This window comes from Parasteatoda tepidariorum, chromosome 4, assembly GCF_982258835.1.
Source record: "Parasteatoda tepidariorum strain Cologne lab strain chromosome 4, Ptep-v5.0, whole genome shotgun sequence".
In the NCBI taxonomy this organism is placed as follows: Eukaryota; Metazoa; Arthropoda; class Arachnida; order Araneae; family Theridiidae; genus Parasteatoda; species Parasteatoda tepidariorum.
Window position 1 is genome coordinate 97559901 of NC_141758.1, and position 59336 is coordinate 97619236.

The 59336-nt window shown below is 32.3% G+C and overlaps 1 protein-coding gene across 1 annotated transcript; it reads right to left on the bottom strand.

The window, feature by feature from the left end:
- Positions 1-4222: 4222 nt before the first annotated feature.
- On the bottom strand, positions 4223-41228 carry LOC107439056 (uncharacterized). The gene is made up of 12 exons (XM_071181718.2): positions 40926-41228; positions 40184-40301; positions 39046-39167; positions 37349-37518; positions 30736-30899; positions 21072-21161; positions 17924-18023; positions 16408-16471; positions 13798-13840; positions 13232-13287; positions 8886-8961; positions 4223-6380 (listed from the first exon to the last, which is right to left on the bottom strand). Exons 1-12 carry the CDS (start codon positions 41180-41182, stop codon positions 6234-6236), a joined length of 1407 nt encoding a protein of 468 aa, XP_071037819.2. The 5' UTR covers positions 41183-41228; the 3' UTR covers positions 4223-6233.
- Positions 41229-59336: the final 18108 nt, after the last annotated feature.

Below are 59336 nucleotides of genomic sequence, written 5' to 3' on the forward strand. Positions count from 1 at the left end.
CCCCTATATACTATGTATATAGTTGAATAGTTGAATTTGGCGCCCCTTAAATTGGGCGCCTGCGTGCGGGGCATTCGCTGCATACCCGCCAGGAACGACACTGGATACCGCTGCTTTCTGACATTGGTTTTGAAACTTCGAACACTCGACAGTGGCGGATCCAGGGGGGGGGGGTAATAGGGATCATGACCCCCCCCAAATTGAAAAAATAATAAAAAAAATAATTTTTCTAATAGTTAACAAAAGAAATAAATTTATTTAAGGGGGCATATACACCTAGGTAGGTCGGAAAAATCGATTTTTCCATCTAATTATGTTCTTCATTGTTTCAAGAATCATAATCCAAATGATTAAAACGAAATGCGTCATAGTTTCATTGTAAACATTAATAATGTTGAAGCCCTCCGAGCCAGATGTGATGAAACTTTTTGATCTACGAGTCTTTTTTACCTCGTCAAACTGTTACAGAAGCTCTTATAGCCGTTCGTGAAACTGCAGAGTTTTAGAAGAATCTCTTAAATGCTTCCGTAAAAATTGTCGAAACAGAATTTCGTCTATGGGTGACAAAATGGCAGCGTGAAACATAAGCAGGACTTGAAATGCCCAACGATCTTTCCAAGATTTTAATGCCTGTGATATCGATTTGTACCCATCAATCAATATGTTGCTAAGAGACACCAATAGATCATTTCATTCCACGAAAATCTACATCAGAAATTTAATGTGGAAAAATTGGAAAGCGCCCCTTTCTTCCCGTGCATCCCTGAAAAGTTGGGGGAACATTTTAGACCGGGGCATTTCAGACAAACCCCTTGAAAAGGCTGTGTCAGAATTTATACTTGCGCTGGGTCATGACTGTCTTGCGCAACACCTCCACTGCATTGGTATTTTTACGAGTCCGAATCGCCCACTCTGTAGGAAATTCGAAGTAATGGATAGGAAGCACTTGATGGGATATTCAGCTGTACACGGAAACTCCGACCTGAACAGATATTGGAGTGCTATGCATGCTAATGAGTCATTGATTTTTTTCTCTAATCTATGTTTATTCTTCTCGTTAAGAGTTTGTTAATTTCTGCCATGGGAAATAAAAAAAAACTTTAAAAAAAAAAACTTTCTCAACTTAGTTGCTTAGCAACGGAGAAACACTAGGTACTTCTCTCCTGTCGATTACGCTGTTAGATTATGCTTGTATTAAATTTCTCCTCCTGCTGTATGCCGATAGCGTTTGGCCTCTTTTTGAGACGACGCCAAATATATATAACTTCTTAGCATTTAAATTTTTGATCCAATATTTTCGAAATTTTGTCTACCCCTTTTTCTATGTTGAGGGTCAGAAATCCAAATGTGTAAAAAAAAAAAAAAAATCATATATGTTTATTCAGAGAAAGTACGTTTTTGTGTTTGATTTTGTAACTTAATTAATAGCTAGATCTAATTAATTAGCCTATTTTACCATTAAGATTGACATTCAATTTGAGAAAATCAGCTCTAGTATAAAAGTTACTCAGTGTGATATTTCTTTTTATTTTGCACATTGTATTTGCAACTTATACACAGTAAATAAAATTTATTATTTTAAAAATGTTTCTAGTTTTATTCTTTTTGTGTATGTATAGACTGCCCAGTATGCGTTTAATCGGGTACTTCAAATATTTCGGACATTCCTTTTATCTATCTATCTATCTATCTATCTATCTATCTATCTATCTATCTATCTATATATATATATATATATATATATATATATATATATATATATATATATATATATATATATATATATATATATATATATATATATATATATATATATATATATATATATATATATATATATATATCTAAAGGAATGTTCAAAATATTTGAAGTACCGATTAAATGCATACTGGGCAGTGTAACTTGACCTTAAAAAACATTGATGTAGGGCATACCGGGCAGTGACACTTAACGAGACCTAGTATATATTTCGAACATTTGTCAAGGCGACTATGTGATTGTCAACATTCACCGGTGGAAGTCAACAACCACAAACTTCGGTCATTCACTCTTCATGTCTCTAATGTAATATTTACAAAAATTGTAATGTTTCGATTATGCTTTTTAAAATTTATTTCATACGAATTTCATGTGTGAATTGAGTTAGATATGTTGAGTTCAATTAAACATTAAAAAAATAAGGGCTATTATACATTTTAGAATATTGAGATTTACAGCTATATTGGTGACTACGTTGAAAAGTAGATTGGAGTCTCATTGGTTGCTATATTCGATTTCTTAGAGACGGTCATACCCTTTTCATGAACTATCCTTTCATTAGTTATGAGAAAGCAAGAGAGAAGGACTAGGAAATAGAGGACTTCAAAAAGCTTGGAAGGGATTGATAAAAAGAATTAATCTCTCTCTTAGACATTAACATTTGTTTGAAGTGTTTTATATTTGAATTTAAGAATTATGTGTGCAATATACAGGGTTATTCATAATTCCCTCCTGGGTTTCGAAGTGTTATAGTGAAAATAGAAGACGAATATGGCAAAAAAGAACATATGAAATAATTCCGAAAGTAATCAAGTTTTAATTTAAGAAGTTGCCGGTAGATGGCAGTAACATGAATCACTGAAGCCAGTTGTAGTAAAGAAAAATGGCGTTTACAGGAGGAGGGAATTATGAATAACCCTATATAATGAATCTAAATAATACGTATGCTGTAGATATATGTATTTTTGGTTCTTTATAAACAAAAAGTAATCTGCTTTCGAGTTTGCCCCACGGTCAGTTTATGTTTTCGGACTACTAAAGTGTCCATCTCTCTTCTATGAGGTTTTTATTTAGTTCTATAGTACATACAAGATGATCACAGGGCATGATTTTCAAGAGTATTCCTTAATATAATTAACATTAATTGTCCAAGAAAATAGTTTTGGTGCTTGAAGAAATTATTATTTGTTGAAGAGGATATTGAATGACGTAGTTTTCAGTTGTCCATCCGATATGTGACGTCAGCAAGAAATTATTTATCAAAAATCATATTGCTTAGTAAAGAATCAAATGATAATGAATAAAAATGCTTTATTTTAAAATATTCATGTGGAGCTCCAAAGTAAATATTAATTTTAATTTTTAATACAAAATTTACATTATCGAAAAGGGGGCCCGGTAGTTGCGTCTGCAGTGCCGAATTCAGCGCACGCGGGGCCCTAGGAAATTCAAATTTTTGGGGCCCCTACATGAAATTTTTTTTTCTCGTATATTTCTTATTTATTCAAATATAAAAGTATTTATAGATCTTTTCATTTAAGAAAGCATATTAAAAATTAAAATAAATAATAATACATTAAATTTTATTTTATTTTCTTAAATTAAAACTAAAAAATAATCATATCTTAAAAAACATTGATAAATCTTATAATACATAAACTATAATAATACTTTTAAGTAATAACTAAAATAAGTAATAAATAAATATGATTAACATTATGTAAAAAAATTATCGTATTTTATTAATATATATTTGAAATTTTTTTTTTTTGAAAATCATTGTTATTCCTAATTTTTTAAAATTTATTTTCAAAAAATCCATTTCAAGGGAGCCTTTAATCACCAGGCCATGGCCTAGTCTTACTTAAAGGGTAAGCCAGCACTGCTGCAGGGCTAAGCTCAACAGCATACCTCCGTCCACCAAAAAATGTGAGTGTCACGTGTACATTAGCATAGTTTTCGCCAAGGAAAGTTAAAGAATCTATCTATTAGCTATTAATTGATTAAATTTTACGCCAACGCTCTGTTTCTTAGCTTTATACATTCAAATGTGTTGGCGGAAAAGAAAGTGTAAGAAATAATAGCAAATTTTTATGAAATCAAAACATTGGCAACCATATAACGGTTTTCGAATTCTATGCTAACGTGTTAGACAGATGTAGAGAGATTAAAATAGTTTTTCTTCAGCACTCAATTCGAGGTGGTGGAATAAAAAAATATTACAGATTATATTAACGATTTTTATTTATTGGAAAAGGATTAAATAGGAAAATAATTCGTTTTTCTTCGCTTGTTAATTGTTCGATTTTCTTTGTTAGGAAATATGTTATGCATATTTCAGCATGGTCATTAATATACGAATAAATACTTTCAATATATAATATATATATATAAAAAAAAAGCACAGATGAACTAATTTTGCTTTAATTATTTATAATTTATTTCAAAGTTTACATGGGCAAATTTTACTTTACATTCATGATTAAATAAATTATGAGTATACAGATTGAGGGTAATGTAGAGTAGACACAAGTATGATTTATTTTAATTTTAAAGTTTTCATCTCAGTGAGTGGCAATGCAATAATACAATAATAGATTTAAAATTATTAAAAAAAAACTTCTTTTGTTGTGATAAAAATTTTATTCTATTTATTGATAATATGTAAATATAAGTTATTTTATCAAATTGTCATGTGCTATCATAAGAAGTTATCTATATATTACTCTGCATATGCCTCCACATAAGAGCCCGACGATCTGGTGACCCGGACGTGATACTTCTGACTCCAGATAAGAAGGTTGCGTGTTCAAGTCACGTCCGGGTCACCCATTAGGGGATTTAAATATCGACTATGTTGACCTTCATCTATCTAAAGCAGGGTTTCTTAACCTGTGGTTCATGAACCCCTAAGGGGTCCATGAGTTATATTTTAGGGGTCCGCTGACTACTCCGAATTTTTAAAACGTTTGGAAGCCTACCCATTGCTTGTAAATCGAACTATGGCAGCTATAATTCCGTTTGCTACAGTGTATCTTTGCGAAGCGGAATTTTTCACACTTGTGACAATAAAAATATAACATCGAAATCGATTGAATGTTGAACATGATATACACGTTGCTTTGTCGAAAACCATCCCTCAATTAAATTTATTAATTAAGGAAAAGCAGCAGCAACCTTCACATTAAAAATTTTAATTTTAAAAATTCTGTATATTACTAAAATAATAAAATTAAATGTTTTCTAATAATTGATGTTTTTTGCAATTATTTTTTTTCACAGGGGGGTGATCTGTGACTTCTTAAAAAATTTTTAAAAGGGGCCCATTATATCAAAAAGGTTAAGAAACACTGATCTAAAGGTACCTCACGTTAGAATCAAGTTAAAACGTTTTATATGCTAGTGAATTGGTATTTAATATTTATAGTGGTAGCTACGCTACATTAATTAAAAATAAAAACTTTTCTTTTGAATACACATAAACACGACTTAACGTTATAATAATATATTATACTGTAGATCAGTATAATGTGCTTTCGGTTTATTGAATTGAAAGACATTGCAATAATTTTCGGTGTGTTTTAGTCAAGGTTTGAATGCAAAAATGTTATTCCTGTTTAATGGGCGTTACAGTATCATGAACCCTATTCAGTATAGTATTGTATTGTATGGTGTGTTTAAGATACGATACGATAAGAAATACAATTATTGCACATTGATTGTTTTGTAATAATAAATTAAATGAGAAATGCATCGGATAAAAATTATGGATTTTCTTTAATTCTGTAGTGGCATTTTCGTTTTTGCTCTACTGTCAGGTTTGCTTACATTTAGATGAAAGCAATATCCTATAATTTTATAATTCAAAATAGGAAAGAATAATGCATTTGGTAAAATATATAAGGATTATTTTTCACTTTTTAACTTATTATTCAGTTATAATGGCCCATTGGGAAAAATTCCGGATGTAATTACGGTAATATTTACTGTAATACTTTCTGTAAAATCACATAATCACTGCAATTCAATAAATATTAATGTGAAAATTACGGTGTGAAATCTTACGGTATAAAACTTTAAGGAAAAAAAGTAGATTTTCTATAAATAGAAAGAAATAGAATAGATTAGAATCTCAGGGTAAAATTTTACGATTTAAGACATTAAGGGAAAAAATGGATTTTTCGGATCTCAGGGTGTTAGATCTGAATTCTTTTACAGTGTAGATTTCCTTTTAACAAAATTCGTGATGCAAATGTCGATGTATTCAGATAGTTTGTTTAATAAATCAGAGATTGATATGACAGAGTACGTAATTTTATACCGTAATATTTTCTGTGAAATCACATAATCACTGCAAATAAATAAATATAAAAATTACGGTGTAAAATTTTACGGTATGAAATTTTAAGGAAAAAAAAGTATTTAACGGATTTCAGGGTGCCAGGACTTTTGGCCGTAATTTTATCCGGATTCTTTTACAGTGTAGATCTCTTTTTAACAAGTTTCATGGTGTAAATGTAGATGAATTCAGATAGTTTGTATAATAAATCAGAGACTGATATGATAGAGGATCCAATCCAAATGCCCAGGAATCCACCGATGTTGCTAAATAATTCCATTGGCTAGAAATATCAATACAAAATTAATATTACAATGTATTCTTTTCATTAAAGAAGAACGAGAAAGTAAAAAGAAAATATATTTATATACATATGTAGTAGAACAAAACTTATGGATACAAATGGGCACTTATTGAATTCTACGTAATTGAAATGATACCAATTGAATTCTATGGTAGGAAGGTACTTTATTTACGTCACACTGGAGCGGCGCAATAGGCTATTGGAGTCGGTCTTGGAAACATTCCTGAGGAGGATCCGAAGACATGCCATCTCAATTTTGATCCTCTGCAGAGGAGATGGCTTCTCCGCTTTGGTAGCCCGACGACCTTCTGGCGAAGTCGATCACTTTACAGTAGAACAGTTTAACGAGGTCCAATAATGCTCTCCCTCGGTCCCTTCGGAGGTAGTGGTCAAAGTGGTCACCCACCCGCTTACTGATAGCTGGTGGTTTAGTATATTCATGACTTCGGTGTTTTACTGAGAGCCGCGTCATTACGATCAGTCCATCATTTCTTCGGAATTGAATGGATATTAATTTAATGTGGTTCAAATATTGTATTTTTTTTCCAGTATTACAGTTGCATTCCAAAAGTTTTGATAAAATATTTTCCTCATGCGCCAAAATGAAATAACCTGTATACATTATAAACGTGCATTTCCAAACTATTCAATAAATTTTCTAATACAACTTTTGCTTCTTCTCATTAAAAGGAATTTGATAGTAGGCAAATATAAAAACGTTGCCTCAAGAGTTCAAGTAGATCCTCATATAATTAACAAAGATGTAGCTTTTTCAGATGCATCGTCATTGACGTGAAAGAAAAAAGTTTGGTATTCTTTAATTTTTTTTAAAAATTGCATTCATTTTAAAATAATTTTTTTTCATATACGCAAACACGATAACTCTTTCAGTTTTAATCCGACTAAATTAGAAATTTTAAATCAAGCATGTATTTTAGTCATTTGTATCGTTAAAAAATCAGTCTTCTCTTAATTTTGTTAAATTCATGATCATACACTCGTGATCGTTCTCATGACCATACATACACTCATTAACGATAATTCCAACTCCGGCAATTAAAGTTTCAGAAACAAAACATACGTAACTTATTCATAAGGCCCATTTATTTAACATGAGATAAAAAACAAAAAAAGATGGCATGATACCATTCATAAAAACTACGATTTTTGCACCCTGGATCAGTTATAAAAAACATCTCCTTTACAAAAACTTAATATTACATGGTTGGTATAATGGTTAATGCATTAAGTGTCTTGTGCCTTCCATGCAATATTGAGTATTAGAATATTGAGCTGTTCTTGGAGAAGATGACAACACTCAGCAAGCAAAGCTCTCTAAAGTACCTGTACAAGTTCCGTCAACGATCTTCAACTCGTCGGTCAAACCTATCGCGTCCCACACGCGCTTCATCGGATTCAAGTCAGGTTTAAATGCTGGCCATTTAATGTGGGTGATGCCCTTAGTTTACAAGGATTCGCTTTGGATGTTTGCAGGGTGAGGACAGGCGTTGACAGCCATAAACAGAAATTCTGCTCCCATTGCACCCCTAAACAGACGTACATATTGTTCCAGTATTTGTCCTGTCATGGTTTTGGTTTGAACATGAAATCTGTTCCGGAGATGAGTGTAATACGATCCCTAATGAGTAATCCTGCACCAGCATGACGGTGTCATTCAGTGAAGTTATATTGGTGGTAGCGGGTATCTGCGTTTTCCACGCGAGAGTTCAGTGCGAATCAGACTGTAGCTAAACCTTTACTCGTAGGAAAATAACACACAAACCCACTGTGATGATGTTAGAATTTCATATTTTCTACTTCACGCATATTGATGGTGGCAGTGGCTCCATCGATATGCCTGCAGCGGCCGTGAGTGGAACGCATCTCACAGGATATATGACCGAGCATATAGACCAATATTTTTCCAAACATCAGCAAGCGAGCCATGGTGGCTCAGGGGATAGAGCATTCGCTATCCAGTGAAGTGAACTGGGTTCGAATCGCAGAAATGGATGGTCAATACGAATTCCGCACCGGCTTGTACCGACCACAGATCTGATATATGACATAAAATTATTTTATTACCTGAGTGTATTGGAATTAGTTTCATGTACAAAATGTTACGAAAACCACGATAAAACTATCGAACAATACGCTAAAAATTAAAATTTTTTGTGATATGAGTAAAAATAACTCAATATGGTTTCTTAAAATTAAATAATTGTTTTTTTTTTTAAAAAGAATTTTAATTGTATTTATGAGTTTTCTTTCTTTTCAGTTATATTTTTCTCAGCAAAGATTTAATTTTCTTCTTCTAATTAAAGCTTGGGGTTTAGTAATTTAAACCCTGCTTTTCAGAACGTTTTCTTTGTTTTTTCGACTGCATTTTATTTTTTGAGAAACCAGGATTATCTCCGATAGTTCCTACGGGAAAATAAACCCCAGTTTTTACAAATTGTTGTATTTAAAGCAAACTTGACTTACCAGCACTTTTGGAACAAAGTGGATGATTCTGATCTTTGCATTTCTGAATGACACTCCGAGATATATAAATTGAGTGCTGTAAATCGAAAGCATAATGAATATTGCTTCACTAAAATATTTCGAAAATTAAATGCTACAATGAAACTAGTTTAATTCTAATTATTAGAAACATTCTAGTTATTTATAAAATATCTTTTAAAACAACCCCAATTTCCCCCCCGCCATTCCTACTCAGATATTGTCCGTCGTCAATCTCGTAAGGGCATCGTAGTAGGTGAGCCAACGTTGTAAGAAGCGCGGTAAGAAGGACAGGTAGTATAGGTAAGTACTTTATTTACGTCGCACCAGAGCTGCACTATGGGCTATTGGCGACGTTCTGGGAAACAGCCCTGAGGATGGTCTGAAGACATGCCATCTAAATTTTGATACCCTGTAGGGAGGAATGGCTCCCATGCTTTGGCAGTCCAACGACCTACGTGCGAAGTTGAGCACTTTACGGTAGAACAGTTTAGCGAAGATCAATACCTCTGTCCCAACTCAAACTGATCAAAGTGGTCACCCATTCGCTTACTGACCACAGCCAGTGATGCTTGACTTCGGCGTTCTACTGGGGACCGCTTCTTTACGATGAGTCCACTGCGGGATGCAGGCAGTGTAGAGACGAGAAAAAAAGAACATTCATGTCTAATCCAAGATTCGATTCCAAGACCTTTGTGTCTCGAGGTCAGCTCTCCTGCCATATAGGTCGTTTGGCCTTTTAAAGTTGTAGAAAAACATCATTTAACGAAACTAAAGATTTTTCTGCAAAAATTCAAAAAATTATGAGCGTCGCATGATTTTGTTAAAAGCACGAGAAGCAAGATAAAAAACGGAAATGAAATAATTTTCTTTTCTTCTGTACTTTAGATGAAGCGTTTTTTTAATGAACACCTCGAATTTCGATGATATTTAATGTACGATGCGGTGTACGGTGAGCTGAACGGTGTACTATACTGCAAAGTATGCAAAATGTAAGTCGATAAGTTGATGTTCGGATTTTTTTTGTTTAGGTGTTGCATAACAATATATTTGGAGATTTTAAAATTATTTTTTTTAATAAAATACTTGAAAACATATTAAACGCATTTCCTATATATATATATATATATATATATATATATATATATATATATATATATATATATATATATATATATATATATATATATATATATATATATATATATATATATACACGCACACCTTGTACAGTATAGTCCCAGAGGTTATACCCGTATCGAACTCTTAAACGGTCAACAATTTAACATTCATGGAACTAAAATCTCCTGTCTGTATCTCAACGCGTTGCGAGGGTGAAACGTCTTTATAAGGCTAATTGCAAACAGAGGGGATAGTGGACCGAAGGTTAGAAATCACTCAAGGTAAGTAGGTATTTTATTTTTACGTCGTACTAGAGCTGCATAATGGACTATTGACGACGGTCTGGGAAACATATCTGAGGATGATCCGAAGACAAACCATCGCAATTTTGATCCTCTGAAGAGGGGATGGCTTCCCTGCTCTGGTAGCCCGATGACCTGAGCGTAAAGTCGAGCCCTTTACGGTTGAACAGTTTAACGAGAACCGACGCCGCGCCCCTTGGTTTCTGCGCAGGCTGATCAAAGCGTTTACCCACCCGCTTACTGATCACAGTCAGTGATGCTTGACTTTCAGTGTTCTTCTGGGAATCGTGTCTTAATGATCGGACCACTGAGGAAGGCGAAATCATTTAAAGAAAATCTGCGTAGGGGCCAAAGGTGTGCGTTATTGCTCTTCGTTGAACTGCTCTACCATAAAGTGCTCGACTTCGCGTTCAGGTCGTCGGGCTTCCGAAGCAGGGGTGCCATTCCCTCTGCAGAGGATCAAAATTGCGATGGTATGTCTTCGGATCATTCTCAGATATGTTTTCCAGAGCGTCGTAATTAGCCCGTAGTGCAGCTCTAGTGCGACGTAAATGAACTACAACTACAAAAGGATTCAAAATGTCCGAAAGTTGAGAAAACGACCTAACACCGTATTTTCAGTGACATCTTCTGAGGAAAACCAGCGTGACTGGGTGCAGATATCGCAAATGTTACTGGAGAAACTAAACAGATTTGCTAAGGAATATCGGAGTTAACGTGTCAAACATCATGGCAATAATAAAGATAATGAATTTGGCAGTGGATTTTTCGAGCATAATTTCATGTAAAAACGAGGTGTCGTCAATTCATTAAGGGACGACAGCTAGAGGCCGAAAGAGTGTTGAAAGAAATCCTCATGTCTAAAAAAAAAGAAACCAAAGTTACGCGAAGAGGCGATAAAAATTGAGCAAGAAACTCATAGATCCAAGAAGAGGAAATGTGATGGTGAAGTCAGCAGATGGAAAGGATGGATGTCAGGAAAACCTCCGGAAGAAGTGGAAGAAGTGATTCAGAGTTAAATTACTTCTCGGGAACTCGAGCTTAAGATAAGGGAGCTTAAAATAACTCTGAAAGGAGAACTCGTGGCTGAATCCGGTCTCCAGTCTAGACTTGGCTATTCTAGAAGAGAGGATAGAAGAGAAATGCCCTTGAGGAGGGATTAATTTATGAAGCACCTACCAAGATGAAGTCCCCAAATCATCATATTTGGGCCTTACAAAAGAATAACAGAAGAAAACAGCATCGTTCACATCTGAGATAATAATGTCAACTTTAAAGAAGGCGAATTCGAAATCCTAAATCAAGACAATGAAATGTGTTCACTGGGAAATCATTTCGAAGTCGGAGATTTTTGTATAGAATACATGGTGAGAGAATGCCAACATGAAGACATCTGCTCGAGCTATGACGGCACTGGGCATTATGCGAAAGATTGCAGGGTGAAAAAACTACGTGTCTATTGTCACGACAAGAATTTAAAGCTTAGATCGACAGTGAGAACCGGCTATATTGCACTAAGCAAGGCCCGCACACCATACCAACGAGATATAATCAGATTACAAAAAAGAACAAGCTACTAGTCCTGATTTTTTTAACGGCAGGGAATGAACTTATCGTTTTTTCATGGAAGGTGTCGGTAGTGTTGATCATCTTACGTTGCCTGGTGAGCACCTTGTGGCCAATGTCACGAAGGCCAGCAACATTACCCACGCCACACATACCCGTTCATAGGATGGGCCATATTCACACAACAGAGCACTGAGAGAAACAGTCATGCCCCGAGCGGGATTCGAACCCGCAGCCACTGGCTTCTCAGTTAGGCGCACTAACCGCTCCACCACTTGCCGGCACTGTTCCTAAACTGATATCCAACTCAACATGGTTGTTTTGTATGCCGTCGACGTCGACTCACTGTGTCATCTGTCGAATGAGCTCTACGGGTCTGGTTGCTATACCTTTACGTATCTAATATGGGCACTGGTATTGAAGCAGACTGGGGCTGTTATCAAACTGAATCTCGTTGCCACCGGTTAAATACGGTGCTAGTACCCACACATCATCGAGTGAATGCCATTTAAATATGGAGCTCTTACACGCAGGACATCGCATGGATGCTGCCTAAATACGTTGCTCGTACACATAGGTCATCGAGTGGATGCTGCTTAAATACGGCACTCGTACAAGAAAAACATCGCATGAATGCTGCCTAAATACGTTGCGCGTACATATAGGTCATTGAGTGGATGCCGCGTAAATACAGCACTCGTACAAGAAAGATATCGCATGGATGCTGCCTAAATACGTTGCTCATGCACATAGGTAATCGAGTGGATGCCGCTTAAGTACCGCAGTAGTACACCCAAGACATTGCTTGAATACTGGCTAAATATGATGCTCGTAACGAAAAGGTTAACATAAATGTTGACCCATGCATATTATAAAGAGCGTTGAGTAAAAATTTATCTCAATTTTTACTTGGCATCCACATCAAAAATAAAAGCAAAGCTGTTATTCTTATTGGTGACGCAAATTAATATTTAAGCCCCCTCCAAAAAATGAAAGAAAACTTTTTCGAAAGAAAGTAAATCACAGTGCAAGAAGGAACACGCAAAAAACATCAAAACAGGTTTAGTCGGAAGTTGAAACACTAAACTATTTCTGATAACCAACTACGAACTATTCTCTGTTTTCTCCCGCAATCAAACCTGTCTTGTTGTTAATCACCTTCATGTACCGTGTTTCTTACAAACTTACGATGGCGTTTTCGTTTTTTTTTCTTCCTGGAATAAACATTAATGAATAACAATCATTGAATTTGGTAAAAAGCATTAAAGAATAATTTATTTACTCTTAAGAAAACATACATACAAACATACAAAGTGAAATGAATTGAAAACAACTTACTTATTATAAAGTCTAGGATAAAGTGCTTTTCTTTGCTGATAATTGTATTTTAGGTTCTATAAAAAATTTTTTAAATAAATATTAATCCTCCGTCTGTGGTAAAAAATGAAGAATAAAGAGTTATAAATAGATTATTGTTTTCGATTTAGTCGCGACAGAGAATTAATGAGTCTTACATTAGTAATGAAATAAAAAGTTAGCCCTTATATTGATTGCTAAGTATTTAATATTCTCTTTTTATAAAATGTAATAAAAATTAAATAATTGGTTCAATTTAATTCGATTAAGAATATTTAAAAAAATTAATTTCAGGAAATTGAAGAAATTTTAAAAGCTAGGAAATATGTAATGCCTAATGTGGCATCACAGTACTTATACTTAGTTGGGTATTACATTTGAATAAAAAAGCAAAATAGTATAACATAAGAACTCGTTTTGCATATGGACTTAAAGAAAGAAAAACAATTACGCTTTTATGAGATTAAAAACGAGAATGTAGATTTCGAAATATTTATTAAATTTTATTAATTTTAAAGCAAATAATATTCAACCGAAAAAAAACATACCCCTAGATCATTATGAAAATGCTTGTATTTGAAAGATCGAGTCCTGCAAAGGAAATTTTTTTTTATAATACCACTGTTTAAGTTATAAACTAAATTATTTGCTTAAAAGTATCTGTAAAGCATTGCATATCATTTAATAATATCAAGTGCCTAATAAAATCTGTTAGAAAAATCAAGTGCTTTTTTTAAACTTACACGATATTTTTTTCTTCGCATTTTGCAATCATTAATACACATTAACACTAATTTACATTTTGCACATTATTATTCAAAAATACAGACTTATTATTACAGTTGTGTTAGTAAAATATACACTAAATTAAGAAATAAAAATTTAACTTAATTTTTATGAAAAAATATAAATTTTGTTAGATTAAGGTTAATACTCATGCGAAAACTGATTAATGATTGAAAATTGCAAGACAAAATGTTACTTTTATGTAGATTTGCTTAAAAGTGGTGGTGGTACTTATTCCTCTGGGCCCAGAACAAGGCTAGACCAAATCCAGGAGACAGTTCACCGACAGAAAATCGAACACCATCTGCGGATCCTCCAAAATAAAATTTTTCTCCTGTCCCATACAGGTCAGCAAATGATCAGGTGAAGCCTGGTGAGCACTACATTTTAGGCATACAGGGAACGTCTTTTGATCCTGAACAAAGTTAGTCAGCGGGTATGACCAGTGATTAGTCTTGTGATAGCTGTCTGTAGTTTCTTATCACCTTTTAGCTCCAGGGCAGCCCCAGGACGATTTTGTTGATACCATTCACTACTAGGTGGAATCCTCCAAGTCCTATTATTGTCGGCATTTACTTTTGCATAGATTTCATTGCATGTTAGAAGACCACTACTATCATTGGAGCCCTCCTTGGCCAGTTCATCGGCCAGATCATTAAAGTGAAGTTTCTCGTTCGCTTAAAAGTAAGAGGGACAAATGATAAACGGGGGAGTTCCGGTTAGCTCAATTACTATAAACAAGCACATTATTCGCAAGATCAATGGAAAAAGTAGACTTCCAGCGACTGGCAATCAAAGAAGAAATATTTAAACAAAATTTGACTAACTCCGGTTAGATTTGGTACTGCAAGAAGGTGACCGCATTGACTAGGATCTAATGTCCATTTCAACTTTACAAAAATTCTTCTCGACGTGTGCAAGCAAGGTGTAATGTCCTTATTTGGATCGAAACAATCAAAACATAACTTTAAACTAATGGAACAAAGTTATATTTGCATCAATGAATTCATGCTTGCTGGGAGAATGTGTTTAAAGAAAGGTTGTAATGAAGAGCCTAGTAATGGCATTAAAATATGACATAGGAAGATGATAATATTATGGTCGGTGAGGGGAGAGTTGTTATCGACAATACCACCTTCATCTATGAAAAGGTACCCCACCATAGAATCGAGTTAACATGCCTAATGTACTAGTGAATTGGAATTATATTTTTGTAGTGATAGATACACTATAGTACTACCCCCCAGATATATATCTGTAATAGAATTCAATGAACTGATACCACTAGTTGATTCATTGAAATTTTGTGAGAATCCGGGAGAGCTGTAATAAGTTCATGGTCGTGGTAGATCCTGTGTTGACAATAGCAGTCGAGTGTACATAGGCCAGCGTTGTGTGTGATCGAGACTGAGTAACAGCTGTACGAGGAGGTGGATAATGCATCAGTCACAAGTAGCACGCCAACTGTTCAATCTGGATCATCCATCAAAGTAGGCGTGTTCAAATCGAAGCAGAAGTTTCTGTCAAGGTAGTGTGGGTGTTTATACTAAAGTGGGAGTTTTTGTCAAGGTAGGCATGCTCATATCACGTCTGGGTCACCAATGTGGGGAGAATTGTTATAGACAATACCAGCCTTAATCTATGAAAAAGTACCTCATCATAGTATAGAGTAAACATGTCTTAGATACTAGTGAATTGGAATTATATTTTTGTAGTAGTAGATACACCACAGTCTGCAATGTTTTTCGGAGGGAAAAAAGGTTGGAGATTTGGTGCAAATAAGATCAACATTTGTTAAAAATTGTATGTGTTTGTGCGTCTCAGAGAAAAATTATATTAGATAAAGAGGTTTATTTTGTTTAACAAAATGAGGACCTTAATCATATCTAAGCAATTATTTGAAATCAAAAAAGGAGGAAAAGTTTTTACAATTGATGCCATGACTTCCGCAATCTTCCTACCTCAATACGATTACGAAACTGAGGAATGAGTTCATGAATTTCAAGTTATTAATTCCGTAGTCCACAATAATGGTTCCTTAGATTATGAAAGACTTTTTTTTTCTTTCGTTTAACTATTAATACTTGACTTCTAACGAGTTCGAGGTACGAAACTTTTTCAAGTTAAACTACTTCATTTTTATCAAGTATTCTAAAATTATATATTACGAGAGAATTTTTGAGAACACTCTGCTTAACAGTTCTATGATTTTATGCTTCGATTACTGTTGCAAATAAGCAGTCTAAAATTGACAATTCAAAGAAAATAAACAATTCAATATTTGTATCATGGGCTTAAGATAAAAAAGATATATATTAAATAAATACATTTTTCTTAAGATTAGGACAACCTTCGTCATGAAAATTACTTACACACACGGAGTATTGCTGCACTTTTTCAAACAACTGTCCCAATTTTCTTTTGTGACTTTTTCACCTGAAAAATACAACAAAAGTTTTTGATGCAACCTAATGAAAATTTTGGTTCTTAAACCCGGCTCACTTGGAATCTAAAGAATTAATGAAGGAATTATTCAAAAAGTTAAGCGAACAACTTTTCCCACCAGTGAGAAGAAAATGACTAAACTTTAAAATTGGAATCGTGACGGCTCAGGGAATAGAGGGTTCGCCTTCCAATGTGGTGAATCAGGGTTCGAACTAAGCCATGGCTGGTCGATGCGAATTCCACATCCGACTTGTGCCGACCACAGTGCTGACGTAAGATATCCTCAGTGGTTGGCGGATCATGGGTTAGAGTCAACTTGCGCTAAGGCTAACCAGGGGATGTTTTCGTGTTTTATTCTATCGATGTAACGCAAATGCGGGTTGGCTCCATCAAAAGAGCTCTCCACGAAGGCAAAATTTCTACCAATAATTTATTCAGGAGTTCCCTTGTCATCTGGGTTGGGTTCAAAATTACAAGGCTACAGAATTAAACATAAATAGTCGTAAACCCCAAACAATTGGGTCGGGTATTCAACGACGGTTATAAAATAAAGTTTTAAAATTATTAAAATATAATATTATTTTAACGGGAGTGTCGGAAATGTTGAGTTGGGTACAACATTTTGGTCATTTTTAAATTTATTTTCAAGTTTTAAAAGTTTGGAGAATTCCATTTTTCTGGCGGTTCCCTTGTTGTTTGGCGCAAAAGTAGTTTTGAAAGATCTCTTAACCTGACCGAAATGCGATGAACGGTTTTCCCACTTCCATAGTAAAAACGATTGAAAAAATTATTATAAGATAAATGGTTAATAAATGATTATTATAATGGGAGAATAAGGTTTCCGCTATCTTTTTTAAATTTATGATTTTTATGCCTCCTCATTCATCAAACACTTTCAGTTTTGAGACTCTGAGATACTACATTCTACTGACTTAATTTTGATTTTATTGATTTTAGATAATCTGAATTTTACGTCTGATTATATTTGCATCAGATAATTCTGACGATTTTGCCACCAATATGGTAAAAATAAAGCAAGCGGTCGCATTGTTTGTTAAGGTCACAAATTTTAGATTTTATGATCTAATATAGAGAGATAAAGAAATAATGATCGTTTAATAATAATGTGTAAATAACTAAAACATCAATATGTAAATAACTTTAAGAGCAATCTGCAAAAAAAAAAAATGCTTAGAGAACTGATATAGTTTAAAAAATTTTCAAACTTCTTCTAAAGAAAATTTTTAACATTTTCTAAAAGAGTGGAATATTTAACGAAATTTCTCCTAATGTCAATAAATTTTTTTTTAGAGAAAATGTTTGAGCAATAACTCATTTCCCCTTTCCTCCAACGTTTTCTGTAAATTTTTATTAACTTCACAGTTTTTAAAATATAAATACTGTGTCAACAATTTGTTTTATCTGCTCAGTAATCACACTTACCTCTCTTACACAATGTGGCCATGTGACTAATACTTATTGAATGGGGTGCACATCCATATTGTTCCATGTGAAGACGGAAGGAGCAAGTTTCTATGCAATCCTAAAAAAATGCAAATAAAATATAATTCAAGTTTATGTTTTAGATCGGGCGAGTTTCGCGATAAGGAGCCACTTGGATCGTATCAAAATTTCTTTAGCTTTTGAAATGTAAGCTAATAACATTTAAAACAAAACACTTACGCTGGAATTTTTAATTCGATCATAATTTTGACATCAATTATTTAAACAATTATGTCACGAAAGCAACAGAGCTATTTAGAAAGGGAAAAAATAACCAAAGCGGAAAATATTTAAATCTTTACTAACAATTGGTGATCGAAATGTGCTACAGGGAGCGTAGAGCAGAACTACACTGGTGTGCAAAACTTAAGCAACAAGTGGTTTTTCGGACACAGCTCCACAACAAAGTATAAGATAGCCATGAAATTGCAGTATAATATGCACGTAATTCAGTAGAAAGGTCATTTGTATGCAAATTTTAGAAATAAAACGTCGTAGGTGATGTAAGTGTACGTAAACCTTGTGGGTCGGCGCGCAGGTCAAAGCTGTGATAAAAGGATGAAAAGCACCGTAGTTAAAGACATTCGCTGCAAGTGCAAGTGACTTGTTTTGTGAAACAAGTCTTCAAGAAATCATTTAGACGACTTTACTCGAGGAAGAAAGATTGGGAAGCTTGAGGAGGGGCGTAGTGTGACCAGTGTCACCGAAGAGTTCGGGATCAACAAAAGTGTTGTTTCTCGTACTTGGAATGCCTTTAAAACTACTGGTACAGCTGTTCGGAAGGTTGGTCGTGGCCGTCCAAGGAAAACAACACCAAGAGATGACCGTTACATTGTCCTCCAGGCGAAAAGAAACCGTTTGCAGTCAGCGAATGCCATATCTCAGCAACTGTGCACAGCCTCAGGACGACAAGTATCAAGATTTACAGTGGCCAGATGCCTTCACAAAGGTGGCTTATTTGCTAGACGTCCTGAACGCTGCATGCCTTTAAAAGTTAGCCATCGGCGGCACCGTTTAGAGTGGTGCAGAGAACACGAAACCTGGACACCTCATCAATGAAGTCGCGTCCTCTTCACAGATGAGAGTCGTTTTAGTGCTACAAGTGATTCTCAACGTCAGTTGATCTAGAGAGAGGTTGGAGCTCGATTTCATCCCAATAACATCGCGGAAAGAAATCGTTACGGTGGTCCTGGAGTTGTCGTCGGGGGTGGCATTATGTTGAACGGGTGGACTGAGCTTCAGATCTTCTGTAACTGTAGAACGTTACTGTAGTGAGGTAATCCTACCCCATGTGCGTCTGTTCCGAGGGGCCATTGGACCAGACTTCATTTTTAAGGATGGCAATGCCTGGCCACACCGTACTGCTAATGTTCAAGAGCTACTGGAAAGTGAAGATATCACACGAATGGATTATTCAGCTTACTCTCCAGATCTAAATTCCATAGAGCATGTGTGGGATGCATTAAGGAGACGTCTTGCGACTCGACAGTATCCTCCTGGTAACACCCATCAGCTGAAAGATGCGTTAAAGGAGGAATGGAGACGTTTACCCCAAGAACTCCTGGGAAATCTGGTGCTTAGCATGGAGAAACGATGCCAACCAACAATTACAGTAAGGGGAGGGTATATCCCATACTAGGGAACATCTGCCAATTGTACTTACGCTTCTTCAGGCAATCATGTGTAACGCCACACTATGTCAAATAAAGCCTTTTTTTGTTCCATACCCTACTTTAAGCTGCCCTACTTATTCATTTCTGCGCCATTATTCTTTTACCATCGTTTAAGTACAAAATAATGTACATCATATTCAAATTTCATGTCAATCGGATGATTTTTTGTAGAGTTATGAAAAAAAACGCACTTGTTGCTTAAGTTTTGCTCACCAGTGTATATGGAACTCCACCAATGGCAACACTTTTAATGCTTTCACCATTAGCGTGTGGAGAATCATAGCAGAAGGAAGTACGTTAATTTCTGTCTTGATTTTAATTTAGATTAAAATTTTTTAAGTCGGGAAACTAGATGAGACTGAAAACTACGTTAAACATAGTTCTAAAAGAAAGCACATGGAAAATTAAAAAAAAAATATTTTTATTAATTAAGAACGAAAAATATTAAGAAAAATCTAAAACATTGTAATACATTCCTATACAACTGAAAAGAGGAGGAAAGGGAAGGGAGAAGAGCCAAAGGCATGGAACCAGTCTTCTCCCCAGATGGCGTATTCGAGCGTTGCGATCACCTATATTTTTCAATTCAAGATTTACCGGAAATAAGGAGTGTGTGTACACTGATTGTCAATTGCTAAGGAACAGCTGATTTATGCAAAGTGACGTTCTTGACAGCCAACCAATAAGAGAAAGACCAAACGTAGAGGGCGTGGTTAAGCAGTATCCTTCATATGTTTAAAGATAGTGCACATTACCTTTCCATTCATTCGAAAATTCATGTCAGGAATTTGATCAAAATAGCACTATAGGTAGTTGAACTTATTTCTGTAAAATTCAGTGTGGTGTTGTAATAATTAAGTACAAGTTTTAAAAAAGATATCATTTGAATTCTTACGATCGTGGATGAGATGTAAGACTACTGAAAGCAGGTCAAAATGTCACCACCGTGGCAGCAGTAATCTCAAAAAGCGTCATCTCGTGATTAAAAAAGACCTCTGAAGAAGGGAATGCTATGTGATAGCATGCTAGTGGTCTTTGTATCCAAGTCGAAATTCTCGATGGTCCCATTAATACATTTTGATGGCTTATGTTGATTTCAGTGTGAATATCAATGTACATTTTTATACAATTGAGAAGAGGAGAAGAGGAAAAGGAGGCGTGTCAAGCCATGGTATAAGTCTTCCCCCCAGATGGCGTATTCGAGCGTTGCGATCGAGAAAGCAGAGTAAGAAAGGGTTAATTTTTCAGTAACTTGAAATTAACAATTTCTCTACTCTGTAGTTTTTCATGGGAGAAATCGATATACAATAAAACATAGCATACATAAAATACTACTAGACATAAAACAAGGTACACACTTCAGTACTACAATGCAATTAATCATTACTATAGAATACAATAAAGGAGGGCCATACCATTATGTCAACGTTTTCTTCTGTACTTCCTATAGGATTAAACAATGTACAATTTGTATCATATGGTTGGGGTAAGAGATGTTGCTCCACCTATGAAAAAATAGAGTCAACATTTTAAAAATAATATTGGTTGCACGGAAGTGAATGACACAGATCTTACGACAGGGTGGAATTCAATTTTGCAATAAGCACTGGGAACAAGTCAAATTTTTTGATGGTTTTCTATTAATAGACCAAAATAATCTTGATGGTAACCATCACCCCAATCTCGGTATTCGAACTGATTGATGATGGTCCAACTTGTTTTGATTATTTATTCATGGCGAACCATCAGAACTTTCCATCAAAGTTTCTTAAAAATCAAATGTTGAAACTGTCATGAGCCACCATCACCCCAATGTAGGAATTTGGACAGATTTATAATGGGTCAACAAGAAAAAGCAAACAAATTGTTTTGATGGTTTATTGCTGAGAACCAACAAGATTTCCCATTAAACCATCATGGAAATGTATAGTTGGAACTCTCATGAACCATCATAGATCATCATCGATTGTTGGTCTATGAGAATCAAACTTCTCCTGATGATTAAGCATCATATTGTATTTAAGTAGCATTTTCCATCATGGAATGATGGAAGTTGTTTGGCAGATCAAAAACCATGAACGCATAATGGTAAATGTTGGAGATGGTGACCATCAAATGATGTTCGACCATTATGAATCGCTCTAAAACCAACATAACCATCAAGAACTTTAACTTGAGGAGTAAGGATACAAAATATATGCTAAGTACTCAGTATGTAACACTCCTATTACAGTAATGGTGGATTTATCAAAAACAATCTAATACACATGTTAGGAAAATAAATAGCTTTCCGTGGGTCTTTTAAGAACATGGATGTTTGCTTGAAAAAAAATCTTTTATCGGGTTCCTTATGCCTCTATCACACGAGAGAAAAATATGTGCAACTGCAAGTGTAACTGCAAGTGTAAGTGAAACTCTAAGCGCAATTCCTCCGTTCGGAGTTGCCGAAAGGGTTGCTTAATTGCCTGAACGGTTGCATGTAATTGGGTTACCATATTTTGTTATTTATCTTTACTTTTGGCTCATATTTTATTTCATCATATTTTATTATATCATAGTTTCTGAACGATGTTCGTAAAGGGAGGAAAAAGAAATCACAGACGCTGTAGAATATTGATTGATTTTGATTTAATTTTTTACATTTGTATTTGTGTTAAGTCTTTTTTTCAGCAGCAAATTAAAATTCTAAAAAACTTTATTTCCCCAATAGTGAAGTAGCATAGTATAAAAAGGATTATGATTTTTACCTCATAATATGAGATGATATTAAGATATCATTGAATTTCATGCTGCGTCCCTGAAAGGATAAGGGGGTGAAAGGGAGATGGACCTAAATACATGCTGCGTCTCTAAAAGGATAAGGGGTGAAAGGGGGATGGACTTAAATACTATCTAGAATTTTGACAATTTTTTTTATCTTGATTTGAGTGACTAAGGTATAAAACATGGTGCGTATCGTTTTTGAAAAGTGCTTAAAGGTGCTTATTTTCGATTTTCATTTTTTAAAGGCCCTTAAAGGTGCTTTTCTTAATGGGTGTTTTTAAAAGGTGCTTTATTTTCCCTTTTCGAAAATGAAATTTATGAAAGGGAATGTCGATTTTCACCACGTATTATGTAAAAACGTGTTTTTCACATTTTTCTATTTCACGTTTTCAGAATTCATTCAACCACGATCAATTTCAGCGCACCGTCAGTCCATAGCGTATGAAAGCGCCAATCATTTTACAGGTTTGGTAAAGTACTTGTGAGTCCGCATGTGCGTCTAGTGAGCTGGGTTCGGTGAGATCCTTGCTTTCTCATGTGCAACTCTGCTGTATTTTGCAAGATATTCTCAATTTCAGGCTTTATTTTTCACCCTCTGAAATCGAACAGAAAAATCTCTTGATCATTTTTTAATGGCTAATATAATCAAGAAAAGAGTTCTTTGTCAAATTCTAGTTATTTTATCATGATCATGTGAAGTCTGAGATTTATTTTGCATTTGTCAATTTACATAGTGCTTAAAAATATTTTTTGAGTGCCTAAAATGTTCTTAAAAGTTGCTTATTTTTTGTTGAATTTGGCTCCGCACCCTGTAAAAGCATAGTTTATTTATATGTATTTACTATCTAACATGCTAGCTAGGCAAGTGCGGTATCGTTATCTATGTATACGCTAAATCGAATGAGAATAAAAACAAGCTGTCTGATTTAATAGTTTAGCTACTCAAAAATTTATAAAAGTTTCATGTGTAGAAAGGACAATTTTATGACTTATACCATTTTATGCAACTGACATTGCTATCTAAACAAGTAAGGAATTTCTTCAAATTTAATTTTTTAAGCTTAATTAAAAAACATAGTCCTTTGAAATAATTCTTTAGAAGAAATGAGGGTTTAACGTATGAAGTATACAATTTTTGACTTTCCTTTTGCTCATAAAATATTTATAACATCAAAACTATTAGTTCTATCAAATCAATTCTACTTTTTTAATTTAGTCTAAAAAATACATAATAAATAATGTCTATACTTGTCTATACTACAATGTGTTAGAATTTTATTGTCATCAAATTAATTTACATTGCATTAAGGAATCATCACGCCCGGTGGCTGAGCGGTAGCTCTTCGCGCTGTCGTGCCACAGGTCCCTGGTTCGATCCTCGGGCCGAGCAAGGTTGACTCAGCTTTTCATTCCTTCAGTGGGTCGATAAATGAGTACCAAGCATGCTTGGGAGCTAAACACTGGGGGTTTCACGTATGGCTGAACACCTAACCGGAACAAATGCTCCTGCATCCCAGAGCCCAAAGGACAAGAAAACTGAGGTGGGCACAGAAGGCCTTGGCCCTCAGTGGGCTGTCGCGCCGCTGAGTTTAGTTTAGTTTTTAAGGGATCATCAATTTTATTCATTTACACATTGCATATCAGGAATATCACTTTTCTGAAAATTATTTTTTCCAATTTCTTAGTAAAATTGTTTTTTAAATATAAGAGGATTTTCAATGTCATACTTACAATTTATTATTGTAAAATTTAAAACATTCTTCATTGATATGAGATAATTTAATAAAAAATTATAGGATTTATTTTAGGACAAATTTATTGTAATATACAGTATATAAATTAAAATTTATTTATAACTATGAAAAAAAAACAATATTTTATTAGGAACATACTTTTTATGTATCATATTATTTTGTTGCAGACTTTTACGTGTTTTGTTTTGCATTTTAAATAATACAAGAATCAATTTAAAAAAACAAAACATTTATTGTCAAGTGAAACATTTAGAACATTATTCATTTTCATTTCTTATTTTTTAATTTCTTTCATAAAAACAGTATTGCATCTCTTTCCTTCTTCACCAGACAAACCTTACAGGATTATACGAAATATCTGAAATAAAAGAAAGAAATCACTTTCATGATAAAATTTTACCAACACATTATTAGAATAAAAGAGATTAAATACTATTAATTTGAAATCATTTAAGTCCTTAGGTATCCCCTTTAAACTTATTTTAAGTTTGACAGATATTTTGATTAGAGTTCTAAGATTATTCTATACACTAATGAAATATGGCAGGTATATTTGGTTTTGTAGTTCTTATGTTTGGATTGAAATTTGTTTTAAGAAAAACAGATTGTATTTATGATCGAAGACTATTAAAAATTTATGTATATTGAAAAATTAGTAAGGTACACTTACATACTTACTGTCATTGTATAAAAGCTAAGTATCAAAATATAAATGTGAAGTATAAATAAAAAGTAAAGTATCATTAGTAAATCATCACACACAAAAAAAAAAAAGATTAGAGGGGATGAATGTAGAAACAGACAAGGAGATTGGAAATTTGCATTTTAGATTTTCAAAAATTAAAAGAATTCTTAGGGAAGAATAAAATAATTAATTCACAAATAATTATAATAATAAAAAAATTTCAAATAATCGGACACATGCTTTTACAATCAACAGTAATAAAGTTTAAAATTTGAAAATAAAGAAATATAATCATTATTATATTTTATGTTATAATTAGGACTGGGCGATATTAGAAATTATATATCGTGATATATCGTCAGTTTTGCATCGCGATATAGCGATGTATCGCGATATAGTATTTTTGAATTTCATTTACTTTACGGTACAGAAAGTCAGATTTCTATCAAGACTTCATACGCATATTGATTTAAATCAATTTATAAATTTGAAAATATATATGTTTTGCTAAAGAAAGATATTAAATAAATTGACTAAGATGTACAAATCTTACTTAAAATATTTATTGAAAAAATGTGTGTAGATACAGAATAAAATATTTGCACTTCTTTATCGTTTATAAGGTATAAGCAGTCTTAATTTAAGTTAACCCCTAAAACACCCTTAATGGAAGAAAAAAAATTGTTATTAAACAAAAGCTGATTTTAAAATTTCAAAATATATTTTAATTAAAATAAAAGTTAGATTGACTAAAAGCCGAAGTTTAAAATTAAAAATGTTCGAATTTTAAACTAAAAAGTAAACATAAGATTTGTAATAATTTCTTAAAATTTTCGTTCTCTGAAAGATTTCTCAGTTTAAAAATAAAAAGGGAATTTTATAAAAATATCTAGCTGAAATTATTAAAAGAAAATTTAAAAAATTAAAAAAAAAGTTTGTTAAGAAATTCATTATACACTTAAAACAAAGTGTTAAAAAAAAAATTTTTTTTTCTAAAAAAGAAACTTTTTTTAACAAATCAATATTTGCTTGTACTATTATGCGTAAATAATTACAGAATTATTAAGTTCGATCGTAATGTTCAAATTCTTAATGAAGAAGTAAACACAAGTTTTGTTATATTTTCTAAAAATGATCACGAAAATAACAAAAGATTTCTTAGTTTAAAAATAAAAAAATAAATAAAAGTGAAATTTATCAATATATTTACCTAACAGGAACAAAATTTAAAAAATAAGTTCGTTAAAAAATTATTTGTATGCTTAAAACAAAGAGCTAAATAAATTTTAGAAAAAAAATGCTTCTTAAACACTATTTTTATTATTATTTCATATAAATAATTAAATTAAATTAAATAATGACCGAATTGTGAACGAAAAACAAAGTAAGGCAAAGTTTCTTAATTAAATTCTTAAAAATAAAAACAAAAGAATTGTGATATTCGGTAATATATTTAGCTAATTAACTAATAATATAAAACGAAAATTAAAAAAAAATAATGATTTTACTCTCTAATAAAACGAAGTAGTAATTGATAAAAAAAAAAGAAATGAATAAAATTCGCAAACTTTTCAAATTCTTTTGAACAAATAAAGTTTATTGACTTATGTCCAAAAAATAAGTTTTGTTTTAACTTTATTTCTAAAAATAAAAACAACTCAAGATTTATAAATTTAAAATCAGTAATAGAAGCCCATTAAATTATTAGAAGTTTTATCCGAAAGGTTTTTAATAAATTAAAAGAAAGTAAAAAAGTAACCTAACAAATTTATTTACTTTGTAATTTAATTCCTTATGGGTGCCTTAAATTAGATTTCCGATAATTTTCACATTTAAAAATATAAAAAAAGTTTTGTCAGAAAATAAATAAAAAATTTACCTAATTAATGAAGAAACTTTTCTTTATAAATTCTTTTCAATAATAGATTGCGTTCAGAACAAGGTTACGACGGCGATCACGAAGTTAATCCCATTGAAAATAATCTACAAGAAACGATTTCAAATCGCGAAAGTGCAAAAACGAACATGTGATATAACGATATAAGATCTCAAAAGTGATTCTGATTCTACCGCTCATCAGTCAAGGCCGTCTCAACATAACGAAACAATATCGTCTTCCACAGCGCGAGTTGGCATCGGAACGTAAGAGAAAGTCCTTGCGTGTATCGCTATATCGTTATATCGTCTTCTTCACTTGACGGCTTAAATCAGATTTCTGATGTATCGCTTGGAATGAAAGTTGCTGTATCGGTTTGCTGATATAGGCGTTAAATCGATATGTCGCGATATATCGATTTATAGCCCAGTCCTAGTTATAATAATGTAACAAAGTTTGGCGAGTTGCTTGGCGAATATTTCAAAGTAAAGCTTTTCGCCAGTATAAATCTTTACATATATAAAAATAGAAATTATTTCCATTTAAAGTAATTAAAACTTTGATCGGAACAAATTATAATAAGTTTTAATTTTATTAGCTTAAAATAAATAAATATTTTAAAAGAAAATTTATCTAGAAAATAGTGTACTATACTCACCGATACTAAAATGATGTGCAGGTTCCTGTTATGGTAGTACATCAACTGCATTGAGATGGTTATTTCATCGTGTGAAAGTATTTTTAATGCTTTGATTTTAAAGAAAATGTTGTTATTAAACTAAAAAACTGTTCCGTTTCGTCTATAAAAAAATTTCATCCGATCATACTCTTCACCAACGTCGCCGCCATTTTTATTTACATTTGTATACGTCATCACATAAAATTGAAACGTCATAAAAGCAAACGATCTGATTGGTTCATGAAAGAAATTGCCTGAACGGTTGCAGATATTTCGTGCAACCGTGATTTCTATATCACACGAGCAATTTTTGGAGAAATTTCACTTACAGTTGCACTTACACTTGCTTGCAGTTACACTTGCAGTTGCACATATTTTCTCTCCTGTGATATAGCCATAAGTTTGTAATTGGAGCACGTATTTAATGAAATCCAAAGTTAATTATTTTTATGGTTATATACACTCATTTTTGAGATAAAATTGTCCATAAATAATCGTGGTCGGCTTAATTTTAAATCAGCTTTTTACTATGCGAAGGGTATTCCTAATGCAATATGGTTAGTTCTTAAAATGTGCGCTGCCTAATCTAAGGTGCTATCTGATATTTAAAAAAAAACATGTTTTTTTAGTTTTTTTTTGTAAAATCTTATCTTTTTGCTGTCAATAGATATAGGCCTACAACGAATGGACATTTTCCTCTTGAGACGGCTCACGGTGCTGGTTTATGCTCGAGAGATGCACGGATAGCCAGGCAAAGGATTGGGACATATTATGGCAATGCGTATGAATGTGTTGGAAAGAAGACGCGAAACTCATTCGCCATTCAACCAACTAGTACGCAGCAGAGAAAGGAATGAAATGTGCCTGGTTATCATAATTAATTCCGATACGGTTACCATATCTGCCTCTGTATGTGACGTTTCTGGTTATCCTGTATTGAGAACTTTGGTGGTGGCTTCCACTCCATTTCTGTGACAAATAGGTATCGATCCCTTGATTTTTTAAGACAAACCAAGCTATCCAACAATGATTAAGACAGTTCCCTTCTACACTATCCGGCCAAAAGTATCCGGACACCCAGTGGTACAGACAGCATCCTGAGGCACATATTAATATGATGTTGGTCCCCCTTTAGCATCGGTGACAGCCTGCACACGTCTGGGAAGACTTTCCACCAGTTTTTCATGGGTGGCCATAGAAATTGACTTCCATCACAGCTGAAATGAATGCTTGCAGTGAGGAGGGTCAATTTGGCTGGCTACGCAATCTGCGCTCTAATACGTCCCAGGGAATTGAGCCCTCACCTCCCAATATGGTCACCCGGGTTCAAATCCCAGCGATGACTGGTCGATCCGAATTGCGCACGAAGCTTGCACCGACCACAGTGCTAACGTAAAATATCTTTGATGGCCGATGGATCATGGATCCGAGTGTCCTTGCAGTCAGGTTAACAGTGGGAGGTTTTCGTAGTTTTACTCTCCATATAACGCAAATGTGGGTAAGTTTCATCAAAAAAGTCCTTCACTGAGGCAAATTTCTTCTAACACTTAATTCAGGAGTTCCCTTCTCTTTTGGATCGTGTTCAAAAGGTTGCGGAATTGAATGTTAGTAGTCGTAAACTCAAAAATTCGATCGACTGTTCAACGTCTGTTAGAAAACTTAGCTTCAAAAAAATTTGGGCTAATACGCAAAACAGCTTCAAACTTAAGCTTTTCTTCCACATTCCCGTTGTTTGAGCTTCGAAATGGTATCAAAAATTGAAAAATTTATTACAATTATTTTTATATTTGTAATCGTGCCAAATCTCTAAATGACTACCCCTTGGCATTTTCTTAAATTAAATTTTTAAAAAAAGACTCGGCTCTTTTTTTAGTTCAGGTAAAAAATATTTTATTTTATAACCGTCAATGAACAGCAGACCCAATTTTAGGTTTACGACTATCAATGTTCAACTCCGTAGCCTTGTAATTTAGAACCCAATCCAGAAGACAAGGAAGCTCCTGGATCAAGTATTGGGGGGAAATTTAGCTTCGTGGAGGACTTTTTGATGAAACTAACCTCCATTTGCGTTGCATAGAGTGGAAAACCGCAAAGAGACAGCAAGGGGACTCTTACTCATGAACCATCTACCTTTGAGGATACTTTACGTCAGCACTGCTGTCAGTGCATGCCGAATTCTTATCGACCAGCTATTGCTGGGATTCGAACCTAGTTCACCTCATCGTAAGTCGAACGCTCAATCAACAGCTCTGGTGATGAATATTAAAAGAAATAAAATCTTGCATTACAACTACGGCTAACTCCAGTCAAGAGGAAAATCTCCAAATAAGAGAGGCGTTAAAGGCCCCTGGATTGTAAATTATCGAGTAGATCAGCAGTTGCCTACCGTTTGAGCACTGCTGATCTAGTTAAGTAGTAGATGGTAGTTGATAACTGAAATAAGAGAGGCGAAAACATTGTTTGTTCAGTCCACACAATGAAGTTAGCGGAGTTTCTTGTCTGGAATTCATCCAGTTCTTTGGGACATTATGATTCACATAATTTATTATGCAAATAATTATGCAAAACTAGTAACAAAAAAAAATATAATTTAAAATCTAATGAGATATCATCATCCATAAGATTTGCATGTGAATTCACTAGAGTGATCACAAACTTGAAAGGAATGCAAGGCATTTCACAAAGATGGAGACTGTATTAGTGACCCATGAACTGCAATGTCCTCATACGCCGCTAGAGGAACTCTAGTTCATGTTATTTAAACCTTTTCTTATGATTATAGAGTCAAAAGTTGTTTTTAAATCGATCTGCAATTAAATATTTTATCAAACTTGATGATTTGGCTTACCTTGTGCAATTCGTGTTCTTGGCTGGAATAAAAGAACCAAAAAAAACAGCTTGTTTATATATGAAGAAGATCCTGTTGTGTCATACGATGCAACCGATTCTTGATCCTTATCTGTTTTACCTTCTCTGCAAATTTAAAATCGCTCTTGAATTCATTTGCAGATAAAAAACGAAGATTTGGCTGAAAAGCAGTTGAACTCCAACAATACCTGCTTTTTAAGGCCATGACAGAGAGCTGGTATAACATTTACCTGTAGAAACTTTAAGAGTGCCCACAGACTGAAGAAAGATAAATGTCGTGACCCCTATTTTGAATGATGTGTATATTATAGCAAAAAGGTTTTAGACCCTAATGTCTACCAATCGCAAGTATAAACTCTCAATCAGGTTTCTTTTCATGTGGGAAGGGGATCAGCTCGTGATTGCACGACAGTAGTTTCGTGATTACTCTTTGTATTTCGTAAACAATACTCACATATTCGGTGACTTTAATAAAATGATATCCTGGCACTAGAAGCTTAATACCATGTTTGAAAGGATTCACAAGTCTTCTGGAATCGTGCATTGAAAAATAAATGGCTGGTTTAGCCCTAGGATCAATATATTCATCCGAATATACTCTCAACCAAAAGATGATATCTGCGAGACATAAAATGTTATATCATTTTCATTTCAGGACTTATAAAATGCATATTTTATTTTTAAGGATAAGAACAGGATTTTGAGGGTAAGGACTTAATGGATGGCAGGTTCAAAAGATTACAGCCGAAATAAGCAATACTTTTAAATGAAGTGTATATATATATATATATATATATATATATATATATATATATATATATATATATATATATATACACTTCACCGGTGAATGTTAACAATCACATAATCACTTTGGTGAATGTCCGAAATATTTATTACATTCGATTGAATGAATTGATTCGAATTGATATGAATTTAATTGATATGAATTTATTCGTGGATATAATTACATTTATTCGATATTTTAACCCGACACTGATGTTTTTTTAAGGTTAAGTGCCACTGCCCGGTATACATTTGCCCGGTATACCCTACACTGATGTTTTTCTAAGGTCAAGTGCCATTGCCCGGTATATATTTGCCCGATACTCCAAACACTGATGTTTCTTCTAATCTATCGTTAGTAAGTATTAAAATACAGAATAAATATAAATATATCAAATAAATATAATAATATCAACGAATAAATTAATACAAAATTGGATATAACAAATATTTCGGACATTCACCAAAGCGACTATGTGATTGTTGACATTCACCGGTGAGAGTCGACATTCTTTAGATTTCAGTCATTCACCTTAATACATATATATATATATATATATGTTACGGCCAAAGCCCGAAGTCGGCCAATTCGCGCGCGAATTGGACAAGAACGCTGTAAATTAGCTGGCCAAAGTTCGAAATTTTTCTTGATTTCGGGAACTGGCCGGCCAGATCGCGAATTGGCCGAGTATGGCTGGCCAAAGTACGAAATTGTTCTTGATTTCGGGACTTGGCTGGCCAGATCGCGATTTGGCCGAGGATGGCTGGCCAAAGTCCGAAATTGTTCTTGATTTCGGGAATTGGCAGCACAAATCGTGAATTGGCATGGAAAGATCAGCCAAAGTGGAAGAAAAAATCATTATACCAGGCAAACTGGGAAAATGTATACCGGGCAGTGGCACTTGACCCTAAAGAAACATCAGTGTAGGGTATACCCGGCAAATGTATACCAGGCAGTGGTACTTAACTACACCTAGTATTACAAGACCTTTGGTATGCATGACAATTAAATAGACAATTTAATAATGATTATTAATTTAATGATTATTTAATAGACAATTTAAAAACTTTTTTTTTATATTTTTAAATCAGAAGATTTATAATAATTATTTATATAATTATAGAAGGCCGCCAAAGTAAAATATTCACTGATCGTTTCAACTATTTCGGACTTTGGCCAGCCATCCTCGGCCACTTCGCGATCTGGCCAGCCAATTCCCGAAATAAAAAAACAATTCGAACTTTGGCCAAGAGGGCCGGCCAATTCGCGATCTGGCCGTAACATATATATGTATTTAAATATCATCAGTGTCAGAACACAAAATGACTGGAGAACGTAACGAGTCAAACATATTGCAATAAGGAAAGATGTTTAGCCAGGAGGGGAATATAAGAACATTAATACAAACCTGACTACGGATGGTATAAAGCTAAGCACATATGGCGCTATAGGGATTGAAATTCTTTCTATTGATTTTTTACGCTTGAAAAAGGGCTCCATCAAATATTATTATTCTAGCAGTGTATATAATATAACGCTTTCATTCAATTATAAATTTCAACGAAACAAAAAGCATATGAATTCAGAAGACTGCGCAAGCATGCTATTCTCGGCAAGATGCAAAACTAACTGACGATGATACTTTACACAAGTATAGACAAATAAGGAATAACACTCAAAACACCTTCAACTTTATTTACTTTGCGATATTCTTCAATTTGCTTTAGGTTCGCAACCAGTTAAAATTTATGAATTACAGGAAATTCTTATGAATGGTGAGATTTCGTGTTAATTTAAACATAAATCACATTAACAAAACTTCCTTATGCCTGTTCAAGCATAGCCTCTTAAGCATAATCTAAGTGGAAGGATACACCGAAAGTTTGATTTCTGTTTTTTATTCTCCAACCGTTTTCAACAGAGGATTTCATAACTCGAGTTTAACTCTTGCAGGAAATATAACGAGGCCTTTGATTGGGCAAGGTAAAACCATGTGACTTTGTATATAATATAAACGCGTGCATCGTGCATAAACAAATTAGCGTGAGTATCGCTAATTTAAGTGGAGAGGTTTTAAGAAACGATATCTTTCAAAAAAGTCTATTTCATCTAACTCTTTTCAGGTCATTATTTCTGATAGTTGGGACATATCTTTCTCTTCTCAGTTTCGAGAAATTCAAGATCTTCAAGCTCAAACGCAGCGATAGAATCATCCATCTTTTTTGTTTACAAGCTCCTCGTCAATAGGTTATACCCTCCGATAACACGGCAAAAACGGAGGGTTACCCGGAGAGTCAGAACTGTTGATGAAATCTGCGAGTTTGGCGAAATTTCGGCTGGAGAATAACGTTTCGCACTAAACTCGTGATTTTACTCTTACTCATAGATTACCCGGAGGTAATCTGTGTTGGTGAATACGGACGTTAGAAAGCTTGCTATTTGTCTATTTTTATCTGTCTATTTTTAGGCATTTATTTGTGCTGTTGGGCATATTTGTATGTGATGCCACAATTGGCATTACATATTTATTTTCTATCCTTTTAAAATATCTTTCATTACTTAAGCTTATTTTTATTAATGGAATTATATTTAAAATAAATCAAAGATTTAATCTTTTAAAATGAACATAAAATATTTATTTCTTCTCTTTTTGATCAATGTAACGGATACTTTTTATTTCATTACTATGCAGACTTATTAATTCACTATCGTCTCTTATCGAAAACAAAAATCTATTCATAACTTTTTATTCTAAATTTGAGTCAAAATTTTAATAGCGGTAACACCTAAATTCGACACCCAATTCGTCGTTTTTTGAGAAGTATATATTATACAAAACAATAGCCCAAAACGATTTTTTTTCATTTAATTTATTTTACAAGATATTAACAATTAAATTTTAAAACTCTTTTTAATTAAAAAATAAATATCTAAGGATAGAATGAATGGATTTTAAAAAAATGCATCTCATTTTACGCGGAAATAATTGAAGTTTTTGATAAAATAATTATAATAAAACAAATGCTTAAAAAATTTAATTTTTATTGCAAAATTAAGTTGTAAAATGAAAAACAAAAATGTTGTTAATGTCGTACAAAGTTGAAGCAAATCCCATTTCAAAGTAAATTTTATTCTGAACAAAATGGCTTTTCAAAAAAAAAATGGATCGCAATTCCATAAAATGTTATAGCTTTTTTCGCGAAACGCTGCACCGCGGTGGGCTCTGCCACTCCACTCCGCTGATCGCTCAATTGCGCTGTATCAGTTAACTTGGAGGGAATTTAAAGACCTCAACTAAAGTTTCACAAAATAACAAACATTATATTGAAACATAAATATATAATTTATAATTTTAGGCGAATAATATTATGAATAAATAGTTATTTATAATTTATGCGCTGATTATCTCACACGCTGCGCGTTTTTTCATGTTTATACTTGAATTGTGACGAGCGTTTGTTAAGGTAGTTCGGAGTGCTGATCTACGTGATAATAATTATCAAATAAGGTAAGTTTCAATTGTTACTTAACTTAGTAATATCAACTTTAATAATAATTATTGTTTTTTTTTACATAAAATTACATTTCTTAGAAATACATTAATTGTAAGAATTTGATTTGTATATTTATCACGAAATTTAATTATAAACTTACAGATAAAATCAAGAAATGGTGAACTATTGCTGCAATCCGCTGAACGAATTAAAGCATCGAAGTGTCTACAAAAATGTTAAGCTTCTCATGGCGAAGGGGCATGCGATGGTATTGGTGGGACGTTGAAGAGGGAAGCAAGAAAGAGTAGTTTACAAACACAAAATATAACAACACCTAAAGAATTGTTGGATTGATCATGTAAATTTTTCGATAATATTCAGTTTGACTTCTGCAAAAAACTGAACTTGAGAATGAAAAAAAAATTGGAAACAAGATCTAAGAAAGCTTCAACAATTTATTGAACTAAAGAATACCATACTTATTTAGTTGAAAATTTTGAAATTCTCAAATGTAAAATATATTCTTCTAGTTCCAAGTTTGAGCTCAAAAAAATACGTAAATAAATTATAAATAACTAATTATTCATAATATTATTCACCTAAAATTATAAATTACATATTTATTATTCAATATAATGTTTGTTATTTTGTGAAACTTTAGTTGAGGTTTTTAAATTCCCTCCAAATTAACTGATACAGCGCAATTGAGCGATCAGCGGAGTGGAGTGGCAGAGCCCACCGCGGTGCAGCGTTCCGCGAAAAAAGCTATAACTTTTTATGGAATTGCAATCCATTTTTTTTAAAAGCCATTTTGTTCAGAATAAAATTTACTTTGAAATGGGTTTTGTTTGAACTTTGTACGACATTAACAACATTTTTGTTTTTCATTTTACAACTTAATTTTGCAATAAAACTTACGTTTTTTAAACATTTGTTTTATTATAATTATTTTATCAAAAACTTCAATTATTTCCGCGTAAAATGAGATACATTTTCTTAAAATCCATTCATTCTATCCTTAGATATTTATTTTTTAATTAAAAAGAGCTTTAAATTTTAATTGTTAATATCTTGTAAAATAAATTAAATGAAAAAAAATCGTTTTGGGCTATTGTTTTGTATATTATATAGGGGAGAGTGGGGTCAATTGTAACAGGGTACGATTGTAACAGAGCAAATATTTCGAGTGTCGGGTTCTAGATTTGGTTCCTAGGTGGCGAACAAGGTGTATTTAATAAATCTACATGTACACCCCTGCTGGCAACCATTTTTATGTACTTTTGAAAGAGTTACATCACAAAAGATATTTTCACGCTACGTAAGTACTTTTTTTGGTATTAGAATATTATATTGTAACAAAGTAATTTTGTTTAAACAAATAAAAATTATTAACCGATTATGTAAGTGGACACCTTAATTAACATTTTGAAGAAAAAAAAGATTACTTTTGTTAACTAACTAGCATTGTTTTTAACAAATGAAGCTGAAATGGCGTCTTGGGGACAATTGTAACAATAAGTAAAGGGACGATTGTAACAGCTGAAAATAAATAATTTTATGTTTATAAACCGTTACTTAACTCTTTAAGAACCACCAATAGTTTCCTATATCATTTATATTATGTTGCAATGTGCATTATTTTATTTGTCACCTTTCACAGCATAAATTAAAATTTTTAACCCCTTAAAGTTGAAAGTTTAACCCTTTAGGTCTCTGCTCATTATTATTTTTACTCCTAAAATATCACTACTATTTTGATCAATAAAAAAAATATATCATAACTATGATAATATGTATAATTAACTATGTTTTAGTTGAATTTATGAACTGTTACAATTGACCCCGTAAGTGGGGACAATTGTAACAAGTGCACGACTGTCAAAAATTGTTAATAACTAATATAATAACATTTAAAATAAGGTATTTATTTTTTTTACTATTAAAGGATCGTCTACTCTACTCGTCTGTCAATTAATACTAATAACATATTGGATTTTTTGTCAGTTAAAAATAGTTAAGTAAAAAATGTTACAATTGACTCCACTCTCCCCTACTTTTTAAAAAACAACAAAAAATGTAAAAATTATGATATCGAATTTTGGGTGTTACCGCTATTAAAATTTTGACTCATTTCCAACCGCTAAATGGTTCAGTTGCATGGTTGTAATAATTCTCATAAATTTGTTGGCGACTCGTGATCGCCAAGGTATTCTTTTAAACCCATATTGATATGCTAGTTGGCTTTCTTGTGGCTATTATATATATGATAAATCGCCAATTTTGGATCTCCTACCCATACTTTCTATGTCCGTTGGGAATAATTATATTCACTTGGAATTCAAAATTTGTGGCGACTAGGAGTGCCCTTTGGGGCGCTCCTGTCCCAGCCATCCTAACGGTTTAAAAAATATATGCAATCGTAACGAAATGCTAGCAAAAAAACTTCTTAATGTGGAAGTTATATTTCCTTGATCCCTTCAAGGGATATATTTTTGATAATTGGTAATTACTATGATGATTTGTATTGATGGCCATTCTCTATAATCTTCAAGAAATATTGCTTAATAAATTGGATTTTCATATTCACGATTCATATTAATTTCCTGGAGACTTTCATTTTGTTTCATCCATTTACTTTTATTAGCGGCCAATACGAGCAATAATGAATTAAGATATTTTCCACTATACGAATATTGGCGGCTACAGACGGAGAAACAAACCTCCGTCATATTGTAGCTCAAAGGAAACCCTTTCAATATTTGGGAGATAGAAATTTTTTAACTTACCTTTCAAACTATGAACCGTAGTCTCATTTTTCCCAATAGTCTTATGTATATTTCTCAGAGTAATTGTTCGATTGAAATCTGTCCAAAATAACAGACGATGCTTTAATCCATAGGTCCTACAAAGTGCTACTTCTCCCTCGTTATTCATAAATGGCACCAGGTTAAACAGTCTTAAAAAGGAACAAAAATAAATCTTAGACGCATGCCAACATTTTCTTGCAGCTGCAGAACTGATTCAACAACGGAAACGAAAAAAAACATTGATAAACTTCATATTTTTACATAGCGCACTTATGAATAACTGAAATTCGTGCTTTTAAAAAAGGAGAAGGATAAAAATTTTAGCGAGTAAAATAACTCCACTAATTTGTATAAATGTGACGTCAGGAGGATGATGGAGTACATGCCCCCCCCCAAGTGCTTTTCTAAAACTTCAATTTCTTTTAAAGTTATTACTTTTTTAAAACCCGAAACTTCCAGCAACTAATTATTAATTTAAAAGAAAATATGCCTTAAAAAAATCATCAATTTTCAATATTTTACATAAAATTGAACGGAAACATTTTAGGATTATTCTTTTTTTGTAAAGGCTATCTTGAAAACCTGTTAAAAAATTTCTTAAAGTTGTTTCAATTTGAACTCAATAAAATAAAATTTAGGAACAGTCAAACAATCTTTCAATGAAACAAAATTTAACAATTATTATTATTTATTTTTAGATTACAGTTGTAGGCAGTGGCTATGTTAGTTCAGCACAATATAATTTTTTTAGTTGTAATTATTATTTATCAACACTTAACATTACTGTCAAAAGTTTTTTTGATTTTTCAACCATACTATACTATAGTACAGCCGTCTGTTGATCCATTAAGTAACTACACAGGTAGATTGCACTTTGGAACAACACCAATTATTCATTAAAAACCTTAATTGTTAATAACGTTTTAATTGTTACCTTTACATGTGTAGTATTTAAAGAAAGATGCCTGTATCTATACATCTGCTTATAATGTTCTTATAATGTATCATGAGTATCTGTCCGCATCTTTTAATGCAATTTAGAGTTACATCCATTTTTTAAGCTTAAACAAATTATTCAGTTTGAGAATTGAGACCAAGACTGGCGTATTTTCTATCCTCTATCATACATCTAAGCGTTGTTAGCGAAAACATGTGAAATCTTGTCATAGGTGAAGAGTTCGGCTACGGGCCACTGGTAACCCATTATAATCTTTAATATACTTAGTACTAAGAGACGAAGTAACAGTGATAGAAAAAAGAAGCAGAGGTCTGAAGAAGAAGCAGAGAACAGAAGAAGCAGAGCGGAGAAGAAGAAGCAAAGAAGAAGAAGCAGAGAAGAGGAAGCAAAGAAAAAAACAGGAAGCAGAGCAGATAAGGAAAAACAGAGCTGAGAAGAAAAATCAGAGCAGCGAAGAGGAAGTGGGGCAGAGAAGAAGAAGCAGAGAAGAGAAGAAGCAAACAAGAGAAGAAAAAGTAGAGAAATGAAAAATCTGAGAAGAAAAGAAGAAGCAGTGAAGAGAAGGAGAAGCAAAGTAGAGAAGTAGATGCAGGGAAGAAGAAGCAGAGCAGAGTAAAAGAGGCTTTTATAATTTTTCCATGAAATATTATAAGCAAATATATATTCTTGGGTCTTAAAAACATTATCTAATATTTTTTACTTGTTAAATTATCTTTACCTTCCCTCATAAGGATTGGATAAACTGTTTTCGTGCATTTTATATATAACGTTTTTATATTCGTCTACTGCTCTTTGCCAGCTATAGCAATCATCTTGGCATACAGGATTTTCTTTAAAAACCTAAAAAATTAAACAAAATTTCAAAACAGTGATATTATTTTCTGTTACAGTTAATATATTTCATATCATGCTATAAATTAATTCACACAAATCTTATGAATGGATGCAACTAGGTGTGAACGATATAGTATGAAAAAATGTCTTACTCCGTAAAATTCTGGTGTAAAACAAATTTAATGTGGGAAAATACCGACGATTGTATGTTATTTCAAGTTAATATATCAAATTGCATAAGTTCTAACATACTTTAAATGGTAAATCTAAACCTGATAGAGCATTCGCCCCCTAATAAGGTGAGTCGAGTTCGAATTATAACGATGGTTAGACGATAGTAATTCTATCCCCGGCTTGCATTAACCCCTGTGCTGACGTCAAATATCCTCAGTGGTAGACGGATCATGGGTTAGAGTCCCCTTGCCTTCAGCTAAACACGGGAGATTTTTGTGTTTTTCTGCCACATGTAACACACATGAGAGTTAGTTCCATCAAAAAGTTCTTAACAAAAGCAAAATTTCTTTCAATATTTGATCCATGGAATCACTTCTCTTCTGTGTTGCGTACAAAACTATAAGGCTACAGAGTTGAACATTTGTAGTCTCAAACTCAAAATTAAGTTGGCTGTTCAAGGATTGCTACAAAGAAATTTAAATGCTTCATAGTTATTGATTTTATGTATTAATCTTCCTGGCAATATAATAGTTAATTCGAATACCTCATACTAAAAATTTTATGCACTCCACTTTTGACAAAGTAAATTTTAACATGATTACTTTGTACCTGATGCATCGCACTTTTTTCAAAATACACCTAGTTTAAATATTTTATTCTTCAAATTTTATATGATAAATTTTATGCAATCCACACATTAAAAGGTATACTTAATACTTTGCATCTGATGTATTGAATTTCTTACACTGTAATTTTTTAATTCGAATATTTTATACGTAAAATATGATGCATTAGACTTGGACAAATGCAAATACATTTATAAAAATTAAAGCATGCGTAAGACTTACGCCCAAATAAAGGTCTTCCAGGTTGCAATAGCTGTGATACTTGTTGCAAAACTCTTCCTCAGATTTGAAGAACTGGCACTTATGTGGCTGTTCTTCACAAACTAGTTTTCTGTTTCGTCTTAAAAGAAAATCATGAATTATAAACATATAAACTCACATGCAATAAATTTGTGAGGATTATTTTCTTTTTAGAGATCCGTTCATTCAATGAATATCCGATATTCATTAGCGTATTAGAAAAAAATATTGAATAGCATAAGAATAGTAACTTGTTTTGATGGTTTGTTCAAGTTAAACCATCAGAAATTTCCATCATAGTTTCCGAAAAATGAAATGTTGGAATGATCATGATCAATCATTATCCCAATGTAAGAATTCGGACTGATTTATGATGGGTCAACATAAGAAAACCAAATTGTTTTGATGGTATATTCTTGAGAACCAACAAGAATTCCCATTAAGCTATCATGGAATTGTTTAGTTGAAAACATCATGAACCTTCACGGATTATCATGGATTGTTGGTCCACGAGACTCGAACTTCTGTCGATGGGCAACCAGCATAGTAAGAAATGTTGCATTTTTCATCATTGGAATGATCGAAGTTTGGCATGTCAAAAATCCTGAGTGCATAATGGAAAATGCTGGATGACTGCAAGCATCCAATGAAGTTGGACCATCATGAATCGCACTGAAACCAACATGGCTTGGGTAAATTTGCTGCATAAACATAGATTACTCACCTATTTGCATCACACAGAGTGATTGCTGGACGATCTATGTATATTGGCCTCTCCATCATTACTATTGACGTAGTTTCATAAGCAAGATATTGTGATGCGAAGTGATAAGTAAAACATAGAAATCCGATTAAATTCAAAAGAAATATCAATAGCTTTATCCATTTTTCTGTCACGGATTTCGATGACGTGAAATCTGCTATGGAAGAAATGAACGATCTCTTGAATATCCCTACAGCTGGAGACGCTTCCTCAATCATTTCCTTTCTTTTCTGTTGAAATCTACTTTCAAATAATCGAAGAGTATTATTTCTTTTCTAAAGAAAAAAGAATATAGTTTAGTTTCAAATTCGTTTGAAAAAGGATTAAATACTTTTAAAAAATGGTTACAAAAATTCCTGAATTTATTGTTTTAAATTCTATAAACAACACATAATCCTAACCATAGTCCCGAAAAACTAATCATTACGCTAGCTATAAAAATATTATCACTATATATATATGTATATATATATATATATATATAGCAATCACTATATATATATATATATATATATATATATATATATATATATATATATATATATATATATATATATATATATATGAAAGGGTAGCAGTCATGGTGAAGGATGTTAGGCCACGCAGATAGCAGTTGGAAGGCAAAAAATATTTTATTAACTTCACATAGTATATTTAAGACATTTTCTAGCAAAGGCGGAGCTCAAAATCGCACTCAAAAACTGTGTGCTTACGTTTTTATCTTAGGGAAAGCAGCAAAGGAATTTCCCTCTATTTTGTTATATTTGAGGGGAAAAGGGAAGTGATAAGGATTACTATTGGTTTATGAAAGAAATCTAGTGTTTCCCACACTGAGCATAGGGAGATATGTCCTGCTCTTAATTAAATGCATAGTTGAGCCAAAAATAGATTTAAGAACAGGATGTGGCTTTTAAAAGTGTGAGAAAGAATTTGGAATAGAATAATTAATTAGTAATAAAGTAGGAATTGTTTTATTGCAAAGAAACTAACGTAAAAAGATTAATAGAAGCTTTTTATGTTACATCCCCCCTCGCCGAAACATTTTAACTAACAGCAAAATAATTTTTAAAATTATCCCTTTGCAAAACTTTCCTTATGATGACACAATTAAAATAATAATAATAATAATAATATTTGTAATATCAACAAGATATAAAATAACATGAATTATAAGAAAAAAAAAACAGATTTGCACATTATGTAAAAAAAAAGTTTCATACAGAGTTAGAGGAAGAAAAAAAATATGAAGTAGCGCTACTATCGAAATGAAGTGTTAGATCTCCATTTTCAAAAATTTTTTGTGATTAAGTTTTTTCAGCCCTTCTTTATAATTACAGTAAATAAAGTTATTCCTCATACTAACACAATTAAAAAAATTAATACTATTATTTGTAATATCAACATTTGTTTTCAAAATATTATTGTTTTCAATATTGTCAGGAATATCTCGGGATAGCATGTCAGCTTCAAAGTTCAAGGTGCCCTTTGTGTATTTTATATCATAATCATACATACTTAATAGTAAAGACCAGCGGAACAACCTACCCTTCAGATTTTTTACATTTTTTAGCCAAACTAAAGCCGCATGATCAGTATGTATGGTAAATTTATTTCCAAATAAATAGTGATAAAATTTGTTTAATGCATCAACAATAGCAAGACATTCCAGTTCTGTGATAGCATAATTTTTCTTATAGTCTCTAAGAGAACGAGAATGGAATGCTATTGGATGTAAGACACCTGAAATATCTGGCTGTTTCAAAATTGCTCCAACACCACTTTGACTTGCATCAACAAAAATATGACATGGTAATTTAGGATTAAATATTTTCAAAATAGGTTTACAAACTAAAGCTTTTTTTAAAATTTCGAATGCTTCTTGACATTTGGGAGTCCAACACCAGAGTGTATTTTTCTTCAAGAGATTATTTAAAGGTGCTCTAATTTTAGCATAATTATTTATAAATTTATTATACACATTTATTGAACCTAAAAATCGTTGAACAGATTTAACATTAGTTGGAGGTTTCAAGTTTTTAATGGCTTCAATGTTGTTGTTATCAGGAGTTACTACACCATTAGATATTTCATAACCTAAAAATTGAATTTTAGTTTGCAAAAAAGAACATTTAGAAGCTTTTAATTTTAAGTTTTCAAATCTACATATTTCAAAAATTTCATTTAGATGATTTAAATGCTCTTTAAAACTATTAGAATAAATTATGATATCATCAAAATAATTAGCTGCAAATGAAACTTTATGTTTAGTGAGTATTCTACGTATTGTTCTTTGAAAAATACTAGGGGCGTTCTTCCACCCAAATGGCAATCTTAACCATTCGTATAACCCACTATTGGTGACAAAAGCAAGTTTTTCAGTGTCCTCAGGGTTGATTGGAATTTGCCAATAACCACTTACCATATCTAGCCTACTAAAATAAACACTATCGCCTAATTTATCTATAAGAGTTTCTATAAGAGGTAATGGTTCTGCATCCGATTTAGTGATTTGATTTAATTTTCTAAAGTCTATACACAATCTACTTTTTTATTTTCATCTTTTTTATAAACTAAAGTTACTGGAGCAGAATAGGGAGAAGAGCTTTCTTTAATTATATTATGCTTTAACAATTCCTCAATTTGTTTATCTATTTCCTCTTGTTGTTTTGGAGAAGTTTCGTATGCTCGTAAGGATACTGGTAAGTCTGATGCTAATCTTACCCTTTGAGGTTCAATTCTTATTGTCCCTACATCATATTTATCTTTAGCAAAAATATCTGAAGAATCTTCTAAAATTTCCTGAAGTTGGGAATTTTTTTCATCATCTTGAATTTGCACAATTCCGTCAACATGATTATGACAATGTTGTACACCATTACCACATTCAGTCTCGTGAACACTTGAAAAATCAAGATTATTTTCAGTTTTGCTTTTTAAATTTTTATTTTTAAGTCTACTTTTTGTTTTATTTTTCTCAGAATTCTCTTTGTTTACATTTTTATTTTTGTTTATTTTCACGTCATAAAATTTTATTTTCTTTCACTATTTCATTTTGTTTATTATTATTATTTGATTTAACATTTTTCTTTTATTTCTACTTTCCTTTTTATCTTTATTCTCATTATTGGTATTTTTATTGCAATTATTAACCTGGTTTTCAGGAGAAATGTGTAAAGACAAGTTGCTTTTATAATCCGAAAAAGTGATCAGTTTTCTCTGATTTTGCATTGCAACTCGTTTATCACAATCAATCACAAATTTAAACCCATTACATTCCTTTAAACCCAATATGGCATAAGGTAGATCAGTATTTAAAATAAAAAATTCCACTGACCTAGCTATATTTCCAATTTTTAAATTTAAAGTACAAGTGTGGTTAAGTTGCAAAATACCTTTTGTTTGCTTTACATTAACAAAGTTTTTTCTTTCTTTTTGGACATTTAGTTTTTCAAAAAGTTTAGTTGGGATGACATTTAAAGTACTACCTGTATCAATATTTAACAGGATAGTTTTACTCGTCAAAATCAGGTATTTGTCACTTTCATAGTTTTCATTTTTATTTTGTATGTATCCGGATACTATTAATTGTCAATTTTGTGGTTGGTCATTTTCTTGTTTAGGCTGGGTTTGATTCTCAGCCATAAAAGAATTAGGTTTGTTTATACAATTTTGGCCCCAATGATAAGAATTGGTTATACCAAGCTTATCACAGTATTTACATGGCTTAGGAGGCAATTCCTGGGAAGCCAGGGCGAAATGACTAGTTTGTTGTTTATTTTTATGAAAGTTTTCATTTTGAATTTTAGATCTAAATTGGGATTGTTGGTTATAACTTTGACTTGGCCGGGAAAAATTTTGATTTTGTCGAGGATTATAATTTGGATTACCCGAGTTGTTAAAGAATGGCCGCCTTGGTATCCAGCCTTGATATTGTGGCCTATACCCATTAAATTTGGATTCTGGTAATTTTTTAATTTCAGTTTGGGGTAAGACCGTGGGTACATCATGTATTATTTTTGAAACAATTGTGAGTCATTCAATGGGGTTTTGGGTTCTTTTAAAACCAAAAGTGTTTTAATTTGGGGAGGCAAACCTATAGATAGACCCTTAATTATATGATCATTACTTAAATTTATTTTTCGACCTAACTCTACCTTTTCAGTAAACTATGAATTTAGGTCTTTCGCTTGCCCAGAAAATTTTAAATTTTGAAAATTGTTGAAGCCAAAGGGAGGTGAAAAATAATGTTCTTGAAAAATTTCAACTATTTCTTGATATGTCTTACAATTAAGGCAGTTATTAATATACAATTTCAAAGCTGAACCTTTAATGAATTTTTGAAAATTTTTAAATTTCCAATCGTCATTTAATTTTGCATCGATAGTTAGTTTTTCGAAATGTTTGAGCCTGGCTGTGAATTGAACACCAATGTCAGGCTCAAAGATTAGTATGTCTGGTTTATCCTGTACATTTTGATCTATACTTAATTTTTGTAAATTATCATTTACTTCATTTACAGAATTTTCTGAATTGCTTTTAGCGTTTTCATCCATGTTAAAATTGTAGTTTTTGCCACTCCGTAAGGGCATTCAAATAACCAAAATAAATTTCATTAACTAAATATAACATTTAGAAGAAAAAAAAGTTAAATTTATGAATAGCACATATTTTGCTTTTTTAAATACCATAATAAAATAAAAATTTAAATTTTACTTCTACAATCAATATAATATACACTGTGATATATAATGCAATATAAAAAGTGATTCCTTAATTAATAATTAAAACTATAATCATACTGAATCATAAGTGGAAAAAAAAATATGTGATAGCACTAAATTTTAATATCATTATTTAATTTAAACAAATAATATTATAAACCATTGAATAATAGCATCATTAAATGGAACTATTATCAAAATATAAATATCTATAGATAAATATAATATTACCGGAATAAATATTTGGAACAATAAACATAAAATTATATGTTCCTATTTCAATATATGAGCGTAAATGATTCAAAAGTATTCACGTTTAAAAACTTAAACTTTTGAGAGTAAATACCAATCACATCTGTAATTAATCACCAATAAATCACTTCTAATATTTGATGAATCACGCGCACACGCGAGCGGAATCATAGCCACCACTTGAGATCATATTTTTGGTCATCTTCCGTTCAAGGAAACACAGAAGAACACTCGAGAAAATCGCCAGAAAGCGAAATCAATTCGATCATATGCTGAACCTTTATCAACCCTCATTGAGACCGACAAGCAGCAAGCAAGTAGGGCAACACAGCAAGCACCTGCTGTAATTCCGCAAGAGGCTATTTGTTGATGGTAACACACGGTAGACGAAAATGAAACAAAACAGCGACAAAATCGAATCACTAACGGCAATTCCGGTACAACGGTAGAGGCAATGTCTGGACCCATTATGAAGGAAAGTCTCGAAATTCTCTTCTTTTAATTTTATGGCATCATATTCTTTTAGTTAGTATATCTGTTTCACGAGCAACGCCGGCATCTCCTAAAACTTCATTCCATTATTTTCTTCTTTCCTTTTATATTTACATATTTTTTACTTAGTTGAAAAAAGCATTTTTTTAATGGAGCCAGTGAAAAAAAAAAGTGCCAAACCAACTGCAAAATTTTTCCTGCAAGGCTTGAAAGGGTAGCAGTCATGGTGAGTGATGTTAGGCCACGCAGATAGCAGTTGGAAGGCAAAAAATATTTTATTAACTTCACATAGTATATTTAAGACATTTTCTAGTAAAGGCGGAGCTCAAAATCGCACTCAAAAACTGTGTGCTTAAGTTTTTATCTTAGGGAAAGTAGAAAAGGAATTTCCCTCTATTTTGTTATATTTGAGGGGAAAAGGGAAGTGATAAGGATTACTATTGGTTTATGAAAGAAATCTAGCGTTTCCCACACAGAGCATAGGGAGATATGTCCTGCTCTTAATTAAATGCATAGTTGAGCCAAAAATAGATTTAAGAACAGGATGTGGCTTTTAAAAGTGTGAGAAAGAATTTGGAATAGAATAATTAATTAGTAATAAAGTAGGAGTTGTTTTATAGCAAAGAAACTAACGTAAAAAGATTAATAGAAGCTCTTTATGTTACACACACACATATATATATATATATATATATATATATATATATATATATATATATATATATATATATATATATATATATATATATATATATATATATATATATATATTGTTTACAATTTTTTTTTGTCCTATCAAATATTTTACATCATATATTAACTTTAAAATTAGTGAAATCGTAGTGTGTCATTGCTTTACATTAATACTTTCAACGTATTATGAAACATTTAAACATTTTACTGTTTAAAATGTAAAAATATTATTACAGATTTGAAGAATAGTTAAAAAAAACTTTGTTCTTTGGAATTGTTTCAACGGGTAACTCAGTTTTTGAAAATTTCTGTTTGGTATCGCTGGCGTTATTTAAATAAGTTGTTAAAGTTATATCTTTTTTTTATAAGCTCTTCGATGCCATATCAAAAGGATTGGTTTATTTACATGTTTCCGCAAAAAAAATAAAAAAGCTAATGAGGTGCACAGTGATAATAAACACTCTTTTAGTGAGTTAAAAAACGTCGGAAATTTCAAGGACCAAAGGGAAAAGCTCGATCTACATCCATTTTTCATGTAAATAATGGATAGATCTTCCTCTCTTGCGTTTTGGGGATTACTATGTTTAAAGTGTGAAATCAGTTTTTCCTGAGAGTTATCATGCAGCGAAATCGGGTTATAATGCGGAAAAAAACCCTTTTCTTCGCGAGTGAAATAGATTTTTCTTTGAATCAATTTTTATATATATGAAGAGTTCTTTTTCGTGGTCATAATTTATTTAATTATAAATATCTATATTATACATTATAAATATCAATATTTTAATTTATAAATATTTGTAACATTGCTGAAAATTTAATATCTCATCGAAAGAAAATAAATCTTAGGAAAGAACATAAATAGTTGTAATGTCATATTTTTGTAGACAGGTCTCTTCAGTCTGAATTAATAATGAATGGATTTAAGTCATAGCCGATGGAAAATAAAATATAGGAAATTTAATTTGATATCAACTCTTTGAATGAATTATTTTATTTTCATCTTCTTGATCTATCGACTTATGAAAAATACCGGTCACTTCAATAAATGATAAATATTTTTCTCTTTATTCAGCAGAGTCACTTATTTATTATTGTTATTATTATTATTGATAATAATAATGAAATAAGAAAGCAAGGTAAATGAGGATAATTTTGCCCTAACTCCCGGCTAATTTGAAAGATCCTCTCTTGTTAAGAAAGTAAGATCATTTCAATTGAAAATTTTGTTATCAAATAAATTCTTATTTTATAAATTTTTAAGAGTTCTTAAAAAATTGTAAACTATAATAACTTTGTTAATTATTTAAAAATAAATATACAAAATTTTCTTAATTAATTTTCAAAACAGTATATAAAAGTTTATATCATTCCTTTAAAAAATATTTTATGCGTCAACCGAACTCTAAATTTAAAACACGATTCTTAGTACATTTATCCCTTGAGCTCTTAGTTAGAATCTAATATGCGTTCTAAATATCCAACAAAATTTTTCTTCAACTTCCTTTACGTATTTTTAAAATAGTTCCAAAAACGCGAAAATTCATAAATATTTCAGTTAATGTGCTTCAGTTGTAAATGATTATCATATAACAATCAGGCTCATTTCTTTTATTTTGCTGCAAATTTCATGAAAAGTAAGATCTTTATCGAACTGCGTAGCATATATAATTTTTTTCCCTAGCAGTTTTACATTTTTTTTAAAAAACATAGTCATTCACAATTGATTTCAACTTACTCCTGTAATAGATTTGTTGAATTTTATTGTTCAAAAATTTAGCTTCAATCTTATAAAAAGATACAAAACTGAGATATTAAAAGAATTTCTAGAAACTACAACTGAAAGTTAAACTGTGTGTAGAAAGAGGGAAAGAAACATGAAAATCGCCACAGAAGGAAAATGGTTTTCTTAAGAAAGTTAAAAATAGCGTTTATGATTTCAATTTCCTAAACATAGAAAATACATTAGTAATTGTAAATTATATATTTATAAATGTGACATTTAAAATATTTTTGTATCTAAAAGTATAAATACTCTTCGGTAGTATTAAGTATATATATTTCTCTTCGGAAATGCAGATATTTATTTAAAATCATGTAAGAACTTTTTTTTTAAACTGCAGGAATTATAATCAAAATTTTAAAATTCTAATAACTATATTTATAACACGAATTTAAAACAAAACCTAAAAAAAACTATTTATTTTAGTTTATGTAAAATATATTGCTTTGATATTTTATTTCAATTTGATTTAATTTACTTAAAAGAGCGCTTTTCGATTCTGATTATTCCATATTTTTTTATATACAATTGAAAATATTCGATAAATTATATTTGTAATAAAGGAATTAATTTATTCAAAATATAACTCACAAGTAGAACGAAAACATTTGTACAAAAAAATAGCAACAATGAAACTGACTAAAAAAGACGTAAGAAAACGGCAGACAAACAAAAAGTTCCCCAACTTGGTATAGATGTTTGATGGTAGGTGGGAAATGTAAAGAAACCTTTCTCCCCTTAGCTTAAAAAGGTGAGACCTCTCATAGTGACTAAAACAATAAAACAAATCCCACTGTAACTTGATCCTGTCTCTTAACTGAGGAGGAGATTTTTTCCCCTATTCTTACGCTGAAAGTGTCACATGCCCACCACAGGACTCCAAGATCAGATGTGACAACTGCTGTCACAGCCCCCCGGAAAAAATTAATATGATGTTGGTCCCCCTTTTTCGATGACAGCTTGCACACGTCTTGGAAGACATTCAACCAGTGGCCGCAGGAATCGACTTTCATCACAGCTGAGGTTGTTTTTGCTGTTATTGCACACCTACATTGGCCAGCAGTGCCAGACCAAGTAAATGACGTTATACTCCCTCAAAAAATCCAACACCGTCAATGGATCATCTGCTAAATCCTGCTTGATGAGCCCCAGGCACACGAAGATGCGGTGATGCTCTGACAAACAGTTGTTACGAATTTCAAAGTTCTTGGATGCTTCCGAAAATTTCATTGATTTAAGGGGACCACTTCGAAAGCGGGCAAAGAATAGTTTTTCCTGTCTATTAAAACCTTGGTCCAGGGAGCCTCCAGGTCGAGAACACTGATACCATGGGTGCTTTTGGGGGACATTCCAAGTGGACAGCTGAAATGAGTGCTTGCAGTGAAGAGGGTCGATTTGGCCGGCTACGTAATCTGCGCTCTAATTCATTCCAACAGTGTTCTATGGGATCTAGATCGGGGTTATGAGAAAGCCAGTCCAGTGATTTAACGCTCATTTCGACAAATCGTGTCCGTGCAATCCTCGATGTGTGTGAATGGAGCCTACTATTAGAGAAATGGGCCAAAGAAGTTGGAAGTGCAGCATTGTCCAGAATGTCCACATACATCTTAATGGCTCTAACACACGAGAGAAAATAAGAGCAACCATAAGTCGAACCTCCACTCTATCTGAGGCAATTTGCCCCAGAATTGCTCAAAACTCCTCGTGTGATATAGAAATCACGGTTGCCCGAAAAATCAGCAACTGTTCAAGAAATTTTTCTCTCCGTTCACACTTGAACCAATCAAATCATTTACTTTTTATGACGTTTCATTTTTATGTGATGACGTATGCAAATGTAAATAAACATGGCGGCAACGTTGATGAAGAGGATTATCGAATGGAAATTTTTATAGACGAAATGTAACAGTTTTTTGGTTTAATAATAACATTTCCTCCTAAATTAAAACACTAAAAATACTTTCACACGATGAGATGACCATCTCAATGCAGTTGATGAACTGCCATAACAGGAACGAGCACATCACAAGCTCATTGTAGCGGTGAGTTCAGTAAGCTATTTCCTGGATAAATTTTCTTTTAAAATATTTGTTTTAAAAACTAACAAAAATAAAACTTATTATAATTTGTTCTGATCAAAGTTTTAATTACCTTAGATAGAAATAATTTTATGTATGTAAGGATTTATACTGGCGAAAAGCTTCATTTTGATATATCCGCCAAGCAACTCGTCAAACTTCGATCATTATTATAACATAAAATATGATAATGATTGTATTTCTTTGTTTTTAAAATTTAATTTTTATTTCTGTCGATTGTAAAAGCATGTGTTCGATTATTTGAAGATTTTTTTATTAAGAATTAAGTTTAGTAAGAATTAATTCCCTAAGAATTCTTTTAATTTTCAAAAATCTTATTTTAAAACAAGTAAGAAAACACGTATAGCAAATACCTATCGTGTCTCTCACAAAGTTACCCCATTTTTTGGTAATTATTCAAAAGTATTTAAAAAAGGGTAGTAATATATATATATATAAGAAGTAATTTTCAAAAATCCCAATCCTCTTATCTGTTTCTACATTCATGCCCTCTTTTTTCTGGTGTACGATGATTTGTATAATATTTTGTTTATTATTATTCAAAGTTAACTATTGATACTTTACTTTTTCTTTATAATTTACATTTATCTATTGATACTTTACTTTTTATTTACAATTTACATTTATCTCTTGATACTTTACTTTTCTATGATGGTAGTAAGTATGTAAATGTACCTTACTAATTTTTCAGTATACTTACATTTTTAATAGTCCTCGTTTATAAATACAATTTATTTTTTTAAAAGAAATTTCAATTCAAACATAAAAACTACAAGAACAAATATATTTGACATGTTTCATTAGTGTGTAGAATAATCTTAGAACTGTAATCAAAATAACTGTCAAACTTAAATTGGTTTTAAAAGGCATACCTGAAGGCTTAAATGATTTCAAATTAATGGTATATAATCTCCTTTATTCTAATAATGTGTTGGCGAAATTTTATCATGATAGTGATTTCTTTCTTTTATTTCAGATATTTTGTATAATCCTGCAGGTTTGTCTGGTGAAGAAGGAAAGAGGTGTAATATTGTTTTTATGAACGAAATAAAAAAAATTAAAAATGTTAATGAATAATATTCTAAATGTTTCAATCGCTATTAAATGTTTTATTTTTTAAATTGATTCTAGTATTATTTAAAATGCGAAACAAAACACGTGAAAGGTTAAAACAAAATAATAGGATACATAAAAAGTATGCTCTTAATAAACTACTGTTTTTTTCTTAGTTACAATTAAATTTGAATTTATTTAGTGCATATTACAATAAATTTGTCCTAAAATAGATCCTGTAATTTGAAATTAAATTATCTTTTTCCAATAATGAATGTTTGAAATTTTGCACGGAAATTGGAAAATTAATTTTCATGAAAGTGATATTCCTGATAAGCAATGTGTAGATGATGAATAAAAGTGATGATCCCTTAATGCAATGTAAATGAATTTCTTGACAATAAAATTCTGAGACATCGTAGTTTAGATAAGTCAGACAATATTTATTATGTATTTAATTTGACTAAATTATAAAAAAAAGAACTAATTTGATAGATCTAATACTTTTGATGTTATAAATATATGTTATGAGTAAGAAGTAAGTTAAAAATTGTATATTTCATATATAAAACCTTAATTTCTTCTAAAGAATTATTTCAGAGGACTATTTTATTTTATTAAGCGTAAAAAATTAAATTTGAATAAATACCTTACTTGTTTAAATAGCAATGTCAGTTGCATAAAGGGGTATAAGTCAAATAATTGTACTTTCTACACATGAAACTTTTATAAATTTTCGAATTGCTAAGCTATTAAATCAGACAGCTTGGTTTTATTCTCATTCAATTTAGCGTACAGATAGGTAATGATACCTCACTTGCCTAGCTAGCAATGTTAGATAGTAAATATGCATAAATAAACTATACTTTTATGCATAAAAACAAATAACTTCTATAACATAAGTCACTTGATTCATCGTAAAAAAATCGTAAAAATTCCAGATAGCATTTAAGTTTAGTCTCCTTTTCCGTTTAGAGATGCCTCATGAAATTCATTGATATCTTAATATCATTTTATGTTATGAGGTAGAAAACATAATCCTTTTTATACTATGTTGTTTCACTAATGTGTAGATGAAGTCTTTGGAATTTTTATTTTCAGCTGAAAGGAGTTTAAAATGAACAAAACTAAATAAAAACCAATGAATATTCTAAAGCCTCTTTGATTTCATTTTCCTCCCTATCCAAACATCGTTGAGAAATTACGAATAGCATCACATGAAAAAATAAAATATGAGCCAAAAGTTAAGATAAATAACAAAACATGGTAACCCAGTTACGAGCAACCGTTCATGCTATTAAGCAACTCCGAACGGAGAGATTGCCTTTAGAGATGCGGATAGAGTGGAGGTTCCACTTACGGTTGCTCTTATTTTTCTCTCGTGTGATAGAGTCATAAGAGTTCATGTTTCCACCTCCAGAAACTAACGACCAAACCACGAGAAACACCCCCACACCATTAAGTTTCCACCACCCTCACAACCCAGATTCCCGGATACTTTTGAAAAGAGAGTGTATTGATAAATCTTGTTAGCAATACAAAACGGGAGTTTATTGAGAGAACTGCACTGATGTCAGTAGGGGTCGTACACAGTATAAGACATTCTAGGGTAGTATCGCAATATTAATTTTTGTACAATCTTTCTGCAACGCCCATTAATTTATGTGATTCGTCTATTACTTTTTCATAATTTTTTTAACTCCTGATGTATCTGTATACTAAGTTTAATTTTGTTTGATTAATTTATTCTTAAATTGCCCCGCAGTGAATGGTCGTTAAGACACGGCTCCCAGCTGATCACCGTAATCGAACATCACAGACTGCGGCCAGAGTGCGGCTGATCAACCTGCGATGAGACCAAGGGTGTGCGGTAGTGCTCCTCTTTAAACTGTTTAACCGTAAAGTGATCGACTTTGCGAGCAGGTTGTCGTGAGGGCATATTTTAAGATTATCCTCAGGGATGCTTCCCAGACCGTCGCCAAAAGTCCATTGAGTAGCTCTATTGTGACTTAAATATACACTATCTAGCCAAAAGTATTCAGTCACCTGGTTGTTATGGTGGTGGAAACATAAATGTGTGGGAGTATTTCTCGTGGTTTTGGCCTGGGCCCGTTAGACGCTGTAGTTGGAAGCATGAACTCTGAAATGTCTGTGAACATTCTGGACAATGTTGCACTCCCAACTCCATGACAATATTTCGGGGAAGGCCCATTTTTCCTCCAATAGGATAACTGCTCCATTCACACACATCGCGGATTGCGCAGGCTTGATTTGACGAAATGAGCTTTCAAAAACTGGCCTGACTTTCTCAGAGTTCCTATGGGTGTCCGGATACTCTAAATCCATACCACTGTCAAGTTCAGGATGATTTAAGTCCATATCACTAGGTGTCCGGATACTTTTTGCCATATAGCGCTTTACAACAACAACTTATTCCTGAGTAACCTTCTAAAATCTGCACCCTTGTCCATAAATCTATTTTCACTTTTTAAATAACTTCAAGATCCAAAAAAATCCTTATTCTTTAAAAAAAAAAAAGAATTTTTTTTATGGAGATTATATGAAGGCCTTATATGAATAGCAGATTAACTTTACTTGGTAAAACAAAGTCATAGATTGCCTTTAAAATTACGAGTGATTCGAAAAAATCAGACAGTGTTAAAATGAAAGGACATACAAATCTACAGTTTACTGCAATCTGATGAAAAAAAAAAGCCGAACAATTCATTCTCATAAACATTCAAAATTGGTTACGAAGTTCATGAAAAGATTCTACTGTTAACTTAGAGAAATAGTAAAACTATATATTCAAAGAAACTTCTATTTGCTGCAGCAACATATTGCAGACTGAGGACAAAATTGAAAGCAGCGAAATGAAACCTTTTTTTATTTGTAGTTTTTCACCATCTTGAAGTTAGAGACTTTTTAATAGTTAGGTGACGCTATTTGTTGACGAAATTCTGATTTTCAAATTAGGTGTAAGGTAAATTTTTTGATAAACAAAGCAGAGCATAATTATCAACTGTAAATTTCTATATATTTCTGTTCTTCTTTATCCGATTTTTCAAACCGTTACTCATTTTTGGGTCAATATTCGGTATAAAATGACTTATAAAAAGTGGATAATGAAATCATAGAGAAAGAGAAACATATAATATAAGTATTTACCCGTTTTGAATAGGTGACAATTAAAAATAAAATTAAGCAAAGTCTGACAACTAAATCAGCCAACTGCAGAAGAGATATTCCAGTCCATAGCCCAAGGATACCACCGATACTGCTCACTATTTCTTGATACTGTAAAATGTGAAAATATCCATTATAACAAAGCAATATGGACAAATGAAAATTTAAATAACTGTTAATGTAACATACCTAATTTCTGAGTTGAGTGCTACACTATGTGGTCAAAAGTATTCGGACATCTGGTTGCCATGATGGTCGGAGCATAATGGTGTGGGGGTGTTTCTCGTGGTTTGGCCTGCGTCTGTTAGTTCCTGTGGTTGGAAACACGAACTCTCGAGATATATGTGGACATTCTGGTACAATGCCGCACTCCCAACTCTATGGCAATATTTCGGCCCATTTCTCTTCCAGCAGGATAATTGCTTCATTCGCACATCGAGGCTTGCGCAGACGTGATTTGAGAAAATGGACTAGCTTTCTCAAAGTTCCGATCAAAATCTCAGAGAACACCTTTGGGGCGAATTAGAGCTCAGATTACGTAGCCAGCCAGATCGACCCCATTCTCAGATAGCACTCACTTCATCTCTGATGGAAGTATTCCTATGGCATAAAAACTGGTAGAAAACCTGTGAAAAACTGGGGGAAAGTCTTCCCAGATGTGTGCAGGTTGTAATCGATGCAAAAGAGGGGGGGGGGCATACGCTTTATTAATATTAGCCCCTGGACGCTTTAAGTCCGTACCACTGAGTGTCCAGATACTTTTGACCAGATTGTGTATATTGAAATATTTGAAATATTCAGAGTTATTTAAATATAACGCTTATTAATGACGCAATTCAGAGAAAATACTCACGAATTTTTGTTTTCTTCTGGTAGGTGGCAATGAAGGTTATTTTAATTAATTTTTGATGAGTATCGCTACCATTCAACTCACAACGATGAAAAGTATATATCACTGTATCAGGTCAACTGGATCAGTAGCTGACAATTATATTGTAATACAATTGTATATTAATAAAATTGTATTGAAACATGACATACTCCAGAGAGATGATCTCAAGCTTACTTTCTAAGATCCAAGATTGATAACTTATATCCGGATCATGATATTTAAAACACTTCAATTGCTTGAAATTAATCGTAACATATACAGGATAATTCAAATTATTTTATTTTATAACCGGATTTAAGCAGTCGACTCAATTGCAAACTCCCCTTTTTATGAATGTTCAGCTCTGCATCTTTCTAATTTTGAACCCAATTCAGAAGACAAGGGAACCTGGATGAGACATAAGGAACAACTAGTTTTTATAGAGGACTTCTTCGTACAACTGAACCACATTTGTGTTATATGGTGAGGAAAGCCCAGAGCTAAAGTCTCATACGGTTTGCCTTGTCACAATTAAATTCTACTCCCTGATCCGTCTTAAAGTGAGAATGTTTTTTCGTCAGCACTGCAGTGGGTGTGAGCCAGTTGTGGAATTTATATCGAACATCGAACTGGGATTCATCGTTGGGAGGCCGGGACACAATCCCCTGAGCCACCACGGCTCTAACATAGAACTATTGTTCACAAATCTATATGTTGGTTACAGACATGTGAAACAGCAAAAGAATTCTTTCATTAGAAAGCACACTCTTTTGAGGATAGAATCGTGTAAGCTGATGAGGAGATTATATCCCTTCTTTATTTTAGTTTCCAGATTATTAAAAAAAATATGAATAAAATTTTTTTTAAAAAATATTTTTAAAATTAATTTTATTTTAATAGTTTTTTTCTTCTTCTCTTGTCATTAATCTTTAGTATTTTCAAAATTTTCGCAATATTTTAACTTATTTTATGAGTTCTATATACTTGTAGCTTATGCACAGTTAACTCTCTTTTTCTCCCTTTTCTTTTAATCCTTTTCGATTTTATTGTGCAAGATATATATATATATATATATATATATATATATATATATATATATATATATATATATATATATATATATATATAAGGTTTTTTCAAGGTTTCTGCAAGGTTTTTTGTTTGCAGAGATAATTTACGTTTTATTTAGTCAATCCGACAAATATATTACACTTGATTTTAGAATTTTTAATTTTCTTGCAATGTAATGGAGAATGTAATCTTCTTTGGATTAAATTTAAATCTTAGCACTCACTTCAATTGAATATTTCTTTTCTGATATAATTCGAGTCTTGTAAGAACTAATTCTTCAAAAATAAAAGTTAAAATCAGGATTTCCGTAAATGAATATGCAACACTTATGCTTATTTGTTAAAATTGTATCATTTAATTGTATTTCCGTAAAATTCTCAGAAGTAAGAAAATCACTTCACGAAAAACGAATACCCGACTGATATGAAAATTGTATAATAAGCATTTCAAGAAAGTTTAAGAATTAAATTATACATTATTTATTACATTTCCAATATTGAGTATAAACAAAGACTTGCACGCCAGTATATATATATATATATATATATATATATATATATATATATATATATATATATATATTTTTTTTTTTTTTTTTTTTTTTTTTTTCGGTTAATGGCAGGGGCTTGGGTCTATTTCCCCTCAGCCTCAGAAGTGTCAGAATTGCTATTCTCTTATCATTACCCAGTGGGCACCTTCGTTTAAGTCACGGCTGTGGAGTAGCGTCACCCACGTCATACAACCACAAATCCGTTTATAGGTAGGGTTACATTCACACAATCACACAGAAGAAGCTGCAACCATCAGCTCCGCAGTCACGGACGATAACCCCTCGGCCACCTGGTCGGCCCATATATATATATATATATATATATATATATATATATATATATATATATATATATATATATATATATATATATATATATATATATATATATATATATATATATATATATATATATATATATATATATTCATTCTCAAAACGTAGTGCAAACAGATTACAACTTGAAATACCTGTAATATTTTTAAAACGCAATAATCACGTGTATTAAATTTCTCATTTGCTTCTTAATGTAAAAATTATCATTATTTGTGACTTTTTAACACGTTTTAGTTTCTGTCGATGGGACCATGTGGAGAGTCTGCTTTTCGTTAGAGACCCTTTATTCTAGATTATTCTAATTCGTTATCATGTTCGTGACCTTCACGTAAATTTTCGTTAAGAAAAGTTCTAAATCATCCTAAATTGGGGTTGATTGTAAAAGATTTTAGCATTAGGCTGAACATTTCTCGAAATAATCAATGATCGAGCCCATCTAATCCTGACCCAGGCCAGTCACGAAGTAGATGTGAGCCCGTCTCTTCTCTAGAGTACACTAAAAATACAAGTTTTTCTTGGGACATTCTCTGAACATTTGACGGTTAAAAGCCGCCTTGTTGGTAAAACGGGTTTTCACTGTTTTTTAATCATACAGTTTATCTATACCGAAAATTTACCTTTTTTTTAAAAATCATTTTACTATTATTATCTGCCCTTCTTCTTACTCTTCTGCAACAATTGTATGGTTTTCAGCATCGTGCATATAAAACTTCACTTCAACTTTATTTTAAAATTGATACTCTATCTGATTATTACCTGTCTTTATACTTTTTACTACACAATTTTTTTACAATTGATATAATTTTCATGACAAGTCAAACTGAGAATGACAACAAGGTGAGCCAATACAGTTTTACACGTTCTTGCAGTTAAAGATGGTTTCAATTTGCATGACTGTTAAGGAAAAGACAGATTCAGATTTTAATTCTTAGTAAAACACTAGAGCAGGGATGGCTCAGGGGATCGTGCGTTCACCTTCCAAGGAGGTATACCGGGTTCGAATACCAGCTATGGCTTTTCGATATGAATTCCGCATCCAGATTGCACCCATCGCAGTGCTGACGTAAAATATCCAGAATGGTAGACAGATCATGGGTTAGAGTCCCCTTGCCATCAGGCTAATCGTGGTTTTTCACTCCATATAACGCAAAGGCGGGTTGTTTCCCTCAAAAAATCCACATCGAAGGCAAATTCCTCCCAGTACTTGATCTAGGAGTTTCATTATGTTCTGGATTGGGTTCGAAATTACAAGGATACAGAACTAACAG

What these genes read in the sequence shown, in the direction of transcription:
- LOC107439056 (XM_071181718.2), bottom strand. Translation starts at nt 41,182, where the DNA reads ATGATTGAGGAAGCGTCTCCAGCTGTAGGGATATTCAAGAGATCGTTC. An exon ending in TGGAAGACCTTTATTTGGGC is followed by an intron (nt 39,168 to 40,183) that starts GTAAGTCTTACG and finishes TTAATTTTTTAG; the next exon opens with GTTTTTAAAGAAAATCCTGT. An exon ending in ACTTTGTTCCAAAAGTGCTG is followed by an intron (nt 6,381 to 8,885) that starts GTAAGTCAAGTT and finishes TGATATTTCTAG; the next exon opens with CCAATGGAATTATTTAGCAA.